This window comes from Chenopodium album, chromosome 2 (genome assembly GCF_948465745.1).
Source record: "Chenopodium album chromosome 2, dcCheAlbu1.1, whole genome shotgun sequence".
Lineage (NCBI taxonomy): Eukaryota > Viridiplantae > Streptophyta > Magnoliopsida > Caryophyllales > Amaranthaceae > Chenopodium > Chenopodium album.
Genome location: NC_137835.1, coordinates 15,237,544 through 15,309,632, shown reverse-complemented (window position 1 = coordinate 15,309,632; position 72,089 = coordinate 15,237,544). Strand labels below are relative to the sequence as shown.

The window sequence follows — 72,089 nt, the reverse complement described above, 5'->3', positions numbered from 1 at the left end:
CCCAGGATAGCAGGTAACACATCAGGAGTACAGTCCACCATTAATACTCTTAACTCATTATGATCCATAGAAGACTTAGCAATGAGATGAGCAGCCTTGTTACATGATCTAGGACAAAAGGCAAAACTACATGATTCAAAAATACTAGTCGGACTTAAAGCATCAAAGACAATAAATTGAGCTGCAAATTTCTCTCGTACAGTTCCTTGGAGCATCTTCACCAGCTGAAGGCAATTAGATTCCACCTCTAATCTTCTCAGACCAGCGTCATATGCCAAAGTGAGACCAAACAAAACAGCCTGAGCTTCAGCTTCTAAAGGGGAGCACTCAATAGAGATACTCATACTTGCAGTCATCATGATATCCCCAACATTGACTCTGACGATCATCCCAACACCGATCATACCATCAGAAGGGAGGGCAGCATCAGTATTAAGTTTGAAGTGGTTGGTAGAAGGTGGTGTCCAATTAGCAGTAGCTGTCACACCTTGTGGCTCCATGGGTGTCTATTGCTGCCTCAAATTCACCAAGAAAAGCCATAGCTTTCGAACAAGCAGCCATATGATCATTTTTTTCTTTTCAAAGACCCATGAATTCATCATACCCCATATTTGCCATACAACCATCATCACTGTTTCCCAACTATGAGCCACTTTACACTTATCAATCATGTCAACACACCAGTCATAAAAATTTGAGAATCTAAAGAGGGTCGTATCAAGTCTCACAGGTGATAAATGACAGGGTAAAGTCGTATCCCCAAATCAAAAGTAATTCCTAAATCCTCTAACTAATGTAGATAGGGAAGTAGGGTCGAATCCACAGAGAAACGAGTCTTTCTATTCCTAATTAATTAATATAATATAGATTATAAAGTAACCAAAATATAATAATCGAAGGAAACTAAACTACTAAGAGTAAAAGTGGGAAAGAATAAAAGTAGGAGGAGAAACAATGAATAAAAGGCCTAGGGCATAGGTTCACCAATAAATAATATTCCAGGGTAAAACATAATAATCAATCATCAATGCATAAATTAATCAGATCATAAAGGGCTTTCGCTACGTATTACAATCACAGAATTAATTTACCGGTATTAAATCTCATCTTTCGAATCTCGACTTAACCATTTATAAATTAACCTGCCTATTGAAACTAGACCTAAACATCAATTCTCATCTGTCGAATCTCGAATCAATATTGTCAAACTCATGCATAAAAGATCAGGCCTAATCTAGTCACAGAGCATTAAATCAATCAATAGGAAATTAATCTAGCATTGACAATTAACAACAACAAATTACCCCTTCATATTATTTATGGATCCCCGCAAACCCTGGAAATAAAACTACTCACACATAATTAAATCTAAACTAATCAAAATAATAAAGCACGACATGATAAAAAGAATAAAGTAAAAAATTGAGATTAAGAGAAGAGAAATTGTTACCAAAATAAATCTGGAATTAAGAGTAGAATTAAGAACAAAGGTTTTAGAGAAAAGAAATCTAAGAGAATAATTAAGAGAGTAAAGAAAGAGTAAAAAGAAGAAGAAGATGCACTAAAATCGTATTACGGAGGAGTATTTATACTCCGTACAAAAATCCTAAACTAAAACAAATTAAAACGACGTTAAACGTCTCCTAAGAAATACACGCGCCCGATCGGGCGCGCCTTTTTGCTCATAATACAAATCTCGCGCCCGGCCGGGCGCGTCACCGGGCGCCAGCCTTAACTTCTCCCGCCTGGCCGGGCGCGCCTCCGGGCGCCAGCCTCTTTGGCCGGGCGGCTCATTTGGGCCACTATTTGGACTTCGATTGGGCTCCAATTCTTCGGGCCAATCTGGGTTTCCTCTTCCGGTCTTGAATACTCGGTCCAAATGCCCCGGTATCACCTATACCAAGCCCTTAATCACCGGTTCGATGGCTCTAACCGGCTCTGGGCTATAAAATCTGGTCGTGCTTCTTTAATGTTCGTGATTGCTCCAAAATATCTCGGGAAAATACTCTAAAAGCATAAATACCTGCAAAAGTCAACTAAATCTACGAAAACACTAGAAAACACCAATTAGTAATAAAAGTGGCTCTAAAGAGCCAAAAACACTACTAATTATGACCAAGGGACGGGGGTAAAATACTATATAAAATAGACACATCAATAAACGCCTCATAAGATTGCTCTCCACACACACATGAAACAAGTGAAGAGTTGTCTCCTTTAGGGATGGCAATATTAAATGGATATTCGCTAACCCGATCCACCCGATTTAATTGGATGGACGAAAATCCGCCTTAAATGGATGAAGTACGGGTGACGGATGGGTGGGTGATGGATCGGGTCGGATTCGGGTGGGGCTCCGTTTCATCCGCCACCCGATCCGTCATCCGTTTATCACCCGATACATATACAAAATAAAAAAAATAATAAAAAAAATAATAAAAAAAATTGACATGTATTGTAATTATGTTTTTTAAAACCTTTTTTTTTTTAAAAAAAAAACTTATATAATATTAATCTATATATTGATTTCTAAAAAAAAATCCTCTATTCTCTGTAACCTAACCCCTAATTTTATTTGAACGCTACCTCTTAGTTTCTCAATCTCTCAAAGAAAAAAGAACGTTCTCACTCTCACTCTCCTCTTGATTTCGATCTCACTGCGTCACCGGTAGGGCACTCCGTCAGACTAACAACACCACGACCCTCCTTACCTGCGGTCTGCGATACTTTGGCGGTTACTCTCATTAGCGGCAGGACGACAGTCATCACATACTCACACACCTCCTCTAATTTATTCTTATAGTTTATTTGTAATTTCTAATCATCTAATAATTACTGTTGAAATTCCTGATTTTTTTTAATTACTGGATTTCTGATTTTTTTTGTTTAAATTACTAGATTTCTGTTTTTTATTTAATTATTTGAAATTATAATAATCATCCGTTAAGCATCCGATCCACCAGTTTCACCCGCGGATGACGGATGGATCGGATGCGGGTGATGGGTTTTGCGGGTGACGGGTGGATCAGGTGGAGCGGATGGAGTGAGCGGGTGGATGCGGGTGAAGCTCCATCCGACCCGAATCCGATCCGTTGCCATTCCAAGTCTCATTTGCATCCCCACATTGGGAGCAAATCCTGTCCACTTTTAAGCCTTGATTAGCCAGAGTATCCGTTATTGGGAGACCCTTTTCCACAGCTCTCCAAACCAGGTTTTTGACTTTCTGAGGAACATCAGCATTCCAGATTTTGCACCATATCTTATTAGCAGGAGACGAGCTTGAACAACCACTCCCTGCTTGCTTTTTTTCAAGTTCTAAATGATAAGCACTTCGCACACTGAAATCACCATTTTTAGTGTGCTTCCACAGCAAAACATCCTCCTGCCCATTGTTAGGAACCCTAATCTTCATAATAGCAGCCACTTCAATCTCAAAGAGTAAATCTCTAAGGTCATGAACTCTCCATTTGCGATCTGAGATATCAATCCAGCCATCCACAGTAGCTTTGCACAAGTCAGGGTGAGGGGGAGGAGAAAGAAGTCTGTTTCCAGGGAGTATGGGAATCCATTTATCATCCCACAAGCGGACAACTCTCCCATTACCAATAAGCCATCTTGAGCCTTCAATAATCAGGTCCCTTGCAGAGACAATAGAGCGCCAAGTGTAGCTTGCGTTTGGGGGTATTTTTGCATCCCAAAGAGTTGAGCGTTGAAAGTACTTCCCTTTCAGAACCCGAGCTGCAAGAGAGTCTGGATTAGTAGCAATTCTCCAGAATTGTTTAGCAAGAAGGGAACTATTAAAAGCTCTGAGGTCTCTAAACCCAATCCCACCTTCCTTCTTAGATTCACATAGTTTCTCCCAAGATATCAGGGCTAATTTTCGTTCACAACCTTTTTGACCACACCAGAAATTCCTACACAATGAAGTGATGTTTTCAAGGAAAAAATCTGGAAGCTTGAAGCACTGCATTGCATACGTGGGTATTGCTTGTGCTATGGATTTTAGCAACACCTCTCTACCAGCTCTAGATAAGTACCTCTGTTTCCACCCTTTCACTTTGTTCCAAACACGGTCTTGAATAGCCTGAAAAACGGTTTTCTTAGATCTCCCTAGGTAGGTGGGGAGGCCAAGGTACTTCTCGTGTCCTTCGACTCTCGTAAAGTTCAAATTCATTTGAAGAATTTCCTGGGAATTTGCACTAACATTACGATGGAAGGACACTTCCGATTTTTTCAAGGTTAATTTTTTTGACTCGAAGCAAGCTCATCATGGATACCCTTAATGGTATTCATTTGTTTACGTTGCTCAGCTTTTTTGTGGAAAAAAGCTGTGTTCTTATCTCCTTCCCTCAACCAGTCTTGCCTGCTACGTTGAGCCCAATAAGTTTCCTCGCGTTTTTCAAGCTCGTCAATTTCATCATCAATGGTCGAATTTCCTCCAAGTTTTCTTCCGTGGGCTCTTTTAACATAGCTTGCTTCATCTTCTCCCTTCTCAAGCTTATATCAAATTCAAAATCTCTCGGACGCTTGCTGCTCCACTGTTTCAGGTTGGCAGAACATCTTTTAATTTGTTCTCTTACATCAAACCCATCAAGCACATTCCAGGATTCGGTAACTATATTCCCACATTCATCATCACGAAGCCACTCCTTTTCAAACTTGAACCCCTTGTGTCTTCTCTTCTTTTTCTTATCAAAGATAAGCTGCTCTTGAATCGTGATTTTTAAGGGAATATGATCAGAGCTGCGCTTCGGGAGATGCTCCACCATGTTACGAGGGAAGAGCTTGAGCCATTCATCAGTAGCAAAAAATCTATCTAATCTCTCCATTATATTATCATCAGCCACCCTATGGTTACTCCAAGTAAATAAAGGCCCTTCAAAATTTATATTCAGGAAGTTACACTTGCCAATAGCTTTACGAAAGCCATCTATGACACTTTGCCTAGTAGAATTACCTCCTTTTTTCTCATCGTGGGCTAGCATACAATTAAAGTTACCAAAGAAAAGCCAAGGGTGCACATTTGAAGTACCAAGTCTCTCTAACAGTTGTCAAGTCTCATGTTTCTTCCCATCATTCGGGTTACCATATATTCCAGTTAGCCTCCATACAAATTGCTTATCATCATGAACCTCAAAATCCATATGATTCAAAGAAAAAGACTTCAAGGTCAAGTCGATTGAATCATTCCAAAACATAGCCAAACCACCACTACGATGTCTTCCTGTACCTTCACAATCTACACCAGCAAAATTATTAAAATTCAACTTCCTTTTTACACCTTCCCATTCATGACCTTTTCACTTTGTCTCGGAAAGAAAGACAAAGTGGGGATGTTTTGCTTGAAGGATACCCTTCAAAGCAGTGACTGCCCGGGGACTCCCTAATCCCCGACAGTTCCAGCTAAGGCCTATCATTGTTGTTCGCGGGGTTGGTTGCACCCAACACCCGCTACTTCCGCGATTGCTAAAGCATTATCAACTTTAGCTTTTTTGTGCACTTCGTCAATCTCCATCTCCTCACTAGCTGACATATCTTTCCTTTTCCCATTTTTAACTTCTTGTTTACCCACTTCACTCCCCTCCAAACCATCCTTTTAAAATTTCACACCCCTCTTCATCGATTTTTTTGTACTACCTATTCATATACTACAAAAGTCAAAGCTGCTGAATTTTTGACATACTCCCTATTCTCATCCTTCTCTACTTCATATTCATCCCTATTTTTTCAGAGTACTTCTATCAGCTTCTATCAGGGTCATAATCTTCGAACCTGCTATGTGGAAAGTGGGAACTGTAGACACCCATTTGTGTCTCCCCAAAACCAAACCCGGTGATGAGTACCTTTCACGTCGAATCATAATCGGATGAAACGAAAGTGTGGAAAGGTCTAGTGTTGCAGAAAGTTTTATTTCTCTTCTCTTCTCCCTGTTTTTGAAAACTTTATTTTAAGAAAACAACCAATCCAGTTTGTTTGGTCCATGATATGGGTCCAATAGTGGTGTAGTTGGATAGGGCTTGCAAAGACTTTTCCAACGATATATTATAAGCCCAATTCCGATGAATATTGAGGAAATTATGGCCAATTTACTAAACTGGGCCCGGTTTGAGCTTTATGTACGGCCCAATGATCTAGGGGAGGGCCTAATATGATTTATCATTCCTAATGCAATTAGGAATGGTTTTAGTCTTCTAGAATATTCTAGAAGGTTCTTTTCATTCCTAATTTGATTAGGACTTTTCAGAGTTTTAATCAAGATCAAATAGCATTTTTGATGGAATTATATTATTTTATCTTCCAAGACGGTAAATTTATCAGATTTTCGAAAACGCGTTGAAATCCAGTTTGGCGTCCAACCCCAGGCCTTGGCGCCTTGAACCAGGCTTGGCGCCAGACGCTAACCATTGGCGTCTGGCGCTAGCCACTGGTGCCTGGCGCCAGTTAGCCAGGGTTGACGCCAAGGTTGTTTTTCGATCTTCAGACTCTGTTTTGTTAAGTTATCTTTTTTGGATGATTTTCTCTATAAATATCGTATCAAAAACTCCGTTTTCATTCACGAATTCTCATCAACAATTAGTTTTAATTAGCATTCACCAATTCTCTTCATTCATTAAGCTTTCATTCATTCTTTAGCATTCTTTTCTTTTCTTTCTTTTACTTTTTCATACAAAATTTCGCATTCGCAAGATCTTGATACACCTAGCCATATTCGAAGTTGCCTTCGCCCTAGACGTGAAAGGTTTTAATTTCTGAGGGTTTGGTCCCAAATCTCTCTTTCAATTATTTAATTTAATTGTTTTGATTATTATTTTCCTTGAAGTTACTAACGTGTGTATTTTGTTATTAGAAAGAGGTACGAAGCATCAAAGTAAGTACTTTAATTGATTAATTGATTTATGATGTAGATATCATGTTTATATTGTTATTATGATATTCCTAGTATCATGTCTAGGGTAACTTTAATATTAAATATGATTGGTATGATGCTTCCTATATTCTTCCTAATATTTATTCATGTTAGTATCATGTTAGGGTTAAAGATTTGATTTTTATTGCTTAGTGACATGCTAGGGTTTGTTATTAATCTTGTTAGTATCATGCCTAGGATCTTGCTATGTTTATTATGCTCTAACATGATTATAATTATAATTTATGATTATCATGATGATTGTGAATATTATTATTATTATTATTTTAATGATGATTATTTTATTCATGATTATTAATTGATTATGTTGCTTGATACATATTATATTTATTCTTTATTGCTTGATCACCTTTATTGCATGTTTAAAGGGAATTTGTATTTGCAATCATGCTTAATAAGATAATTAATAATCTTGTTAGGGTTAATTTTGATTATAATTCAAGTGATAGCCAATGATAGTTTATTTGTGCATTAAAATTCAACCAACATAGATTAAACAGGTTTAGGGTTAATCCTATTGATTGCATGTTAGTCAAAAAGCGCACATGAATACGAGCAGAATAAAGTAGAGGCCTATTATTAGGGCAGGTTCAATCTCTTTTAGGTTGGATTTGTACCATCATCCCCGAACCCTTATTTGGTTTATGACCTTATGGAGTTGACGATCTCTTGGATCGTTAAGGGGTGTAACCTTCACCTCGTGAACAGTTTACAAGTTCCTTAAAAACTTGTTGGCGACTCTTTTGCTCTATCTTCTTCCCTTTTGGACGCCACCGTACTTTAGTGTATGATCACAGTAGGGTTCAAGCTAGTGGGATTTTAAAGGCTTGAAACTATTCCCTACAGTTTTTGGCGACTCCACTGGGGAGGATTTCTATTTTAATTCCTGAATTTGTTTCGGCAATGATTTAGAATGAGTGGATGAGACTCGAAAAGTTCTAAGTATTTCATGTGCGTAATTTTGATTAACATTATTGTCATATGCATAAAAAGGTTCTCATTGGAAAGACCATCCGTAATGAGTCAAAAACATAGGATTTTACACGTAGGAAATTTGAGAAATGTCTTTCACAACTAGGACTGAAATAACACCGCGCGAAACTGATGATTTTATTGAGCACAGAAAACTGCTGAGGCATGTGGGAAGTAACGTCAGGGGCCAGAGCTTGGCGCCAAACTTTTAGCCGTAGCGCCAAATGCCAGTATTGGCGCCAGGCGCTACAGTTAAAAGTTGGCGCCAGTCTCTGTTTGCTGGCGCCAATTTCCCCCAATACCGAGCCAGAAATATGCGTTCTAATTTCGATCGGTTTTTCGTATTGTTTGCTCGATCCTGCTTCCTGATTGAATTTTTTCTCACTTTTCTAAAACCCATATGTGTTCTACATATGGACATAACCCTCTGGGAATTCATGCTCTATCTACCCGATTGAACGCTCCTGGCAACAAAGGGTACATCTGAGAGGTTGAATTCACCAAACCATGGAAGTGAGTTTTTTCTAAAAACTCGCGGTGTCCTATCCACACGCGTTAACCCTTCACGGTTAGGCTTCTACGCGGTGCATCTGGACAATTAACCATGGACCCTATTTGACTAAACCATATCCCGAACTTTAGAGAACTAGAGCCATGGTTAGGTTGCGAACTCATTGCATCATATTGTGCCTACTTGACTAATTGTGCATTATTTGTTGTGCATATATATTCTATGTTTCTCTTAACCGTTTGCTGATTTGCGTTGAGACTAAAATTAATGACTTAAAGAACTTTGCCTAATTAATTAATTAATTAATTAATTTGAGTCAATAAAGTTTTTTTTTAATCGGAATTGACCTAGTACGACTTTAGGCATAACCCAGTTGACTAATAATACCGAAAACAGTCCCAGACCGAAGCTCCAATATTGGCGCCAAAGTCTGAGCTGTAGCGCCACATTATAGTGTGTAGCGTCAGACATTTACTTAATTGTCTGGCGCCAATCACCATAGTGTGACGCCAGTCCTGTCGCTTGGCCGACAGTTCGGATTATTGGTCGAGTCATCACCTAAGGTCTAATTAACCAGTTTGCTAATTAATTCGGTTAATTTCAGCTGTCAATAACACCTTGTCGAGTCATTAATCGAGTCTTGATCACATAGTCTAGCCACATGGTCATGACAAAAGTCTCAACATGTCACCTACACTCACTAGTCTTCGCACACACTTTGAGTATACATCACCATGACCATGTCTTAGGTTCATGTATGGGTCGGTCTTTTCCGTCATTGGAGTTGGGGGTACATTCTATTCCTAATTCCTCATATCCCTCCCATCTAAATCTTCTTTCACATTCTATTCCAATTTTTCTTCACTTCCTCCATCCTTTGCATGTCGAATAAAGTTTGAGTCAAATAATTAACAATAAGTATCCCCAAATTCCTTTCCCACAGTACTTGGTCGAGGAGAGAAGGGCGATTAATCAAGGACAACCTCTTTATTCAAGTCTCGCTTTTTGATAAACCGATTCGTCAAAAGAGGAAGGCTAAGAAGATAATGGCAACTCAAGAAGAAGTCAATGATCTTAGGAACCAATTGGTTACCATGACTGAAACATTGAAGCTCCTCACACTTAAGGTCGATAATCCCGAGAAGCAACAACAGATGGATCTCATGCAAGAGAGTCTAAGCAAGCTATCTAGTGACTATAAATTTCAGGGCATGAGTTCGCAAGGGGTCTCGCTGAACAAAGAACTTCTTCCGCATAAGTTCAACGCCACTGACATCCCTAAATTCAAGGCAACAGATAACCCTTACTTCCATCTAAGAGCTTTTGAAACTATAATGAGCATTAAGGGTATCGATAAGAAAGTCTTCCCCTCTCTGTTCCCACTATCTCTCGAAACCGTTTGTCAACAATGGTTCTTTTCTCTCGAGAAAGAAAAAACCTCTTCTTGGGAGTCGATAACAAACGCTTTCATAGATAGATATAAGTGCAACATCCAAGACGAGACAGACCACAGATAACTTGAGATATTAAAACAAAAGGAAAACGAAGGGTTCACTTCTTTCTTCAATAAATGGAGGGAAACTTCTGCTAATATGGTCAAGGCTCCTACCGAAAAAGAATCTTTGAGGATTTTTATCAAGAATCTCCAAGGGAAGTATTCAAAGCACTTAAAGTACCAACACAACTTGAATACTTTCAAAGTTGTCTATAATATAGGCATTGACATTGAAGATGACCTTCTGAAAGATAATAGTGCGAGAGGAAAGAAGAGCGACCGTCCTTCTTCTTCCTCTAATGAGGTGCATGCTACAAACACCTCTAAACCACAAATCCAAAGATCAAAAAGGGTGTTCACTCCACTTGGCATGAGTTATGAAACGGCTTTCGAGAAGCTACATCACAAAGGACTAGTCATGTCCATAGGGCCCATCAAAGATCCGTTTCCAGAAGCTAGGCCACCTAAGTGGGATCCTAATAAGCATTGCAAATATCATCAAAGAAAGGGTCACGACACCGAGGAGTGTTGGAAACTCAAAGAAGCCATTCAAGATCTGATCGATGACAATGAAACTTCCGAGATTCTAGCCATCGAAGATGACCAAGCATCCTTTGATCCATCACTTCTTATCACACCTGTAGGAGAGCCTATGATCAAGACAGCTTATATGACCTCTCTCGATGAAGTGGCCATAATTGAGGAGGATGAAAGTCTTTTCTTAGATAATACCAAGGAAGACTCGTCAAGTCTAAAAGAGGAAATTCAAAAACTGCAAGATGTCATTGCCATGATCTTGAATGTGGTAGAAGGATTAGCAAATCGGGTGATGGACATCGAACAAAATTCTCGCCAAGGGCTTAATGAAGAACTTAATGCTCCTAAGCCACAGGAAAAACGGACCATTGTAGAATACACACCAATAGGAATGACTTACAATGAAGCTTTTGACTGTCTTCACGATCAAGGTCTCATTCACTCCATTGGTCCCAGTCAAGACCCTCAATCTGAAAAACGTTCTCCAAATTGGGATCCAAATTCCTATTGTCTATACCATAAAGGTTGCGGTCACACTACTAAAAAGTGTCTCGCCCTCAAGGATCGTGTTCAAGACTTCATTGATTCAAATCTCCTTCATGTTCCTCCGCGCGACAAGAAGGCCAAGATTAGTAACAATGGTAACAATGGCTGTAAGGGGAAGAAGAACGACTATCCTTCTTCTTCCGAAAACACCTACTCCAGTAATAGTGTTGGTACTTTCGACCTTAGTGAGATCCTAGCCATGGGTAATCGAAAGCAACCGAAAAGGGAATTTACCCCTATTGAAACTAGCTACGATGATGCTTTCAATCGACTCCATGCCAAGGGAATCATTACTCCCATAGGACCTACTAAAGATCCCCCACTTAAGAAAAGATTGCCTAGTTGGAATCCAGACGAACACTGCAAGTACAACCAAGGTAGGGGTCATACTACTGAGAGCTGTTGGAAGCTAAAGGAGGCTATCCAACATTTGATTGATAATAACAAGCTTCCCACACCTCCAGTTAACAAGAAGAACGAGTGATGATAAAGGAAACAACACAAGACAAGAGGCGAGCTGCAACGACAAGATTTCATGGCCTCTTTTTCTATTTCTTTTTTCATTTTTTTTCCTTTCCCCAATAAGTCTAGCATAGGCACCTTTTCCTTTCCTTAGATTAATTTTGTAGATTCTTTATTTTCTTTTAATAAAATGAGCATTTATTTTCTTGCATATGATCATTGCATTAATATTGCATTTAAAAAAAAAAATATGTTGAATTAAGCACAAGGTATACCAATGATTTGAGGCACCCCTTGTAGCCACATCATATCTTCTTTCGCCTTTCTAATTTACAAATCCTTTCTTCATAAACCACTTTGAGCCTCGTCTAACGATAGACCTTTTTTTTTTTTTTCAACCTACATTTACCTAACCTTGGGATGGGATGGTGTGTAACTTTTGCAATCTAGAGAAAGCTTGAGAAAATTCAAAAGATTAAAAAAAGCAAAAAATAAATAAAAGTGTACAAAAGGGTAAGTGTTCCAATGTCTTTGATATGAAAATATCTTCGATAAGAACACGTCTCAGATTGCGTCTTTTATCGAGTCCTCGGTACCGTGCCTGAGAAACATGAATGCCAAGTGAGTGATAGACCGCATGATCGAGATTGCTCACACTTATAAAAATAAAATAAATGCTAAAGAAAAAAGAGCTAAAAAAGAGTAGAAACTCAAGCATAAAATTATAAAGATTCAAAAGCGAGGTTGCACACCTTGGGGGCTTATCTAGGGTCTTGAGCCTTTATCCCCTTCTTCTTCAACCTTTAGCCTAACAACGTTACAACCCTTAAAAGACCTTTTTGAGGTATACACACACTTGTGCGAGGTTCGGCTAGAGCTAAGTTCGGCCTAATTCCTAACGGATACGTAGGCAACCTCACATCGAGGTGCGGCCGTAATAAACATGCATTCATATTCACATTCACACACTTATACCATGATCATATCAAGGAATCTCCAATGCTCATCCCTTTTCACTAGAGCTAGACTTGGGGGCTCGATCCCTACATCATTAGCTTACCTAGCCTAAGAGTCACCATTATTTGGCTCTTCTAACAATATGTTTTTCCACACACTTAGCTCTTGTGGCCTAGCTTTGATGTCACTATCACACACTGCACAGATACATGACCAAATATACTTCCCTTTAGGAACCCTTTGTCATGGGATCTTAACACACCGTTGAAGCATGCCTTGTCATATCAACATCACCCATAATTGTCATTGCATCACGAAGTATGAAGTGCTTAGCCTCCGTGCCTAAGTTACCCAAATACTTTCATCATGGAGTCAACAGTTGAGATAGCCTAGGATGGATTAATCCTTGCACCTTAAGAGATAGTATCAAACAACATTTGACTAAGCTCATTCAACATGCATCTTCCAACTTTTGATTTTTCTTTGTCACGTCTTTCTTTTTCGGGAGAAAGTCGGTACCCTCCATAAAAATGACGGAAATTTTTGCATTTTTCAAGTCGCACGATCACATTACAATGCACACACGAGTCATGTACACATTGAGTCATGTCATATCACTTTGATTTGAGTCACACATGTCATTTTGAGTCGAGTCAACCTCGAGTCAGTCAAACATATCGAGTCAAGTTTATACCTTGAGTCGTGTCAAGTCAATGAGTCAAGCAACATTAAGCCTTAGGTCAACCCTAAGATAATTAAAGAAATTGGCAAAGTTCTATAGTAAAAAATAAATACAGGTGTTGCAGAATAGGGAAGACCCTATCACAGCGTTCGGCGACATAATCAGTTCTTGGCGCCAGAGATATTTCAGCAACGACAGAGCTCGAAGCCTCTCAGAAAGGTGATTTCAACTTCATACAGCAATTTCGGGTTCCTTGGTACGCCAGTTAGCCCCTATAAGCAATTTGACATGATTAAGTAGTCAGTTTGATTACAATCACAATAAGGGGTCGACCTGATGAAAGATCGTCTCGCTTAGCTTAAAGCGCCTAAGATATGGCTCATTACGGAAACACCGACATACTGGTTTTAGCGGAATAAAGTTCAGGCGAGCTTTAGAGATCGACAAACGTTGGTCTTCGGAAATTTTTCTTCAGAAAATTATCGCAACAAACATTCAAGCACCGAAGCTCTATTGTTCAGAGACGCGTGGACATTTCATTGAAGCTCTTTTGTTCAGAGACGTGTGGGCATATCATTCAAAAGCTCTATTGTTCAGAGACGCGTGAACATTTCCATCAAAGCTCTTTGCTTCAGAGACGCGTGGACATTTCCTTTCAAAGCTCTTTTGTTCAGAGACGCGTGGACATTTCTTTCAAGCTCTTTTGTTCAGAGACGCGTGGACATTTCTTTCAAGCTCTTTTGTTCAGAGACGCGTGGAAATTTCTTTCAAAGCTCTTTTGTTCAGAGACGCGTGGACATATCATCAAAGATCTCCTATTTTCAAGCTCTTTGTTCAGAGACGCGTGAACATTTCCTATTATCAAGCTCTTCGTTCAGAGACGCGTGGACACATCATTCAGAAGATCATATAAAAAAGAAGCTCTTTGTTCAGAGACGAGTAAACATCGAAACAGCAAGGTGGCGTTCCCTGGATTATGGAGAGTTGTCACAAACATCTGAGGATTGTTTCAATAGAAGCAATCTTCGATAGTGTTCCCTTGGACGTGGAATATTATCATTGCGGAGGAGGATAGTTTCGGGCGAAGCAATCTTCTAATTTGGAAGCAGTTACAAGGCGTAGCGGTTTTCAAGTGGGATGGCATTCTCTGGCTTGCATGAGGTCATCAAAACAACAGTGCAGCAGCAATCGGTTACTTTCAGAGACGTGTGCTCGACGGTGCAAGATACGCGTTTCTTAACTCTTTTATCTGTTTAACTAATGCTAGTTTTGCAGGTATCGGCGTTACAAGAGTGATTTAGGATCGCAGAACGTTCTAAATCATTCTCCGTCCCTATCGTTACTTTGGCTTTCGTTTTCGAAACTTACGTTTCTCCAAACTCAGTCAAAGTGGGGGCTTCTGTAGACACCCATTTGTGTCTCCCCAAAACCAAACCCGGTGATGAGTACCTTTCACGTCGAATCATAATCGGATGAAACGAAAGTGTGGAAAGGTCTAGTGTTGCGGAAAGTTTTATTTCTCTTCTCTTCTCCCTGTTTTTGAAAACTTTATTTTAAGAAAACAGTCAATTCAGTTTGTTTGGTCCATGATATGGGTCCAATAATGGTGTAGTTGGATAGGGCTTGCAAAGACCTTTCCAACGATATATTATAAGCCCAATTCCGATGAATATTGAGGAAATTATGGCCAATTTACTAAACTGGGCCCGGTTTGAGCTTTATGTACGGCCCAATGATCTAGGGGAGGGCCTAATATGATTTATCATTCCTAATGCAATTAGGAATGGTTTTATTCTTCTAGAATCTTCTAGAAGGTTCTTTTCATTCCTAATTCGATTAGGACTTTTCAAAGTTTTAATCAAGATCAAATAGCATTTTCGATGAATTATATTATTTTATCTTCCAGTAAGGTAAATTTATCAGATTTTCGAAAACGCGTTGAAATCCAGTTTGGCGTCCAACCCTAGGCCTTGGCGCCTAGAACCAGGCTTGGCGCCAGACGCTAGCCATTGGCGCCTGGCGCTAGCCACTGGTGCCTGGCGCCAGTTAGCCAGGGTTGGCGCCAAGGTTGTTTTTCGATCTTCAGACTCTGTTTTGTTAAATTATCTTTTTTGGATGATTTTCTCTATAAATATCGTATCAAAAACTCCGTTTTCATTCACGAATTCTCATCAACAATTAGTTTTAATTAGCATTCACCAATTCTCTTCATTCATCAAGCTTTCATTCATTCTTTAGCATTCTTTTCTTTTCTTTCTTTTACTTTTTCATACAAAATTCCGCATTCGCAAGATCTTGATACACCTAGCCATATTCGAAGTTGCCTTCGCCCTAGACGTGAAAGGTTTTAATTTCTGAGGGTTTGGTCCCAAATCTATCTTTCAATTATTTAATTTAATTGTTTTGATTATTATTTTCCTTGAAGTTACTAACGTGTGTATTTTGTTATTAGAAAGAGGTACGAAGCATCAAAGTAAGTACTTTAATTGATTAAGTGATTTATGATGTAGATATCATGTTTATATTGTTATTATGATATTCCTAGTATCATGTCTAGGGTAACTTTAATATTAAATATGATTGTTATGATGCTTCCTATATTCTTCCTAATATTTATTCATGTTAGTATCATGTTAGGGTTAAAGATTTGATTTTTATTGCTTAGTGACATGCTAGGGTTTGTTATTAATCTTGTTAGTATCATGCCTAGGATCTTGCTATGTTTATTATGCTCTAACATGATTATAATTATAATTTATGATTATCATGATGATTGTGAATATTATTATTATTATTATTTTAATGATGATTATTTTATTCATGATTATTAATTGATTATGTTGCTTGATACATATTATATTTATTCTTTATTGCTTGATCACCTTTATTGCATGTTTAAAGGGAATTTGTATTTGCAATCATGCTTAATAAGATAATTAATAATCTTGTTAGGGTTAATTTTGATTATAATTCAAGTGATAGCCAATGATAGTTTATTTGTGCATTAAAATTCAACCAACATAGATTAAACAGGTTTAGGGTTAATCCTATTGATTGCATGTTAGTCAAAAAGCGCACATGAATACGAGCAGAATAAAGTAAAGGCCTATTATTAGGGCAGGTTCAATCTCTTTTAGGTTGGATTTTTACCATCATCCCCAAACCCTTATTTGGTTCATGACCTTATGGAGTTGACGATCTCTTGGATCGTTAAGGGGTGTAACCTTCACCTCGTGAACGGTTTACAAGTTCCTTAAAAACTTGTTGGCGACTCTTTTGCTCTATCTTCTTCCCTTTTGGACGCCACCGTACTTTAGTGTATGATCACAGTGGGGTTCAAGCTAGTGGGATTTTAAAGGCTTGAAACTATTCCCTACAGGAACACAACTATTTTCCTGCCTCTCTATTATTGTTTTCTCTCCACTGATGAGTTTCCCTCCATCTTCTTTGTTTTCAATCATAACAGAGAGATCTTCCTTATTCCTCTCTTCAGTAAAAGGTTTTTTGCTCACAAACAGGGTTTTCCTCCTTGACTTAACTTCCTCCACCTCTTCTAATAGCTTCTGCCTCCCTTTCCTAGGAGTTTCTCTCAGGCGCAAACTCCACCCTAACCCAACCCCTGATCTTCTTCAGACACATTGAGACAATCTTTCTCGTAGTGGCCAATTAATCCGCACATAAGGCAGAAAAAAGGAAGTCGTTCGTACTTAATTCAAACCTGGATCACCTTTCCCTCTTTCCTCTTCACGTTCAAGAATTGACGCAGAGGTTTCGTAATATCCAGGTTCAATTTCACTCTCTAATACTTCTCCAGTCCCAAGTCATCGTTTTCAATTTCAATCAGTTCGCCTATGGAGGCGGTTAAAGTCCTAACAACAGCATCAGACCTTCGATTGAAAGGAAGGTTTTCCAATCGAATCCAAAAGGGGGAATCGGTTAGTTGTTCATCTCCCGTTATCTCCTCAATCAGCAATAGGTTGTTCTCGACACACCACGGTCTTCATGTGAGGACCTTCTCTTTATCCTTCCAATGGAAAAATTGGAAGGCAAACAAGTTTGTGCCAATTGCATATATAATTACTCTCTTCGAAACAGACCAGGCCTAAATCATAGTTTTCTTAAAAGCCTCCAGGTTGTAGGAACGATCGGACAATAATTTCCTACAAGCATCAAGGATATTCGTTCATTGGATTCGCAGTCTTCACCATCACCTATGTTAATAATTTCATGATGCGGAGATTCGCACAGTGTTTCGCACAGTGTTTAGCAAGATCTTCAGCCATAATTGGCCGCAAGAACCGCCTTTCTTTCAAGGTAGGGTTCACCTCTCTCGCAAGGTAGTCGCCGCCCCTCTCTTTCAAGAGAGAATTTTTTTTCCTTGATCCACTAACTCTACTCATCAACACCTATTGACATTGGCGTAATAATAATTAAGCAAAAAAGCAAGGCAAATTCTCTTAATTTGTAGCAGCAACACTGATCACTATTACCCTTTCTAATTAATTTACGAATTAGAAATGAAAAATGAATTCATAATTGAAAAATGAAATCAGAATTCTGTAACACTAACCAAAATCACCCGTTATATAAAATTCTCAATTCTATGGTTGTATGAACAATTGCATTTCATTAGTTTTTATTTTAAAAACAAAATTCAACCATGGTTAGTGAATAATTAGTGGTTTAAAGGTAAGGGCAGATGTAATTAATTGGAAAAATTGTCAAAAATAATACAAACTTTCAGACATCCGCTAAAAACTAGTCAATCTTTTAGTTATTTATAAACAATACAAACTTTGAGGGGCATCCGCTTTAAACAAGTTATGATCGATTGATGACTTGATTAATAAGTATATGGGGCACGTGTCATTGTTTGATTGGTTTGACAATTTAATTTGATAATTTAATATTTATTTAATTTTTTTTAAGTTTCAAAAAATATAAAATTATAGTATTTATTATTTATAATTTTTTAAAAAAAAACTCAGCTACCCATTCCCCTTGCTCTCTGCCGGCATTACGTTTCCCGCGCTCGGCTCTCCGGAGACCTCAAGCCGGTGCACCAGCCACCTCCCTGCGCCAGTCTCTCCAACGACCCGACCCCGCATCCGATCCCTACCTCCTCCCTTTCCCCTCCCCGACTCCCACCCATCACGAATAGGAATAACCCACAAAACCCTCAAAATCCAAAGTCAATTCATCTCTATGATTATGAGGGGGATGAGGAAGTCTGATATGGGTATTAGTAGATGGATTCCATATCATAATCTCAAACAATTGAGGATTATCAACATTTCTACAACTCAAAGCTACTAATCCATCACAAGACCCAAAAATCGAAAACTCTTAACTAGAAAATGAAGTTGGTAGATCAGACCTGGAGTAAGTAGCAGAGTTAGGTGTAGGATCGAGCTCGGAGTTCAGCTTTAACGGCATCGATTCCAAGTGACTTACATAGTTGAGATTAAGGAGATGATTGGTGGAGAAGTAGAATACAAAAATAGGAAAATGGCAAAAACTTTTCATAGAGATTAGGGCTGTTTCGATGATGGTGATTCGAGGGAATGGTTGTGAGGGCCGGCAAGGTGGCTGGGCTGGCGCCGCCAGATTTGGGGGAGAGAAGCTGGTGGCAAGGGAGGTGGGGTTGCTGGCTTGCTGCCAACTGGTGGTGACGGGTGGGTTTTTTTTTTCAATTATTAAATTTTTTTGTTTGTTTTTTTAAATTATTTTAATAATTAATTAACCATGGTTAAATTTTAATTAGCAAATAATTTAATTCTCAAATGAATTTATCAAAAAAAAAATGTAACCAACTATTTAGGTTGTAGGTCAAACATCTCCTTTAAAGCGAATATCATCAAAGTTTGTATTATTCTGGAAAAAAATCAAAAGTTCAACTTGTTTTTAGCAAATGGTTGAAAGTTTGTATTATTTTTGACAATTTTTCCTAATTAATTTATTTAAATAATCTATCATATAATTGTAGAGTCAATTCACCACAATCCCCCAAATCCCTAATCCTCAAATTATGTTGATCACAATTTATTATTTTTTTAAAATTTTTTTGTAAACACCAATAACTACCCTATCCATCCCACCATTTTAAAATTTTATTATAACCACTAACATTTCACTTTAGGTAATTTTTTTCATGTATAATGTATCTCGTGCTTTGCACAGGTATGCTCTACTTTATATAATATCAAGGGTATCGTGTAGAAGAATTGATTTGGAGGGGTATCATGTAGAAAACTCAACTACATAGGGTTACCGCGTAAAAAATCCGAATATAGTTCAACCATAAAACTCCGAAAATACTACCCTACAAGTTGGAACCATTAAAGGCCCTTAGTTAAAAACCCAAAGAAAAGAAATCAATCAAAAACCAGAAATAAAAAAACAAACATAAAGTTCAACATTTGAAAACAAACAACCATTACTACGAACAACTCTCCACTCAACCCACCAACTCAAAGCTATTCACGTTGGCACATTACCTGTGAAAAGTCAGTTCCTCGTATTACAAGTGTAAAAATTAGTTAATTACACGGTTATTATTAATCGAGGGTCATAACTAGAAGAATACACACAAAAAGTACGCAATTAGCAAAAGTTGAGTACATAGAACTTACAAAACAACGGGAAGCGACAATAAACAATACTTCAAGTATAAAGCTAGATACAATAAAAATATTTCATCTGTTGAATAAAGCAATAAAATAATATATACTCAAGACTCATATTCTTGACCCGACACATAGTCAATTTATTAAGCTCTCGAATTGAGTAATAGACAAGGTTGTCCACATACACCCCGTTGCTCCAAATGAGGATTATCAAAATAATACTTATAAATCCTCACACAACTAACTAGCTTATACAAATTAACTACATAAATTCATACATACTGAAAATAAAACATAAAATAACAATTGATATAATATAAGAGACTCCAATACACAATCCCAGATCACCATTATATTGTTGTACCAAACGTCCTTCTCATATTTTTACTTCTCTTCCAAAATATCAGAATTTCTCACACCTTTATTTTTCTCTTCGCCACTATTCTTCAACCGTAACAAAATTTTTCAAATTTTTCATAATTAATCTTCAACTTCTTTGAATATTTCAACAAAAATTATATACTTCCCATTTTGCATCTTTTTGGCAACAAAAATTTTCATGAAAACTTTATAATTATTTTGTTGTTGTTTTGTCGAAACTGCTAGTTGGGGGAATGTCAAAGTAGCAATCTTGATTGTGAGTTTGTGTTCTAGTGAAACCTGGGAAACTCTAAACACATCATACAAATTTATTTCAAAAAACCCTATGTTAAACCTCGAGAAAATTATGGAGAATATTCATGAAGATTTATTGCTTGAAATTGTGAATAGACATCCTGTGAGGATGGCGGCTACTGCATCGATTTTGTCAAGAAAATGGAGAAGATTGTTCTTCTGTGTTATTCTGAGTTTCATGGTAGCAGTTGACTTTTCAAGTTACATAACCTTAAATTTTGGCGCTAATGAGCTAAAATTTTTTGGACTTGATTTGGATTGTTATGGTGATGATGATGAAGGGGTTATTGTTATGTAGGATATGCTAAATGTTTAGTTTAATGTTATTTGTAACAAAAACCCTCAATTTCTTTCATTGTTTATCGATAATTTGAGAGTTCCTTTGAATTTCCCCATGCGCATCCTCAATACTACATTGATTGTAAATTTATGTTTGATTTTGAAATGTTTTGATATGGATCAAGAATTGATTACTGTTGGAAATTGTTAGGCGGAAGTAGCGGTGGGTTAGTAGTAGTAGAGGGTTATTAGTAGTAGTGGGTTAGTTGATAATTGGAGAGGAAATGCTATATGATGTATAAATAGGGAAAGACTTAGTAATGAAATAATTAATTTAGGCCTTGTTTAGTTCACCTTGTTTTTACTTATTTCAAAAAAATAAGTTCATACACTACTACATTTTTGACCTATTGCTATCCCCAAATCCATTGCATTAGACGTCAAAATCCGCGGCATTAGGCCTAATGCAACGGCTATGTACCGTGGCATCTGCTGGCGTTGCAATAGGTCTAATGCAACGGTATATGACACCTAATGCCACAACATTAATGATCCGTTGCATTAGATCATTATCTGATGCAACGGCAACATTATTGCGTGGCATTAGTTATAATACCTAATGTCACGGTTTATCCTATACCTAATGTCACGGTTCCCTATACCTATTGCCACGGTGCATAATAATAATAATAATAATAATAATAATAATAATAATAATAATAATAATAATAATAATAATAATAATAATAATAATAATAATAATAATAATAATAATAATAATAATAATGGTGGGGCAAGTTCTGCAGTTGATTATGGAGGAAGGACCTCGTTCTGGGTTATGTCTTAATGTGGAAAAAACTGAAGTTTTCTGGCCTACAGAAGACCCTCGAAGCAGGCTGGTGGGTGTCTTTCCACCTAATATTGCTCGACCTTTGCGTGGTGTTAGGTTGCTTGGAGGTCCCGCTAGTTCCGATTCTGGTTTTAGTGGTGAGCTTGTGATGCAGAGGGTGACCAAGACCATTGCCCTTATGGATAAGGTCGCTATGCTCGATGATCCTCATAGTGAGCTGTTGTTACTTAGGGCATGTACTGGAGTTTCAAAACTCTACTTTGCATTGCGTACTTGTCCTCCTAGTACTTTTGAGGTGGCTCAGCGCACTTTTGATGCAGCTCTTCGATCTTCCATGGAGCGTATTGTTACTGCTTCGGGGCCGGGGTTTGGTGATTGGCAGTGGCGACTTGCCACCTTACCATTTGCGTTTGGAGGGCTTGGTGTTTATTCTGCAGGTGATGTTCGTCACTATGCTTTTCTTGCTTCTCGGTTACAGTCTGCTGGGTTGCAGACACAACTTCTTCGGCATGCTGGCATTGTTGGTCTTGGACGAGCCTTTGAGGATGCGTTGAGTCTGTTTAATGGAACAGTGGAGTCTGACATTTTGAGTAATCCTAGTGAGGTCGCTGCCCCTAAACTCATGAAGAAATTGGCAGATATATATTTCACAAAGGTTACCGCTTCTGCAGAATCTGCTTATTCTTTAACTCCTCGACAATCAGCATTATGGAAATCATAGCAAGGTGATCACACCTCTGCTTGGCTTCGGGCGGTTCCTATTTCAGGGTTGGGTCAGACGATGAACGCCAAGACTTATCGCTATGTGTTGTCCTATCGGTTGGGTGTACCATTGTTCTCTATCTCGACGTTGTGCTCTGCTTGTTCGAGGGTTTTTGCTGGAGATATTTTCGGTGATCACGCAGTGTCTTGTGCTGGTATTGTGGGTATTAAACATCGGCATAATGTTGTTCGGGATACCCTTGTTGATGTTTGCTATCGTTCTAGGATTTCAGCGAGAAAAGAGGTTGACATTGGGTTGGCCGGAGGGAACGACGAGGCCCTCAGACCCGCGGATGTGTTACTTTATTCATGGGATCATGGTCGCGATGTCTGTGTTGATTTGACAGGGTCTTCTCCTTTGACACGGTCAGGGCTATCTGACTTCATTCCTGGGCGGGTTGTGGCTGATGCAGCTCATCGGAAGCGGGTTAAGTATGAAGCTCGATGTCAGGCGATTGGATATGGTTTCATTCCCTTCTCCTTTTCTTCGCTTGGGGAATTAGAGAAAGAGGTTGTTGCGTTACTGAAGCGGATTCAAAGGTTCTCGACGACGCAAGACATTGGGGCTCGTGCTGCAGCTCATATCTTCACTAGGGTAGGATTTGCAATAGCTAGAGGAGTGGGGGCCCAGATTGTATCTCGGCTTCCCACTAATTTATTGTAGGTTGTATGACTTTTGTTTTTGAGATAATAATAATAATAATAATAATAATAATAATAATAATAATAATAATAATAATAATAATAATAATAATAATAATAATAATAATAATAATAATAATAATAATTGTTTCGGGGGTTTTTGTCCCTTGGGAGAGTTACAACACTGAGACTGGATTCAGCAAAGAACGCTTGTACCTGCAAAGCAAACGGACCGCCGAATGGTCGGTGGTCCGCCTCCGAAGATTAAGTTAGTAAGCGTTCGGTAATAAAACGTGCGGAAATAAAGTTTATCTGCTCGGATTCCAAGCTCATGTAAAGTGATGTCTGTTCTTGAAAATGACAACTCTGTAGTAAGTGACGTATTGTCTCGTATTGCGTGTATTCTCTGTCTTGTCATAAATGTAAGAATGTCCCTATTTATAGGGTCCTTTTGGAAAGTGTGCCCTCCCTAGGATCTGGTGACCTAGGAATTAGGTCACGCCGCAAAACGGCGCCTCAGGATTTGGGCCCTTGAAGGCCGCCATTCCAGAGGCAATGCCTGAGTGACGCGTGTCACTGAGCCCAAAAGGCCTTAAGGCATCTTTTGGGTGACACGTGTCGCCGTCTGAATGGTCCATGCTGGATCATCAGTTTGTTTAGGACAGAGGAATGTCCGCCCTCCACGTGTCATCATCTCATAGGTCCAAATGGCACCTTTACTGAGGACACGTGGCGTTTTCTGATTTGGCCACCTGGCCGGGTAAAAATACTCAAATCATTTGCCCCTCACAGGGGTCACGTGCATTGCACATGGCGCCTGTGACAGATGTCATCATATGACTGGGGGGAATTTCAAATTACATTTTGGGGGGAAAAATTAGGGTTTCCCCTTTCTATAAATAGGAAGGTTTAACTTCATTTTTGTTTTCACAACTTTGCGAATCTTGGAGAATCTCTGGACTTTTGACTCTCAAAGACTCTTAAAAACCCTGACTTTTGTCAAGCATCCGACACTCGGCCTTTCTTACCGACTGCTTCAGCCAACCAGGCGTCTCAAATACCTTCTTCTAAGGTAACCGCATGCTCTTTTCTTTTTTCTTGTCTTTTTCGTTTATTCAAATGGTTTCCCAAACGTACACGGCACGGCCTAGGTTAGCGATCACCGGTCACCGGGGACGGCTGAATCTAGAACTAGGAGTGTCGAATGCTCGTTCGAGAACTTTCCTTTAAGTACATCTCCAAATCCGACAGTGTCTGTGCATTTGCAGGACACGATGGCTCGAACAAAGCAAACAACAAGGAGATATAGACCGGATGATTCCTTTTACCATTCGGACAGTGAGACTCCAAATTCAGACGGCTCCATTAGGGTGCCAGCTAGTGAGGTTTCTGAGCACCCCCCAAACCCCTCTTCTGACCTTCCCCAAACTCCAACTTACTATTCTCCCTCTTCTTCAAGCGGCACCCCCAGTGATTCTATACTGCGGGAAGCCGACAGTCAGTACCAGGCCGAGCCTTCAGAACAGGCGCCTGAGGAGAGTCTAGGGGAGGACCCTGCTGGCCCTAGCCGGCAGTCCCTTAGCTCTGGGGAAAGTTCTGATGACGATTCGGCCTTGTCATCTTCTGATAACGCCTCTGTTAAGTCGGAGGAGGTCCGAGCAAAAATAGATACTGCAAGGGAGTCCTTGTCAGTAGAAAAAGGGGAAGGCTGGGCGGAGCCGAGTGCTTCCAGGCGCTTGGAGCGCGCCCCCTATTTTCACCATGTCCCGCAGAGCAAGCGGGCCTCCATGACATCCGGTCTTGCCAATTACAGGCGCAAGATCGTAATGGGGCATGGCTTCTCCTTGTCTGTCCCCAACAAGGAGGATACTATAACCTGGCCCTCCCTGGCCAGTTATAAGGACAAAGCCTTCGGCTGCTACGAGGCGGTCCTTCAGGCTGGCTTACGCTTCCCTCTCCATCCGGCCGTGGAGAGGATACTGGATGGATACCAACTGGGTATCTGGCAACTTGTCCCGAATTCATGGATAAATATCATTGGGTATGTTGCCGCATGTGAAATGCTGGAGGTGGATCCCAGCTTTGAGGCATTCGCCCACATGCACTATCTCAGCCGAGCGCCTGCCAAGGGCGGCGAAGGCTGATACACCTTGATCACCTGCAAGGGGTACATGATGGCAGTCGGCAAAGAGAACAAATGGAAGGACTGGAGAACTAAGTTCTACATTGTCCATTCCCCTGAAAGCCGACTGAACCAAAAATACAATCGGTGGAACAAGGATCCGCCCCTTCTGGCTGGCAAGAGTGCCTTGCCCCCTCTCCCTAGGCGGGCCCAGGAGGAAATTTTTGACCGGGGTCTGTTTACAATGTCCGTTCGGACAAACGAGCATGGGGAGAAAATAGTCGTCCCCCAGAGCTACATTCCCCCTTACAAGTGGCTAGAAGATGGGATGTTCTTGGCCGCTTGTGGTCTAAGTTCTGAGATGTCGAGAGGTAGTCGGCCGTCTGTCTTTAAGTAAACTTAAAATTATTTTCAGTGTATGCTTATAAAGCCTAACTCCCTCTTTTTGGTGCAGACAAAGCAATGGAAAAGCTCTCGGCAACGAAGAAGCCGGCTGTTGTCTCTGCAGCTAAGTACCGCACCAACGTCCTCAACAGGGCGAGTGACGAGCAGAAAGCAGCCGGGACTCCCAAGGTAGCTGTTTATGATACTTGGTATATTTTTTCAATAGAGGTTAAATTTTGCCCGCCTTCTTTTCTGACGCCTTTGTTTTTGTTCATGCAGAGCGTTTCCACCAGGCCTTCTCCCTCTAAGCAATCCCAACCCAAAATTCAAAAAATAGGGGCTGGTGATGTGAGTGCATCCGGCAAGAACCGGAAGCACATTGCTCACAGGCCTAAGAAAGGGGACGACTCTACTCTCGAAGCTGACAGGGAGGTCAGCAAACCGGATGCCACTCGGGCATCAAAGGGTGGCTTTAAGCAAGCCAGCACTGCTGTCGGCTCAGCAGGAGAGAAGAGACGTCAGGGGAAGGAGGAGGAGGAAGAGGCCCAGCCGGACGATATGGGCCGCATCTTTATTAAACTTCAATGCTTAATGTCGCTTCTTGGAACTTGACTAACTTATAATTTTGCAGCCCCCCCCCCCCCCACAAAGGCCGACCGTCGTCCAGATGGCCAAAGAGATGCTACGGTCGCTTGATCCTGAGGACAAGGCATCCGTAAGAGGAGTCGGCACCCTTAACTTGGATGCCATCTTGGGGAACCTCTGCAAGGTAAAAGAGTTAGCTAAATTTCCCTTAACATTTAACACATATCCGACTGGTTTTGACCATTCGGTCTTTTCTTATTTCCAGGCCATGTTGCGCGTCCAAGGGCTCAGACGGCCAATCCAGGAAAAATCAAAAGAGGTAACAGCCGCTAAAGCTCGAGCCGAGTCCGCCTTAGACCGAGCTCAATTTGAAATTGCTCATAATGAGCTTATGACCCTTGATATGATGTATTCCCAGGCGGACGCCAACCCGCAGGTGAAGAAGGACCTGGATTCGGCCCGTTCCAAAGTCAATGATCTTAAGGACGAAGTTAAAGGCCTTAAGGAAAAACTTGAGCCTCTTCAAGAGGCCAAGAGGGCCAAGGAGCGGGTTAGCCGTCTGGCGAACCAGGAGCAGCAGCTGAAGGCCAAGTTCCAGTCCCGGGCCGAGGAGGAGAAACAGGCCCTTGTCAAACAAATGATGGAAGACTATGAATCCATCATGCGGGCGACATGGGAGGCGGTACAGCCGGGTGCTGATTTTGGCATCAGGAAATCCAAGTTTGATCAGGCAAACGAGGATTACAATGCTGAACTCCTTTGCCGGGATGAAGAGGAGGATGCGGATGGTGAAGAGGCCAACTCCTCTTCAGGCTCCTCCGGGGATGAAGACGGGGAAGAGGATGGTGATGACAATGAAGAGCAGCCGGCAACTGATGATGCGGCTGCCAAAAGTGACAGTCCCTCTGCCCCTTAAAGCTTTTTAGTAGTTATTTCTGCGGCCAAATGGCCATTCATTTCATCTTCCGGCCTGCGTGCCGAGTATCCATGTATCTTTACCGGCCGAGGGGTCGGGTGATTTGACAATTCCTCTGGCTTTGCCAGCTAACAATCTTACCCAATCGTCTGATGGCGATTGGGCCTTTTTAATTTAAAATCATTTGGCCATTTGGCTGAAGTTATTCATATTGTTGTTCTTTAAAAATTTTTCATTGCATGTTTTTTGGCTAAGTATTATAACCTGTATAGCATGCGAATGTTCTTGCCCCTTGACGGATGTCGAGTGGTTTCGGTTGAGTGGATTGATTGACTTAGACATTATTGATACTTAGAAGAGTATACATGGTTTCTAAGTCAATCAATCACTATGGTGATTGCCCCAAACCACGCGATAGACGGCCATCAGGAGCGAATGAATAATTATTTTCATTCGGCCATTGGCTCAAGCGAAATACAATATTTTTGACTTAGCAAATTTTGCTAAAAAGAAATCTCTCGCCTATTTTGTTCCAAGAACTAAAAGCAGGCGCATTCGACCTTAGGCCTCGACGAGATAAGGTGCTAAGTTTTAACTTAGTCTTAATTTTACTTTAGAATAATCCGCCTGTCTTGCCTCAAGAGCAAAGAACAGGCGCATTCGACCCACAAGTCTCTTTTTAATCTGCTAAGTATTTTAGCTTGTTTTCTTGATAAGTAATAGTCCGTCTGTCCTGCGTTTGGGCAAAAACAGGCGTAACTGGCCAAGGGCCTCATTAGTTGTATTGTAAATCAGTAAAAAATTTCCGCCTGTCTGGCATTAGAGCAAAAACAGGCGCATCCGGCCTAATGCCTCAATAGCCTCTACTTATGAAACAGTGACCCTTTTCCGACTGTGCTAGAACAGTTAGAAAATTTTTGGCCTTTTAGATTTCACTTTTGATTAAATCAAACGACTGCGAATGCTGCCTTAGCATTCGGTATGGCCGCTTAGTGTATTTGTAGAACAATGTGCCACCCAAATGGGAGATGCTTCTCCTCGACGAATCCGCCCGAATGGACGTCGTCGGTTATCTGAATCATGTTGGAGCAGACAGTCATACTCATGTTGGAGCAGACTGTGACCATTTGGCCTCTATGTGTTTTTCCTAATATCCGGCCATTGGCCTCAAAATGATCTTATCTGGCCTTAGGCCTTCTAAAGAGTTAAGCAAATATTAGTTAAGTGTTGGCGTAAATTTGAAGAATTTCGTAGAAACGACTGCTTTAAAGCAGTCGGCTTCTTCAGAGGGATTGGGACGTCTTCTGTTGGGACAGACGCCATCCAAATGCATTGGCCGTCTGTATTTTGTACAGGCGCCACTAATAATAAGAAAATACAAGCTAGAAATGAAGGCATATTCTCATTAAACAAATTTTTAAATGACAAAATTTGAGGTATTTACATTCGTACTTAGAAGTAGTACTTTTTCAAGTTATCTACATTCCAAGTCCTAGGCAGCTTCCTGCCATCTAGTTCTTCCAGGCGGTAGGTGCCGTCCCTTACTTCCTCATATATTCGGTAAGGGCCTTCCCAATTTGGGGTTAACTTTCCCTGCTCATTCGCCCTACCGACTGCCTCCATTTTCCGTAGCACAAAGTCCCCCACTTTGAGAGGACGCTTGTGTACTCTCTTGTTGTAAGATCGTGTCATTCTCAGACGGTAAATCTCATGGCGCAAGGCAGCATTGCCCCTGCGCTCTGGAAGCGAGTCCAATGCCAGCCGCATAGCCTCCCATTTAGCTTCCTCGTCATATAACATGACTCGAAGAGTCGGCTCATAGTGTTCAATGGGCAGGACAACTTCTGCACCATACACCATGAGGAATGGGGTTTCTCCAGCTGCCCCTTTAGCAGTCGTTCTGATGGACCAGAAGACGTGTGGTAATTCATCCGCCCAAAGACCACCAGCCCGTTCAATTTTCTTTTTAATCCCGTCTGAGATTAACTTGTTGAAGGCTTCAACCTGGCCGTTTGCTTGGGGCCGGCCGACTGATGCAAAGAGGCTTGAGACCCCTTGCTCTCCTAGCCAAGTCTTGAGTTGAGGCGTCTCAAATTGAGGACCATTGTCAAAAACCATAGACATGGGCACCCCAAAGCGAGTGATAATGTTCCTCCAGATGAAGGAAATAACGTCTTTTGTCTTGATGTTTTTGACCGCCTCCGCCTCTACCCACTTGGTAAAGTAATCGACAGCTACCAATATGTAGCACTTGCCGCCTGGGGCCGTGGTGTAAGGCCCAAGTATGTCCATGCCCCATTTGGCAAAGGGAATTGGGCTGTGGATGGCCGTCAGGTTTGTGGCCAGACGATGGATGAGCTTGCCAAACTTTTGACACTTGTCACATTTTTTAACCATTTCCATAGCGTCCGACTCCGGAGTTGGCCAGAAATAGAGCCGCCTGGCCTTGGCAGCTAAAGACCTGCCGCCTATATGGGAGGCGCAGAAACCCGCATGCAAATCTTCGAGGACCTCTCTACCCTTTTCCGGGGTAACACACTTCAATAGGGGTTTCAAGAAACCAGCTTTGAAGAGTTCTCCTTGTCTCAGCTCGAAGTTTGCCGCTTTCTTTTTTAGAGCAGCCGCCTCCTGGGGTGAATCAGGTAGCGTGCCGTCAGCAAGATAAGCCCGGATGCTGTCCATCCAGGTAGAGCTTCGGTCGAGAATTCCAATGGGGTCTTCATTAGATATACTTCTCTTTTTCATGACCTCCCAGAAGACCGACCAAGGCGTTTCACAAGAGGCGGATGATGCTAGTTTTGACAGAGCATCCGCCTGATTATTTGAAGACCTGGGCACTTAAGTTAGATGGAATTCTTCAAGTGTCCCAACTTCACTCTTGACCGCCTGCAAATATTTTATCATGGCCGGATGAGTGGCCTCGTGCGTTCCATTAACCTGGAGTACGACCAGTTGAGAATCAGAGCAGGCGGCTATCTTCTTTGCCCCTGCCGCCTTGCATTACCGAATGCCGGCCAGCAGGGCCTCATACTCGGCCTCATTGTTAGAGACCTGGAACTTGAACCGTAGTGCGTGTTCGTACTTATCTCCCTCAGGAGATTGACAGATAATCCCTGCACCACAGCCGTTCACAGTGGAGCTCCCATCCACATACACTTTCCAAACCTGGTTTGTATTGTCCGGTACAACCGGCCTTGTCATTTCGACAATAAAGTCGGCGAATGCTTGCCCCTTTATTGCCTTCCTTGGTTCGTAAGTGATTTCTAGTCCTTGCATTTCAATAGCCCATTTAAGCATTCGTCCAGAAGACTTCAGGGTTGTGAGTGGCCGTTTGATCGGCTGGTCAGTATAGACTTCCACCGCATGCGCCAAGAAGTAGGGTTTTAGCTTCTTGATGGCCATGTAAAGGGCAAGGCCGAATTTCTCAACCATGGGGTACCGAAGCTCCGCGTTTCTCAGAACATGGCTAATGAAATACACCGGGAGCTGGATGCCGTCTCTTTCAGCTAAGAGAACGGCACTGAGGGCATGATCAGAGACCGCTAAGTACATGAAGAGCTTCTCTTTGGGCAAAGGGCTGACAAGCCTTGGCAAAGAGTGCAAATGAGTTTTCAGCTTTTGAAAGGCCGCCTCTACATCACCCCCCCCCCCCCATTCAAAGTTGGTTTTCTTTTTGATTGCCTGGAAGAAGTAGAGACACTTGTCGCCTGACCGACTGAGGAATCTCCCCAAGGCCGCCAGACAACCTGTTAGTTTTTGCACCTCCTTCACAGTACGGGGCGACTGCATGTCGATTACCGCCTGTATTTTCTCAAGGTTGGCCTCTATTCCCCTTTGGTCAATCAAAAATCCGAGAAACTTCCCAGACTCAACACCAAAGACACACTTTTTTGGGTTTAGCATGACCTTGTGCCGCCTGAGTGTGGAGAATGTTTCTCGGAGATCAGCAAGATGATCCGCCTGTTGTTTGGATTTGACTATCATGTCATCAATGTACGCCTCTACATTCCGTCTGATTTGATTAATGAAAACCGTATTAATCATTCGTTGGAAAGTAGCAGACGCATTCTTCAAACCAAACGGCATCACCGTATAACAGAACAACCCCTGATTAGTGACGAATGCCGTCTTTTCTTGATCTTTTTTCCACAGGGGAATCTGATGGTAACCTAAATAGGCGTCCATAAAACTCATCAAGGCATGTCCGGCTGTTGAGTCGACCAGACTGTCGATCTTAGGCAATGGATAACTATCCTTTGGACATGCCCTGTTGAGGTCGGTGTAGTCAACACACATCCGCCAAGTTCCATTCGGCTTTTTTACTAACACAACGTTAGCTACCCACTCAGGGAAATTGCACGGCCGAATGAACTTGGCATCAAGCAGCTTTTTTACTTCGGCGGCTGCCACCTGACTTCTTTCCTCGCCGTGGTTTCTTTTCTTTTGCCGGATGGGCTTCTTTTTAGGATCCACGGCGAGTTAGTGGACAGCGAGATCCGGGCTGATGTCTGGCATCTCCTCCACTTCAAAGGCAAAGATGTCTTTGAATTCTCTGAGTAGCTGGTGAAGGCTTTCCCCAGCTTTGCAAATGAAACTGTCCCCACCTTAACCGTCGTTCTAGACGGCTGTCGTCCAGAGGGATATCGATGTGTTCACCAGCAGGCTGGGGACGGAGATCATCCGACCGTTCCCCGGTCAGTGATTGTTATTGTTTTTCTTTTTTGACCACCACCAGCTGATCAGTCTTTCTTTTCTTTCCGGCTGGTGGGGCCAATTGTTCTTCCTCGACATCGTCGAGGTCCATTGTTTGCTTGCCCCGACCGGATGCTACGGCCGCGGGCTTGACGTCCGAGAGGTAACACTCTCAAGCCGTCTTTTGGTCCCCATTAAGGGAACCGACTATTCCATCATCCTTCTCATACTTAAGTAGCATGAGTGTAGGGATGATGACGGCCTTACACTCATTAAGAGTGGGACGGCCAAAGATGAGGTTGTAAGCTGTGAGCTCTTCAACCACTAGGAAACGGATGGTCATGTGCCGACCGTCTCCCCTGCTTCCCAGGCGAACAGGTAGGTCAATGCGTCCGACTGGGTGCACAAGTCCTCCCCCAAACCCAACAAGGGTGTGGGAGACCTCCATCATGCTATCCGGTTTGTACTTGAGATTGGATAAGCATTTTAGGCTGATGAGGTCAGAGGAGCTTCCTGTGTCAATCAGAATTCGGCCAACCAGCTGGTTGGCGACCTTGCATTCAATGACAACAGGGTTATCATGCGGCCGACGGACTTTGCCTCTGTCCTGCTCGGTGATGACAACTTTAGGGAAGGCGGATGTGCCTGCCGCATCCCCTTCCTCAACAGAGTTGACCATCTTCCTTAGATGGTCCTTGGTGCCCCAAATGGTCGGGCCACCACCGGCAAAGCCGCCTGCTATGGTGTATACCGGTTCTTCATCAGTTTCGGCACTCACAGCAGGCTGGGGAGTCTTTTTCTTGGACTGCCCTTGATTTGCCTTTGAAGTCACTTTGGACTTCACATAGGACTTCAGCTGTCCTTGTCAGCCAAACGGTCGAGCTCCCGCTTGAGACAAAAGCAGTCGTTCGTGTCATGGCCAACATCCTCATGGAAATGGCAATGCTTGTTCTTGTTCCGATTTTCAGCGGAACCTTTCATAGGAGTCGGCTTCTCAAGAGTCAGCCGATCCTTAATTTTCAAGAGGATGGAGCAGCAGTCCTTGTGGAATTTGTACCTTGGGACGTACGGTTTCCACTCTTTTTTCTTCTTCTAATCCGGTTGATCAGAGTTATCAATGGCCCAGACTTGCTTTTTCTTTTTGCTCTCTTCTTGCTTTGGAGCCGGCTGAGCAGGCCGACTCTCTTTCTGCCGGTCGGACTTCTTATGGTCCGACTGCTTATTGGAGGAGCAGAGTTCGGTCGCCTGTATATAGGCTTCCGCCTCTCGCAAGGCTCCTTGCAGAGTAAAGATTTGTTTGCGGACGAGTTCGTACTTAAAAGTAAACCCGTCCTTCAGACCCTTAAAGAAGTCTGTGAAAGCGACCTCATCAGATAGCCCATGAATCTGGATTCGGACCAGATTGAACCGCCTGACATAGGAACGCAAGCCTTCTCTATCTCCCTGTTGTACATAGCCCAAGTCAAGACTTGTCTTTTTGGAAGGGATGTTCATAGAGAAGTTTGAAGCAAACAAGAACGCAAGCGTCTTGAAGCTATTTATGCAACCAGCCGGCAGATTCCCAAACAACTGCTGGGCTATGCCCTTCAGGGTGGCTGGAAAGCAACGACACCATGCGGCATCATCCAACCCCTGTAGATACATGAGGTGGGTATATGCTAACAGGTGATCTTCCGGGTTGGAGGTCCCGTCATAGGCTCCAACCATAACGTTTTTAAATTTAGCCGGTTGTACGGCCTCGGTTATTTCCCTGGAGAAAGCAGAGGGTTGATCTCCAAGGTGTTGCAGCCTAAGCTGCCAGTCAATCGGTTGATAGCCCTATGTCGCCTGTCCTCCAAAGAGGGCAGGTTGCATGTAAGGTAAAACCGGCGCCTGGTACAATGGTTGTGCCATGTACTGGGCCGACTGGATCATATGAGGACCAGACTGAACCCGTGGGCTGCTTGCTGGAGTCTCATGTACAGACTGGGAACACCTCATAGAGGTATTCCGAAAGCTATCATGATAAGTCGACGTTGAAGCCGACTCTGATAGCTGGGTCCTCTTCTGCTCAATGTATTGCCGAGCGTTAGAGAATATTTTCTTGCTACCATCTGGTTGTATATGCCGGATGGCTTTTCTTGTGCCCGTTTCTGGGAAACGGAGCCGAGTAAGGTCAAATTGGGGCCGAGCCTTCTCCGTAGGGGCAGGATGAGGAGTCGGATGACGGTCCCTGACCGACTTCTGTTTGCCAGCTTGGGCTGGCTTCTTGGCCGACTGCTCCTTTCTAGGAGTAGGCGACTTCTTTGAGGCGAGTTGTTTGATTTCGCCCCTGAGGTTGCTCAAGAGTGTCATTAGTTCATCTCGAGTGACGGGAGTTGATCCTGCCACCTGGGAAGGATCAACCGGCCGCCCTGAGGGCTTCTTTGGCTGACCATAAGTTTTGCTTGGCCCTGCCTGGTCATGGTGACGCTCCCGCCTCTCCTTACTGCGGATGCGTTTAGAGATGAGGGATCCATTTGGATCCACATAGGTTTCGACGTCAGCGTCGTCACCTGAGTCATGGTCCGTTTGGACCACTATGTCTTCTGGAGGCCGATTGGCCTCTGGGTTCGGTACAGGTACTTGTGAAGCCATTTCAGAGGTACTCTCCCCACAGACGGCGCCAAATGTTTCGGGGGTTTTTGTCCCTTGGGAGAGTTACAACACTGAGACTGGATTCAGCAAAGAACGCCTGTACCTGCAAAGCAAACGGACCGCCGGATGGTCGGTGGTCCGCCTCCGAAGATTAAGTTAGTAAGCGTTCGGTAATAAAACGTGCGGAAATAAAGTTTATCTGCTCGGATTCCAAGCTCAGGTAAAGTGCTGTCTGTTCTTGAAAATGACAACTCTGTAGTAAGTGACGTATTGTCTCGTATTGCGTGTATTCTCTGTCTTGTCATAAATGTAAGAATGTCCCTATTTATAGGGTCCTTTTGGAAAGTGTGCCCTCCCTAGGATCTGGTGACCTAGGAATTAGGTCACGCCGCAAAACGGCGCTTCGGGATTTGGGCCCTTGAAGGCCGCCATTCCAGAGGCAATGCCTGAGTGACGCGTGTCACTGAGCCCAAAAGGCCTTTGGGCATCTTTTGGGTGACACGTGTCGCCGTCTGAATGGTCCATGCTGGATCATCAGTCTGTTTAGGACAGAGGAATGTCCGCCCTCCACGTGTCATCATCTCATAGGTCCAAATGGCACCTTTACTGAGGACACGTGGCGTTTTCTGATTTGGCCACCTGGCCGGGTAAAAATACCCAAATCAATGATGATGATGATGATGATGATGATGATGATGATGATGATGATGATGATGATGATGATGATGATAATAATAATAATAATAATAATAATAATAATAATAATAATAATAATAATATAACAATAACAATAACAATAATAATAATAATATAACAATAACAATAATAGTAATAAAATCATAATTTTATTAATATAAATTAAAAGTTTGTACATTGCTCATAAGGAATATTACAAAGTTGAACTTTTACTAGTTAAATTAAGAAAAAAAACAATTAAAAGTTAAAACTAAATCACTTTGTCCCCTAAACAATTTTTTCAGTAATTTTTTGAACCGCATTATCATTTCTTTCTCCTGCTTCTCCCATTTCTCAAGTAAAACAATCCGAGAACAATTTGGGAAACATCTTCAGCTTTAGTATCCACCTTTGTCATTGTTGACACATATTCAATGTATCTAGATCCCCTGAAAACAAAACATACAAACAAATAAAAATTGGATTATATAAAAATTGAGCAATAGGAAATGGAACAATAGGTAGACTGCTAGGAATTGGCCTAACTTAAAGGGAAGCGTATAACAGGTAGTGCACAATTTACTGATGCTTATAATGTTGTGAGGAGAAAGATACTCAGGTCAAATAGGGAAATGGGAAAGCTGGAGGCATACATAGTGGTCTAACTTGAATATTAGCTATTCATGGTTTAGCCATGATGAAAAGTAAGCTTTATCATTGACTCTCATTATTCATCACAACCCCTATGTTAGCTTGGAAAAAATAACATACAGAGTACGTCACTGAGTATATTATGTCCATAAAACAATAACTAAGTATATTATGTCCATAAAACAATAACTCAGTACAACACAAGTGACTTAATAAATAGAGTAGCCAGATAAAGAGGAAACGGTTTTTATAGCTTCAAACAGATACAACTATACAATCCACCAAAACTCTCTCCACCTAGCAAAATGCCATCGATACTAGATTAGGAGCAGTTTTGAGTGGATTAGAAGATTAAGTTACAAATGTTGACGAAAGTTATTTTTACTTACGATTAACTAAGGGAATGCGGCTAATTAAGCATTCACTCTAATTTTGACGGAACTGACATTGTCAACAAATTAGCCGTATTTTCTGCATTTTGTTGATAATTAGCCAAATTTCAGGTACTCTAATTACAAGTACAACATCTATATTCACTCTGCACGAACACTTAATTGGACATTTATTCAGAAATAATAAAAATTGTTATATCTATAAATATAGTGATTAAACTAACTAATAGAAACAAAACATAAGAAAACAAGATAAAGAGCCTCAAAACAACACTAACAAAAAGAATATAGGTGGAAAGAAGGGGAAAGAACCGTGCAGGCAAAGAATTTGACATACAGAAAGTAAGCAATAATTTCCAAAAGAATTTCATTGCTATTTAGCCAATTACAACTACTCAAACCAAGCACAAAATAATGGAATAATCCTTGTTATTAGCTAATTGTATCTACTCAAATGGCTTCAACTCCATTATCAAATGACAAGCACTAAATAAGTCAAAGGGTAAAATTAAAAAACTAAGATTTAACAGTTCCTATAATTGGGGAAAAATCCCAAGTTGATTATCTTTTTCTAAACACTAATTAACCTCTAATAACAAAAAAAATTTGTGCAATAAAAACCCAATGAATATTTTCTCCATAGAATAGGATGAACCCATTCTATTCTTCTTTTTTACTTTTATTTTAAGCAATTTCCCAATATCCCTAAATTGTCAAATCTCTGAGTAAATACAATCAATATTAGCAAAAAAAATCTCAAAATCTTCATCATCATCATCAACCACAGATTAACAATTTCCAATTACGCCAACTCTAATTATTCGTGCCAAACTGACAAATACCCAGAAAGTTGAACTGAAAACTAGAACTCCAACCTCCACAAAACAGTAAATTAACAACAACAAAGAGCCTATTAATAACAAATAACGAGTAGAGATAAAATACAAATTTGAAAAGACATACACATATTTTTTAGATTGGACGATTTCTCGACTTACAAATTGTAGGCTGGCGAGACGACAATGTAAATGGCGGCAACATAGAATTAACTGCAGCGATAAAAGATTTTTTACCAACAACATATAATTCAGGGCGAATGAACATTGAAGGCGGTTGTTCTCCATCGCCTTATTGTCGCCGTGTTGTAGCTATTATAAATTAATTGAAAAAAATTGAACAACTTAGGGTTAATTTGTGAAGCTATTAAGTGGAGGTTGGAGAATGATTGGAACTAATTATGAAAAAGAAGAAGATTAATTAAATATGTGAAGCAACTGGGAATGATAAAAAGCTCTAGCAATTTCTCAATATTTCTCTCTGTGTAATGAGCAGGGATGGGTTTTGTTAGTTTTTTTTCTTAGATTAGATTGGGGCGAGCTTTCAAAATTTTAGGAAAATAATGAGCGGCGAACCCTAAAATTTTAAGCGCTTGCTATTATAACTTTTCTACCGTTGTAGTAGCTGTTATTGCCGTTGCATTAGCCTATCCAATGCGACGGCAAGTTACATCCGTTGCACTATCCGTTGCATTAGCCTTATATTAGTATAAGCCGTTGTAATAGACTTATATAATGCGACGGAAATGAAATTGTCGTTGCATTAGATCTTTTATAACCGTTGCATTTGATCGAAAATGTAGTAGGGATATTAGAAAAAATAAGTTCAGATCAGAATATCGTTCTATGTGTGGTTTTTTATCGCTCAATATCTTTAATTTCGTACTAAAAAATTGTGAAAATTACATATTAATAAACATCACATTATTACGAATCTAACAAGATCCCACTTGATACATTTTTTTCTTATAGATTATCGTACACTTAAGGTTAAAGTTTGGTCATATTAGATCAGATCAGCAAAAATAAGGTGAATCAAACAAGGCCTTATATTGATTGATAATGTTATGGGTTACATACTTCATCATCATACATAACCTTCTCTATTTATATATAGGACTAGATGTGAAGGTTATATAATGTATTAGAACTCTCCAGATTTAACTAGTGTAACATTAATCTAGATTATTTTAGGATAAACTCTCTAGATTTTTCTTAAGTCTACCTAGTTACATTAGACATAATCCTAGAATTTTCTAGATATTACATACTACTATATTTTTCTAGGATATTTGCAATAGATAGTTTTTCTAGATCTTTTTAAGATTAATATTTTGACACTCCCCCTTAATCTGAAAAATCTTGAACTCCAAGTTGTTTTCTGAACTCGATAAATTTATCTGCTGGAAGTGCCTTTGTGAACATGTCTGTGAGCTGTTCCCCAGTCTTGTAGAATTGTAGCTTGATTTCCTGTTTTTGACTAGCTCCCAGATGAAGTGATGTCGTATCTCATTGTGTTTTGCGCGACTACGAAAGATCGGATTCTTGGCCATGGCTATGTTGTTCGATCAGTTGGGTTCTATTCCCCAATGCATCATCACTTTGGCGGAAATGAACACAAACTTAGAAGGAAAAAAACTAATTAAGCCAACATAAATACAAAATGATTCTATGTCCTAGAGGTGATCATTGGGCGGGCTGGGCCGAAGCTATAAAATTATGCCCACTTGTCGGGCCGGACCGGGTAAGACCAAGCTTCGGGCGGAAATTTTTGTGCCCAAACCCGCCCAAAATGGTCAGGCCATTTTTGGGCCGGGCCTAAAAAATCAACTAAATATGCCTTAAAATGCATTCCCAAACCCGCACAAAAAAATAAATTTTCGGGCCGGAAAAATCTGCCCAAAACCGGGTCGGGCCGGGCCGATGGGCCGGGCTAACTTTGATCGACTCTACTATGTCCATGTAAAAAACTGCTTCTTTGTCTACCCTACTTGCCCTAATCTGCCGAGACACGACTATTATAAAAAGTTTATATTCGAAAATTATATCATATAATTAATATATAAAGCTAAACTTTTAGCCAGGTCACGAGACAGCGACACTTGGCATTCTAATTTTTCGTCAAGTGTCGCGCCACATTGGACACATTCAAATAGACTTCATAAGATAAAAAAGTTAGTTAAGAATTCCATTTTCAATCAAATTAGGATAGAATTTTAGAATAAGATTGTTAGTTTAGAGTTTTATTTTCGATTAATTACCAAATAATAAACTTATAATTAGGCCACAAGACAACATTTAGCGTTTTAACTTTTTATCAAGTGTCGTACCACGTTGGATAGATAAAGATAGACTTAGTAGCATAGATAATTAATTTAGAATTCAATTTTCAATCAAATTTGGTTTATTATCTAGAGTTTTATTTCAATAAAATACCAATATTTCATATCTTTCAAAAAAAAAATACCAATATTTCATATATACGGATTGAATTATAATTTATCTTAAAAGTCCATAAACAACCCGGGCATCACACGGGGCACAAAATTAGTAACTAATACGAGTATATAAAACTAAACTTTTAGTCAGGCCACGAGACAGCGACACTTGGCATTCCAAATTTTCACCAAGTGTCGCGCCACATAGGCAACAATTAATTATTAATATGACTATGCAGGATTTATTTAAATATTTTTTTGAACAAGATAAAAAAGTTGGATAGATTTAATAAGATAAAAAAGTTATTTTAGAGTTTTTACTTTCAATAAAATTAGGGCTTTCTTCTATTCAAAAAAAAAAAAAAAATTAGGGCTTTCTTTCTTGCTTAAAAAAAAAAAGGGTTTGTTTTCATTTACTTTTACTGAACTGAACTGATTAGAGCTGAATTCAACTGAATCATAAAATCACAAACTCTTTTATGTGGCTAGCCATAGTGAGGGTTACTTAATTAGTGTTACATACGTTAGTTAGTATTATAGGGGTTACTATGTCTGTGTTTTAGGGTTGAATCGGTCCATGTTATGATTTAAAGGTAATTTCGTTAGTGTTACAAGGGTTACTCGATCAGTGTTGCAAGGGTTACTCGGTCAATGTTACATGGATTAAATAGTGTTACATGAATTATTTAGTGTTATATGAAAATAGGTGCAACTCCAAACCGATTTCTTCTAATTACTCTAATCATACTACTAGCTAGCGTCACTTTCAAAACTACCAACTCAAACTCTTTCTTTAAACCACCCACATCTTTATGAGCAGTATTTCATGAGTAGAATATTCAAATAACATATATATTTAAGATAAAAAGTTTTCTTTAAATTCAATAAACAAGTCGGACATTGCACGTGGCACAAAACTAGTTATACAATAAGATGATTCTAACAAGTAGTTGTATGGTTATTTGTAATCTTATGTATCAAAGTGCACATAATATTGTGTGAATATTGTAAACGCCGAAATGAAACGCATACAAAAATTAAGTAGAAACAATTTATATAAAAAAATAAAAAATAATAATAATAAAAAAGGAAGGAGGAGGGAATTCAAATACGTAGTACTTTTTTTTGAAAAAAAAAAATTTTTAAAAAAAAAAAGAAAAAAGAGGTAATTTAAATACTTCCTTGATCCTCAAGAAAGCGAGATCAACTTGCAAAAAGGATATAAAAATGACAAGCAAAACCTTAAACATTAGGAAAAACCAGCGGCCAAGGAAACGCCAAGTCACCTTTTTTATTACTTATCATTAAGACAACAGACGTCATCAAATATGTAATAATCTTTTACGGAGTAACATGACAACTTTATATTATTAACTTAATTTTTTTGAAGATTTCTTAGTATTGAAATTTCTCCTGTTCACGTCCAAAACTACACAAGACAAACAAAAAATTTCTTTGCAAAACCTCTGTTAAAAACTTAAAACCCCTCAAATTCTGTAAAATTACAGCTTAGTAATAAACCCATGTCATTTGGAAACGAAGATCAAGTTGAAAGGAAGAAAAGAAGGCTGAATGCAAGTATTGAAGTTTCGAAAACACTAGCAAAATGGAGGAGTGAAAAGGTGTTGAATGATTCAAGAAAGGCGGAGTTTGGAACAAAGTTGAATCAGAAGCCAAAGGGTTCAAGGAGGGGTTGTATGAAAGGAAAAGGCGGTCCAGAGAACTCGAGTTGCAGTTACAGAGGTGTTAGGCAGAGGGTTTGGGGTAAATGGGTGGCCGAAATCCGCAAACCATGCTCTAGTGAGCTAGAAATTAGTGGCAATAAAGTAAAACGTTTATGGTTAGGAACCTTCTCAACTGCCATTGAAGCTGCTCGAGCTTATGATGAGGCTGCTCGGGTTCTTTATGGGGCTTCAGCCATTCTCAATTTTCCTGACAGTGGATCAGTATCAACAGGTTCATCTGTTTTCGGATCATCAGAAAAAAATGTTGATTCTGCAATAAGACATTACGTAAATTCACTACCTAAATGTGGTAATGAAAGTGAGCCAAATTTCATGGAGAGTCATAGAAAAAATATGGTAAAGAATGCCATACAGGAAGGGATTCATGATCTAGAAGGCAAAGTGAGAAGTAACAGGAAGCCTTGCAATATTGCTGATGTTGAGAATGCAGTGCAGGAAGAACAAAATGAAGCAACAAGTGCTAGAGATTGGAAGGAAGGGTTAGTTAAATCAATGGAAATTGTGACTAGAGATCAATCGAGTCATGATTGTGATCAGAGACCTTCAGAGGAACTCTCTTCACCAGACATGCTCTGTGGAAACTGGCAACAACAGGAAGCAGGTTCACTGGATTTGGATGATGCTACTGGTTTAATCAACTTCAATGAAGATTCAATTGATTTTGGTGATTTGACTAATTTAATCAACTTTGAAGAAGCTTTTTTCAATTTTGATGATTTTGCTGATCTATCAGATTTGATAGGGACACAGACACCCAAGAATTGTTGAAAGTCTCATTACTTACCTCTAAGCTAATCAGTAAGCATTACTGTTGGTTACAGTAATTAATTTAATTGGTTTCTTAAAAATAGGTGCCATTTTAGCGTAGTTGTTGTAGAATTTTCCTCACGTTTTGGCTATTATAGTCCAAATGAATTTTGGTAAGTCATTGAGGAAGGATGATGCAGTAAGGGATAGGAGGCAGATTACTAAGAATGTATAGGTATTTATATTGCACTATAATTTTATCATTGCATTTTACAACAATTGTTTTTTTTGCTTCAGCTGTATGGTCACTGAGAATATGTTAAAAGTCATACATTCAGTAAACTGCAGATTACATCAAGGAAAACAGGAAAAAAAAATGAGCAAAGCAAATAAGGGTATTTATCAAGATGATACTTTTCAGTCAGTATTTACAAGTAATAGAAGAATAGCAATTATGTGCAGTTCCAGGTAGCAGTCAAAAGTTACAGATGTATGCACCTTAATAATTGTGAGTTGGAAATGTGTTACGCTGTTTAATCAATGGAAGCTCGCATATTGCCAACTCCAGCAACATTAAATTGTGAAATCGCTGCAGCAAATCACATTGCCATGGCTTCATCTCTCAATCCCTCCAGAAGCCATGCTGCTGACGAAATCCAGAAGTATCTTCCAACAGGGCTTGAAAGTACCAATATGTGTTTGATTCTGACTTTATGCTGGCATGGGATCAAGGATCTGTCCAATAGCATTTTAGACTCTTAGTAGTCATCTGAGTCAAATTAACTAAGGTTAGCCACGAGGCAATCTATTGGACAAGTCTGAAGCACACCTGCAATTCTTCTAATCTGTTTCAGACCAAACACTGATCCATGGTCCGCTCCTTGTCCCCAACCTAGATTCATTATAATTAAATTTATTATAAAAAAAAAAGGTAGGACAGTGAAAATATAAGCAAATTGGAAAACAGTGAAAACCCTCTAGCTTTCAATAAGCAAGCATAAAAATCACACTCAAATTATACCAAAATTATTCAAGACAGGTCATGAATGATAGCATATGTTACACGTTTATTGTACAAGTAAACAGAAATTTCACCTCCAACATCCAGCAACTACACGCAAGCTCATGAACAGAAACAGCCCTGTCCAAACCCCAAGGAGACCATAACCAGGAGCAACAAGTAGCATAATAATTGATGAGATCACTGCAGCTACAACCTGCACCCAAAAAGATATGGAATAAAGCTACTAACTGCATAAATTAAAGCTATCTGGTAAAAAATACTCATTCTCAAAACCTATTTAATTCTTTGGCAATAACTGTTACCGTAGAGTAGGCAGCATACTCAAAGTCTGAAACACCATAGTAGAGCCCATCAAGAACAAATGCAATTGCATTGACCGGCTGTGATCCAGCAACAAACTGCATCATAGTGTAAATATTATGCGGTATGCATATTTGATGTTACATCAGAAAACGCTCATAGTAATATATTATATTATCCGTATTTGGCAGATATCATAACAACTAGGAAGAATAAGCTTCATATCATACAGCCACTAAGATCACATCATCAAAGGTATCTTAGAGAACTGAAGCTCTTCCAATTAGCATGGCATGCAGAAAACAACAGAATATAAACTGCAAGCAAATAGAGCAGCAGAAATATGCAATACAGGGGCATTCATGTACATTGGCATAATTCCAAATAATGGTATAAACCATATACGAAGTATATTATAAAATCCAACTTATAGGCACATCTTCGGTGTTTAAACGGTTAATTATTTTGACATTGAAATTGCAATTAACCATAGTACTTAAAACCAAGTAGAGGATATAGCCAATATAGGTGCACATCCAGACACTAAAAGAATTCTAAATCATCTAAATTTTCTTGAAGTATTAAGAAGTTATTGATCCAACTATCCATAATTGGACATTTCATACTAAAATGGATGACCAAAGTAACCTTGGTAAAATATTACAGTGAATTCACATAGTTTGTCCACAAGGCAGCAGAATGTAAAGAGGTATCAACAACTTCTATGTATCTCAATGCTGCAAATGACATACACATGGTATAGCCTCTGAAAGTAAACACGTAAAGCTACGGACTGCAAAATCAACCAACTTAGAGTCTTAGACAATCTATATAGGGATTTAAACTACTTGATTTCAGTATTCAAATATTAATCGGGTGCCACTCTTCCTACAGATAGATTATGTCGATACGCACAGATTATTATAAAACGCAGTAGAGGAAACAGAAAGCATAAGCATCTATATTTAGAAGTTTCTTTCTTCATAAATAAGTTTCGTGGGGGCGTTCCCTACTCAGCGACGCGCTGCACTTCCTAGACCCGGGTGTAGTGATAAGTATGCAAGGGTTGCTAGGTCGTCGCCCAGAAGCGACGCGCCACATTGCCCGAGTGTGGTGTCAAATGAGCAAGGGCGTGCCATTGGGGCGTTCCCTACTGAGCGACGCGCTGCACTTCCCAGACCCGGGTGCAGTGATAAGTATGTAAGGGTTGCTAGGTCGTCGCCCAGAAGCGACGCGCCATATTGCCCAATTGTGGTGTCAAATAATCAAGGGCTTGGAGTTGGGATCAGGAGGGAGCGTGGGAGAAAAGAATTTAGTTTGCGGATTGGTTCTTGGAATGTGGGGTCTCTTACGGGAAAATCAGCAGAATTGGTAGAAGTAATGAAAAGACGACGCGTGAGCATCATGTGCCTCCAAGAGACAAGATGGACAGGAGAAGGAGCTCGAGGCTTGGTTTTGGGGTATAAGGTATGGTATGTTGGGCAAGAAACGAGCCACAGAACAAGGAATGGTGGAGCTAGGAACGGAGTTGGTGTGGTTCTCGATGAGAGGTTGGCAAAAGAGGTGATCGAGGTCTATCGGAAGAACGATAGGTTGATAAGGCTGAAGTTGCTATGTGGCAAGGAGATTGTGAATGTTATCAGTGCTTATGCTCCCCAAGTGGGTTTAGATGCAGAAGAGAAACGACAATTTTGGGAGGACCTAGACGAGGTGGTGCAGGGTGTCCACCACTCAGAGAAGTTATATATTGGAGGGGATCTAAATGGGCACGTTGGGGCGAGCCGAGATGGCTATGAGAGTGTCCATGGAGGCTTTGGGTATGGGCAGAGGGACGCCGGTGGTGAAGCTATTATGGATTTTGCCCAATCATATGATTTAATTTTGGCTAATACTTGGTTTAAGAAGAGGGATTCACACTTGATAACTTTTCGGAATGGAGCAAATGCAACTCAAATAGACTTCCTGCTCACAAGGAGCATAGATAGACAAAGTTGCATAAACTGTAAGGTTATCCCAGGGGAGAGTGTGGTCACTCAACACCGGCTATTGGTAATGACTATTCGTCTGAAAGAGAAGGCGAAGAAAAAAGTTAGACAAGAAGAACCAAGGATAAGATGGTGGACCCTAAGGGATGCAAAAGCTAAGGTTTTTACAGAAAAGGTAATTGAAGAAGCGGATTGGGATGGAGAGGTGGATCCGGACATGACTTGGTTACGAATGAAGAACTGTTTCCTAAGAGTGGCCAAAGAGGTCTTAGGGGAAGTAAGGGGAAGAACTTCGGTACAGAGAGATACTTCGTGGTGGAATGAAGAGGTGAAAGCAGTAATTAAGCAAAAAAGGGAATGCTATCAAGCCTTAGGAAAATGTAGGAGTGATGAAACCTTTGCAGCGTATAAGGAGGCTAAGAGCAAGGCAAAGGCAGCTGTTCGCCAAGCAAAAGAAAAGGCATATCAGGAGGTTTATGAAAAGCTTGATTCCAAGGAGGGAGAAAGGATCATTTATAAGATGGCAAAGAGAAGACAAGAGGCAAGGAAGGATATTGGCATGGTGAAGTGTGTCAAAGATAAGAACCAAATGGTCCTAGTGCAAGAGGAGGGCATCAAGGACAGGTGGAAGGGGTACTTCGATGAATTATTTAATGGAAGTAATGGAGTTGTGATAGGAGATACCTCTATGAGTGATGAAGAAATCAACATGGAGTATGTGCGAAGGATTAGGAGAGTAGAGGTGGAGATTGCACTGAGGAAGATGAAACCTAAGAAGGCGGTTGGCCCTGATGGGGTACCGATAGAGGTGTGGAGGTGTTTGGGTAAGATTGGTATTGATTGGTTAACAAACCTTTCAACAAGATATGGACGGCTACAAGGATCCCACAAGATTGGAGGAAGAGCACCTTGGTCCCGGTTTATAAAAACAAAGGAGACGCTCAAGATTGTTCTAACTATCGAGGAATTAAGCTTATGAGCCATACTATGAAGTTGTGGGAAAGGGTGATTGAACAAAGGTTGAGGGCATGCACAAGCATTTCAGATAACCAATTTGGTTTTATGCCTGGGAGATCTACTATGGAGGCAATCCATTTGATAAGACAAATGATGGAGTTTTATAGGGTAAAGAAGAAAGATCTTCATATGGTCTTTATTGATTTAGAGAAGGCATATGACAAGGTGCCAAGAGAGATACTTTGGTGGGCAATGTTGAAGACAGGTATCCCACGAAGGTATGTAGACCTAGTTAAGGATATGTATCGGGATGTGTCAACAAATGTGAGGACATGCGGAGGGTTGACAAAAGATTTCCCTATTACAATCGGATTGCATCAAGGGTCTGCATTAAGCCCTTTTCTTTTTGCAACGGTTCTAGATGAATTAACTAGACCAATTCAAGATGAGGTTCCATGGTGTATGCTGTTCGCAGATGATATCGTTTTGGTGGATGAGACTAAGGATGGGGTTAATGTCAAGTTGGAGCAATGGAGGCAAAGGTTGGAATCTAGAGGGTTTAAGCTAAGTCGGAGTAAGACTGAATATTTGGTATGTCGTTTTGGCACTCAGAGGGGGACACGCAATGAAGTGGTGAGTTTGGATGGAAAGGATTTGACCATGAGTGAATGTTTTAAGTACCTAGGGTCGATCATCCAGAAGAATGGTGACATTGATCAAGACGTGACCCACAGGATTAAGTCAGGGTGGCTTAAATGGAGAGCGGCCACGGGAGTGTTATGCGACCGCAGCATTCCCTTAAAGTTGAAGGGAAAATTCTACAGGACTGCCATACGACCAGTGTTGCTCTATGGTACAGAATGTTGGGCTTCTAAGAAAGAGCATATTAAAAAGATGGAGGTTACGGAAATGCGCATGTTAAGGTGGATGTGTGGAAACACTTTAAGAGATAGAATCAGAAATGAGGTTATTCGCAAGAAAGTAGGTGTGGCGGGCATTGTAGATAAACTAAGGGAAAATCGTCTGCGTTGGTTTGGACATGTAAGACGGAGACCCGAGGGTGCACCGGTGCGAAGAGTGGAAGAGTGGGACCATGGAGGGATTAAACGAGGAAGAGGGAGACCAAAGATGACTTGGTTGGAAGGAGTGAGGAAGGATATGAAGTGCATGGATTTACGTGAGGATGAAGTTTTGGATCGTAAGGGATGGAGGAGAAAGATTTATGTTGATGACTACACGGAATAATCAAATTTGGTTCATGTTAGCCGACCCCACTTTTGGGATTAAGGCTTTGATTGATTGATTTCTTCATAAATAATATTGCCTTTTGGCTTCTCCGAAATTCTATATAGATTGATTCATATATGTTTGAATTGATCAACAAACTCTGTACAGGTGTAGTAAAAGGACATACAAAGCAACTCAAGCTGCCATAAATATTTAAAGATCATACTTCACCAGGCACAAAGGAATAGGCTGTGGATCCAAGAGCAATAAGTAGATAACTAGTTCCAAAAGCCATGTTCTTACCAAGACACCAGACCAGGCAACTTTCATGACTTCTGCATCTGAGGTAAATAAGTTTAGAAGCACTCCATAACCAAGGAATAACATGACAGCCAAACCCATTCCAACTATAAAGCCTATCTGCAGATGATTTCAGTACAATTACTTTGTAAGTTTAAGGAATGAACAGGCAAGAGCTTATTAAAAGAAAAGTGGAGGGGAGGGGGAGGGGGAGGGGGGAGAGTGGTCAGTATAGTCAAGATAGTTCTAACCTGCAACACTCTATGTACAACCTGGCGAGCCTGCACATAATTACCTTGGGAGTAATCGCCAGCTAGAAGAGCCTGTAAGAAAAAAGGGCCAAAGATGAAATGTATGCTTCATTTAACAGAATAATATATAGAACTAAGATTTTAGTTCGATCCACATGGCCAAGTCCCCTACAATTAACACATATATTAAATATGAAAAACAGCATCCTTTCTGGAATCTGGGATATAATTATAATTTCTTCAAAATTTGAGGGATGTTAGCCAAGAAGAAAGGCTACTCTAATTCCTGCACCATATACATCCCAATCGTGTGAAGTGATTGATACTTACTGATTAGCTGAAAAAATTAGTAACTAGTGAAAATGAGATCTTTAGCAGGCACAGCTTCGACTTTTTTCTTAAGTTGTACACTTCAGCTCTTTTTCAAGTTAGATATGTAGTATCCTTTGTGGACTTGTATAGTTGTATCGTTTTATATGCTGTAATGCATCAAACGATCACAGCCAACCTTATTTCTTATCAGATTCTCATAAATAGATCTTCATAGTTCACAGTTTCATACCATTCAAAAGTAATTGAAAATACCTATTAAAATAAAATTGGTTTTCAACTGTCTGTAAAAAGAGATAGTTTCCATAAGTGGGACCAACATAATACCATAAAAGAACTAGTTGTGACAACACCTAGTTACTTGAATGAACAAGCAGTGCCTCCAAAATTTGTCTTCATCTAAATGTGTAAACACAGACGACTCTATGCTGATACCAGTCTGAATAGCCATTTAATACTGCTTTTGACACATAGACAACACCTGTTCCTCACAGCGCAAGAAAGATTTTTTTTTAAAAAAAAAGACAATAACCAGCTAACCTATATCTACATCACACACACACACACACACACACACACACACATGCGAGCACGCAAACACAAATAAAAATAAATAAATAAATAAAAATATAAAAGGCTTATCCATGTGAAAATCACATAAGACAGCTTCAACAACTTCTACCTTAATTAGAACAAAATGAGCAAATGCCCATATGAGAGCAACTTAAGAAAGGTCTATGAAGAGGATGTTGAGAAGAATATGATCTTCATAAATTCTTCAATCACCGTACATGGAAAAGTAAGAGCCAAATCTGAGATCTTACATACCAAAAAGTCATCATTTCTTAAGGCGAACATCGGAATTGATGCATAAAATCCAAAGATCAAACATCAAAAAACGTTAGATTGGCAGCAAGTGTAACACATTATATATACAAAATCCATAGTAGGCTTTGTATCAGACATAGCACACAAAAAACAGCAGGGGATAGTCCTTCACTTCAAATTTTTTTCCTTGGTTTGGGGGTTTACCTGTCCAGCAAGTGCCAAAGCATCAGTCAATAATGATATCGTCAGCCAAACTTCTAAGCAAATTTGATAGCCAGCTGTTGGTATGGGACCTTCCCTCGCAGCCAAAGATGTGGCTAATGTCATGGGCACAAGGACTGATAAGGTCCTTCCAATCAAGAGCCCTCCTGAAGATGCAACAGAAGAACAGTGAACTAAAGAGAGTTACAAACTTAAAGCTTGTGAGGCTACTATGTAATTTCAAGTACATATGCATAGTTTTACACTTTTCACTATCATAATACAAGCTAGATGGAAGGAAAACTATTGTGTGAATTAGAACGGCTTTAGTGTTAAACAGCTCTGGGTCTCTGACAATTCCTAAATGGCTATGGCATCCCACTGCATCTACAAAACCAAGATAAGTAATTAGGGATTGTTTGGCATCATTTTTGGTTTTTAGTTTCCTGTTTTTTGAAAACTAAAAACCAAAAACAGGAAACAAGAAAAAGGTGTTTCCACTTTTTTGTTGTCAGTTTTCAAAACTATTATGATTTTAATAAGTTTAAATAATTTTTTATTCATTATGTGACATATATCATATATTTTTATAAAACAAAAAACCAAAAAACAGAAAACCACAGCAATGCCAAACAAACCCTTACTAGTCCAGCTCATTGATAAGGCAACAATCCAGGCCACTTGTCACTAACTAATGGGAATGTCACTCTATCAGGCTATCAGTTAGTCTTTCAAATTTCAAAAGTAGATTAGAATAATGTACAAATGACCAGACTATTCAGTATAAAGATCCTATTAAGCGTGATTTTAGATCAGCTTATGAAGGGCAGCTACATAATTTCAGCCCCATCATAGTGTTAAAATCATTTCCATCTCTTGAACTTTGATGTAAGACCCACATATGTAAGAAATTGATTAAACCAATACTTTACCAGCAGAAGCCTACCTGATTTAAGATATTGGATAAATCTTCCACCATCAATACTTGGAGAAGTCAGAGATACGTCTATATTCAACTTCCAGAGTAGGATGAAGGCTATCACATATCTGAGAGGAAGAGCACAAGCTTCAGTAATCAGTACAATAAAATTCTGCAAAAAACCTGATGAAGGCGTGTGGTATTCATTCATAAATCCAGAGTTGAAGTATTGTGTTACACATTTAACCTACTCAGAGATCACGGTGGCGGTTGCAGCACCACCAATACCAAAGCTAAAGAAAAATATCAAGATTGGATCTAGAATTGCATTGAGTAAGTTTCCAACTCCTGCCAATAAAAACCATTTGTTAAAAATGAACAAAGAAAAAAAAAACATTGAAAAGTAAGACACAACTTCATTTAGAAAAGATTCAACATTTCAAACATAAGCACATTGTATGCATGAGAACTCCTTATAATGAGCTCCTATTGCTAGTTGTCAATGGGCTACTTGCCTTCTAGATGACTTGATGACGAGAATGACACTCCTGTAAAAAACTAATCTGAGGAGGGGCACTATGGGTAGTCTAATATCTTTAGGTTAAGTATTTAGTTTTATTATAAATAGAGAAAGGGGGGAAAGGAGAAATTAGGTAGAATTTGGGAGTTAATCCATAAGAGAGTTGTGACCTCATTTCACTACAGAGCTTGATAGGCTAAACCTGTCGATTGTGTAAACTGTCATTTTGTTAACCAAAGCCTCAATCTTTCTTCTCTAATTTACTGTTCTATTGCTTTTTCTCTGTTAATTGGTTGTGCTTGGCCGGAAGCTATCGTGTAAACCGTTATTTTGTTAACCAAAGCCTCAATCTTTCTTCTCTATTATACTGTTCTATAGCTTTTTCTCTGTTAATTGGTTGAGCTTGGCCGGAATCTATCACACATCTGCTTAACCTACTCTGCATCATCACAACAACTTCAAGCAGCCCCTTCCTCGCCACAACACCAGCTCCAGACCATTAGCTATAGCTCTAACATATACTTAAAATAAAAAATTGATGGTGAAAACATAAGAGATGAATTATGTAAAATGACCAAATCATTTTTTTTCCCTTTTTTATCAGAATATAACTGTATCATCACTCATAAAGAAGAAACAGAAAGAGGACAAGGTTTCTTCTAGGGAAACACATACAAAAGTCTTTGAACTATTCACAACTAAGCCCAATTCCTTTGTATCTAAACAACTTCAAAAATATAAAATATATACTTACAAGTTAGACGGTTTAAAATGATCAAAACAATGTTTCATCATTCAATCATCTACCATTTGTTGACCAAAAAATAGTGGAAGACAGATAAAGAGAGCACAAAGAATAAATATCATACTTCGTATTATTCACTGTTTGCAAGCCTTTAGCAAGATTGTATATTGTTCATATGAGTCAACTCAGACAGAGAAGTAAGAATAAAAATATTACGAAGTACATTATTCACTGTTTGCATGCCTTTAGCAAAATTATATATTGTTCTTATGAATCAACACTTTCTAAGGATTTAAGCACACTGCATGAAAAAGTAGGGATCATAACTGAGAATTTGAAAGAAAGAGCATGAATGATAATGACATGGTATCTTCAAAGAAGTGTTACGAAAGTACTTACCTATGGCATACAATGGTGTCTTCGTATCTTTAAGTCCTCGGAAAGTACCCTGTGCAGCAAGTGCAATGACAATAGGAGGAGCACCAAAAGCCCTCATCGTTAGGAATTCCTCTGCTGGCTGACGCATGGGTGAATCCTATGACACAACACATGTACTTGTTATTTACATATGATTTCAAATGTTGAAAGTAAAGAGAAGAGAATGAGGTGTATTAGACAAAAACATTATAAATATAGTATATAAAGATCTGAAAGACATGAGCACATTGCAGTATGTATGCGACTGCTTGTAATTAAATTTAACAATTATGCCAACGGAGAACTTCCTTGTTAATCATGCAACTTCTTATCTATTTACACATTAATCATCTTAACACTACAAGAAGAGTGAATCAAATATTTAAAGCATGATGCAGCAATAATGCAAACCCTGTAATTGATGCTCCTGAAAATGAACACAAGTCCGAAATCTAACAGTCATCCATTTAAAAAAATAAACTAGCATCAAAAAACAGGTTCCTCAATCAAATTGAAGCAATAAAAGAATAAAATATATAGCCAAGTCACACATACAACAGATATACCCATAATATTCATTAGAGTTCCCGATCCAGCTGAAAGTGCCACAGCTTCGGCAACACCAAGGCCAGCAGCAAGAACTAAAGATGAAGACACTGAAGGAAGGACTTTTTTCCTTTCTTCATAATCTGCAGTACACCAATGTGAGATAAAGACAGTGTGATTTAGCAGCCATAACAGCTCTATATAAACTGTAGGGTGTGAAACTTGAAGAATCATTACTTCAGTGAATACCTTGGCCAGCTTGATTAGATGTTTCATTCTGCATACTGACTAATGCCTGCTCTTCAGCAACAAAGGACGTTGTAACATTCAGCAACGGGACATTAAACAATTTTGATACCAAGTTAAACACTGATACTGACACCCCAACTGCTGCTAATTCAGTTGACCCTGTAAGTATGACAAAGGAAATAGATGAATTTTCAATAAAACACTGACTTACACATACTACTCTAGGACTTCTAATCATGAACTTCAACTATACAAGAAAATTCCATAATACATTGCTCTCCCCAATTGCAAGAAACAACAATATTATCTCTTCACATACTTGTCCACAAGGATAATCCTAAAGCCTCGTACATTGGTGAATCTGGCTTCTAAACATGTGTAGGATGGTCGATTGCACAATGCTCCTTAGTGAAAGAAGACCCCAAATTTTGATATTTACTTATATGAAACAAAGAGAATAATCATTGATTAATGATCAAATCTTCAATTTTATCATAAAATTAATAATCAATAAAATATATTGTTGATTAAAATCATATTTATATCTTTATAAAAGTGATTTTAGGGCCAATTTTACAAATTGCTTTGACCAAATTTCACTGTTAGCATTTGTAGCCCCAGCTAGCCAGCTGTGGCCTTGTGCACTAGGTTGGTGAACTATGAATTTATGATAATGTTGGTAATCTCAGTATCTCACACACGAGAGGGTAACATGAGACAAAATTATTGAGAGAAATTATAAGCACAAGTGCGCTACTAGACATCACTTTTAATATCATTTCTTGTAAATTTCCTCATCAACATGGATTCAAACAAAGAAACACACAACCAAATTACTCGAATTGCTAACTCCAATTGATTTAAATTAGTTAATTTCCGATGCCTCATAGTAGCTCGGAAGTTAATAGCATATTGAAAAAAAGAATATGCCTTCATTTTCCTTACAATTTGTTAAACGCGGGTCTGGGCCATACCCGCAAACCAAGAGAGAGAGTTCACTTCACAAGTCTAAAGGAGGTTCCATCCCAAAACCATATGGCAATAGGAGGAGTAGCCCCTTAGCCTTATAAAGTGTTTAATTCTCTCTTCTTCAACCAATGTGGGACACTTGATACCATGTTAAACGCGGGTCTGGGCCACACCCGCAAACCAAGAGAGAGAGTCCACTTCACAAGTCCAAGGAGGTTCCATCCCAAAACCATATGGCAATAGGAGGAGTAGCCCCTTAGCCTTATAAAGTGTTTAATTCTCTCTTCTTCAACCAATGTGGGACACTTACATGTGGTGACACTTGAGACGTTTATTCTTCAACACAATTACAATTATCCAAGTGCCTTGAAGCAAGGCTCTACCTAGACGGCTAGACCGGCCGACCCGCTGGGATCACATACGCAATTACTTGTTCAAGACATTACAAAGAAAATGATTTCCTCAATACCCTTCTATTAAGTTGCAAAAAAAATGCCATTATACATACAAAATCATGAGCTAGATTCAAAAAAAAAAAAAAAGGTAAAATAGAAAAGGAAATGAAAATACCCAAATGACCAACAAAAGCAGTATCAACAAGAGAAGTGATGGGGTCAGCAGCTAAAGCCAAAAGAGTAGGCAATGCAATCGACAATATCTCCCGACCAAGATCATCCAATTTAACTGCATCTCTGCAATTTAACACACACAGGAAAAAAAAAAAAAAAAATCAACCAAAAACACTAATAATTCATGTAATATCATCACAATTTTCCAAAAATTGAACAGTACCTGAAGCGAAGAAGTGGAGGTGATTGTAAATTAGAGTTAGAAGAAGATGAATTTGAAGGAGGAGGAGTTGAAGATTTGGGGTCTTTGGATTTGGGAAGAGCTCGAAAACGAAAAGGGGATTTAGGGTTTCGATTGGAAAAATTAGAATTGAAGAAAGGAATTGCGCGGGAGAATGGAGAGATTTGCAGGTGATTACTGAAATGGCGGGAGTACGAATGAATGTCGAAGAGATGATAAGAAAGAGAAGAAGCAACAGTAGCAGTAGTAGCCATTTTTTATTTCTGGAAAATTTGAAGAATTGAAGAAGATTTTTTTAATTTTCAAGTAGTGGGAAGTTGGAAGTTGGAAGTTAGCAACTAATTTAACGGTGGATTTGGATTGTAAACTTGAATCCTTAATTTGTACTCCCTTTCGGGTTTTAATTTCTTGGTCGGAAATAATATAATTTCTTTGAAAATTATTTATCATCTTAGACGCTTTTTCTTTAATCCAATTTAGTATTTACTGTAATTCAATTTTCTCGCTTTGTTCTCTCCGTATGTGAGTCTTTTTTCTTATTTTCTGGATTTTTTTATTCTCATATATGGATGAGATTTTTATTTTTACAGTTTTAAGGAAAATTTTTCATGAACTACACGCTTAATAGGGTTATTTGGAAACAACTATCCACTAAAAAATTTTATCAAAAAAACTACCCCTAAATTTAAAAAGTTAGAGTAGCACTACCCATTTGCATTTTCCGGCGAGAATGTCCGTGCGTGGGCCGACTTTTTCAATTTTTCCCCGAAAAGACACGATGCAATGACAAACTGGACCTTAATTCGTAACCCTAGGATAACCAATTTGAATTAAAAGCAGCAAATTCAACCAATTTCAAATTATCCCCAATTTCAAATTATCCCCAATTTCTAAGAACCCCAATTTTTCTAATCATTACACCCTAACATCAAAATTCATAATTAATGGATTAAAAGAGAAGAATTACCTATGAATTACATACCCTACTTGTTTTGACTTCTTCAATTAGGGATTTTCAAAAGAAAAATTGAAAAAGTGGGCCCCACACGGCGGACTTTCTCGCCGGAAAATGCAAATGGGTAGTGCTACTCTAACTTTTTAAATTTAGAGGGTAGTTTTTTTGATAAAAATTTTTAGTGGGTAGTTGTTTCCAAATACCCCTATTAAGCGTGTAGTTCCTCACAATTTTTCCCAGTTTTAATTATTGAGAACGATGTGATCTGGATTCACATGGGTTTAGGTCTTATCATCTATTTTATATCAAAACATTAGTGCGAAAATGTGACAGTCTTTAATTGGAAAGATGCAAAAAATATCGAAAATCACTATTCGCATCAAACTTGAAGCGATGGAGTATGACATGTATCGAAAATGCAAAAAATTACGATATTAATTGTAAACATTGTCATATTTCCGATACATTTTTTTAATTATAGATCTATATTACTATTGTAGATTTCGTATGGATAATTATTAGCGAAATTATTTTTTTTCCGTAAAAAAATTGATTCATGTTACGGAGTATTCCTTTTTATTGAAAAAAAAAAAATCAATGTTATTCTTTAAACACAAAGTAAAATATACTCACGTGAGTACTTGTTAGAATTGTCTCAATCAACTCCATATTTAATTAGTTTGTGAAAAACAAATATTTTATAAAATTTTATTTATTGTTTTTATAACCTTAACTTTGGTTAATTTTCTTTAAATAATTCTAATTTTAAGGGTATTTACTTTTATAAGGCCTAGATGACCGATGACCTGAAGAATGGATTAAAGTTTTTTTTTTTTTTAAAATGTCACGTGTCACATGATTATTGGTTCATGTGTTTTTCCCTCTCCTTCCTTCCCCTAACCTTTTTCTTTTTCCTCCCCCTAAATTTTTGGTAGCCCACCTAGCCACCTCCTATCCCTAATCAGTCCCTCACCAAAGACAAAACCTCCCTAGCCACCACTCACCCTCACCGAAACCATCTTATCCAACACCCACCCTCGCCACCATCCACCCTCACTGAAACACCCATTTCTTCCCCCCTACCACCCGAAAGCAACCCACCACCACCTAAAGCCATCCCCACAACCAACCCCTCAAAAACACCAAACAAGGGATCCAACGCATTCAACGAAAAACAGCAGCATTTCATTCTTTTCAACGACATCCGTCGTGTCGGCAAGTAGAGTGCCACAATCCCCCCACCTTCACCGATACCACCTTTGCATCACCTTCGCCCTCAAACTTCGATGGTTGTTGCGATGCAGGGGTTATGAATTATTTTTTAATTTTAGTAATAATATAAACTGAATATTTGAAAATCTTTGCCATTTTACAATAGTGACACGATTCTTCACTCCTACTTTGCATAATATGCTCAAATACAAAAAGGCCCAATATCTTTAGTTTTTTTGTCCTCTTAAACTATCTTGGTGGCCAAAATCTAGAAATTAATCTTTATTGTACATTTGGAAAATTGGAACAATCTCAATGATATTCCAATCATATCATAGTATTTTAGGTTTAGCAAAACGAAACACTAATCCCAAAAGGTTATAAATAGCTCCAAAAGTGTATCATTTAGGACATGGAGACTCATATTAGATCAAACATGCTCAAAAGGTCTCACTTCTCTCTAGTTTTTTTTCAAGACTATTTTTTACTCGAAATAAATAATGTATATTTTATTTAAAGTGTATTTTTACTGTTAAAGTATTAGATTTACTATGTACAAGAACGAAAGGAGTGAGATGATTACAAACAACTCATGGTCTTTTTTAATTATATGATTATTAATTATATGAAAATTTTAGGTGGGTTTAAATATAAGATTATTAATTATATGATTATTTTACAAAAAATCTATATTTTTATAAGTATTTTGAAATAGTAAATTAGTTCTAAGTTATTTAGTCATTATTCCTTATTGAAAAAAAAAAAAAACAAATAAACAAACAAAAACATACGAAATACTAGCTATTGTCAATAATCTTTTTAACCGTACAAATTAAAAGTCTAGTCCAAATTACCTTAAAGCCCAACTTTACATCTTATTTCTTACAAATTTTTCTATGGACCCTGATCCACCTATTCTATATGGACCAACACTAAACGAACGCTTCTCTTAACTAAACACAGCTTCACTTTCTTCTCCAAATCCCGCCATCTTAGCTTCTTCTTCATTTTTTTTCCCTTCTTTATAAGATCTCTATTTCCCCTTTTTAATCTGATTATTTTATTTCTTTTTCGATCATAATTCTTTTTTTTTTTTCATATTCTTCTCTCTCCTCTGTTCTTTGATTTTTTTTCCCTTAATTTTTTCCATTGGTTTGTTGCATTTAATGTGATGGCAATCGTTGAAATTCCCAAAGAGATCAATCAAGGTTAGTTATTCTGAATTCATTGTGATCAATATTGATTTAGTTTTTGTTTTTGAGATGAATTTATGGATTTAATCCTTGTTTTAATTTTATTTGAATTTCTTGAAGCTAATCTTATCGATTTCAACCGATTATGATCAATTTCAAGCCATTTTGATCGATTAATTGAAATATTTGATTGTTCTCATTAATTTGATCGTTCTTATTAATTTGTATGAATTTTTATTAATTGATTGTTTCAAAATTAGTTATATGCACCACGTCTATACTTTTGAACATTTGGTAAAAAAATCTGAACGATTGCAAATTTTGAACATTTAGTAAAAAAAATCCGAATTATACATCGAAAAATTTGAACATTTAGTAAAAATATCTGAACAATCGCAATATACCACGCCTATAATTTTGAACATTTAGTAAAAAAATATCTGAACGATTGCAAATTTTAAACATTTAGTAAAAAAAAATCCGAATTGAACATCAAAATTTTTGAACATTTAGTAAAAGTATCTGAACAAATCACAATGTACCACACCTATACTTTTGAACATTTAGTAAAAAAAAAAATCCGAAATGAACATTGAAAATTTTGAACATTTAGTAAAATATCTAAAAACTTTGCAATGTACCACGCCTATAGCTTTGAACATTTGGTAAAAAAATCTGAACGATTGCAAATTTTGAACATTTTGTAAAAAAAATCGAATTTAACATTGAAAATTTTGAACATTTATTAAAAATATATGAACAATCGCAATATATCACGCCTTTACTTTTGAACATTTAGTAAAAATTCTGAACAATTTCAAATTTTGAACTTTTGGTAAAAAAATCTGAACATTGCAAATTTGGAACATTTAGTAAAAATATCTGAACAATCGCAATGTACTACTGCACGCCTTGAAATCGATCAGATTAGCTTCAACAATTCATCTTCATCTCTACTTGTAGAATAATTTGTTGGGTCTCTAAAAAATGTGAAAAATGTTTTTAAATTATATACAAATTGCAAAAATTTAACTAATGAAGAAATTTAATTAACTGTTAATTACAAATTCAAAGAAACTTAAAGAAATTTTAGGTTCAGAAATTTTATTTACCTTTCTGCATGTGTTTCTTGTTTTTCTTCCATGGCGATTCTCGAATTTGCATTGCAAAGGAGAGAGAAGTTTTTCAACAATTGTAAGAGTAAATGTTTATAATTGAATCTTCTGTCAATTTTGTTGGAGTGGAAAGAAGGAAAATCGAGAGTTTGGGCCACGTAAAATGAGTTTCGTATTGTATTTGAGCTGGTGGTCCACCTATTTTAGATGAACCAAGGTTTACAATAGACCAATTGCTTATTTCTAACCCTTGGTATGTATTGGGCGCCTAAACAAGTCATCCTTATTTAATTTGAATTAGGGAATCCAAAACCCCACTTCTTATTATTTATCCACCTTTTTACTCCCAAATCTCACGTTCAAGTTGGCTGGCAAACGGATCAGGTCGGGTTCGTGTTCTGGTCAATTGATTTCGGGTCAGCTACCCCCCAACCGGAAACTTTGATCAATTTAAGTTTTTGGGTTGAGAACCCCAACATGAACCTGATATTTTCGGGTTCGGGTCAACCCGAAAATAACCTTATTTGACCTGATTTATTTATTTGGGTTTAAATCAAGTTAATTTGACCTGATATTATCCGGGTTCGGGTCAACCCGCATGTAACCTGTTTTGACTTGACTTTAATTTTTAATTACATTATTTATCAAATCTAATTAAAGGTTAAATACCAAAATATAGTATAATAATATTACAACCAGAATTCAAAAGCAACCAATGTTTTTTATTTTTTATACTAACTTTATACATAACATAGTTCTCAAACAAATTGCAATGCTGGAGAATTGAAGCAAGTTGAAGCAGGGGACAATGTATGTGGCGCGTATAAGGATCCAAATCTGCTAAAAAAAAAGAAATTTATCAATAATAAAGGACTCAACCCCTACAATACAAAAATATAACAAACACAAATAACAATCAAAACAAAAAAATACAATACCGTATATTATGGTTTGAATAGAAATTAAAACAACATCAAAATAGGCTTTTAATAGCATAGAAAAACCAAAAAGTATAAAAAAAATACAAGCCAAAAACATGCTCATAAAATTAAACTGAATAACTTAAAAAAAAAACATCTAACCCATCAATATAAATCTAAATTATATGAACAAGACAACAACAACAACAACAATAGACATGCAATACCATATATATAAAAGAAATTAAATCAAAAATTATATGAACATGTATAATTTATGTCAACAAAACAACAATAGAATTTAACAACATCGTTTTTCAGCATATAATAACAACAAAAATTTAAATGCACACCGTATTATAACAAACAAACAAAAAAAGTATAAAAGAAAATTTTGAAATAACAGATTACCTTGAAGGGTGAAGGGGTGAATGTTTAAACATTTAAACCATGAAGGAGAGGAAGATCTAAGGATGGAAAAACCAAGATAGATTGATTTGGGGGGTTTGATACGCTGAAAACTGAAGAAAGGGAGGTTTTTTTTTTTTTTTTTTTTTTTTTTTGGGAGGAAAAGAGAGAGTGAGAGACTAAAACGGGACATTTAGGATTTTAGATACTAGTTACATTTAGGCTTGGGCAGAATTTTAATCAAGTTTGTTCATTTTTTTTTCATTTTTTAAGTTTTTTTTTAATTTTCGGGTTGAAATTAACAACCTTAACCTAACCCATTTAACTATCTAGTCGGGTTCGTGTCGACCCATTTAAGTTTTCGGGTAAAAAATCTCAACTCAAACCCGCTTCTTCGTGTCGGGTTTTCGGGTCGGGTCAGCTTTTGCCAGCCCTACGTTCAAGTGTTGCTGCTAATGGCATCCTTCTTATTCCTCCTGTTTCACGATCAACCAGAAAAAAAAAACTATCGCTTGCTGCCGACGCAAGACCACCGTCGGCGACCCTATTGCAGCACCACCGTCATCGCATCAATTCGCCCTCTTCTTCTTCTCTCTTTCCTTGCTTTTTTCTTTTTCTTTTGTTAAATTATATCAAGTTTCAATTTTTAATAAGTTTTGTTGCTATTATTATGATTTGATTGTGTATATGAATTGTAAAAGACTACGATTTATAAATTTTACTATGTTTAATTTAGTGACTAAAATTTCAGATCTAAGTATGAAAGTTGGGTTTAAAATCTTTATTTTTCATGGTTTAGGGTTTGAGACGTGTTGATTAAGTTATTTAATTATATTATGTCTAAATTATGTTAAACAATAATTATTTTGATTATAAATAAAATTTCAGATTTATTAAAGTTTCAATTTTAGGTTTAAATTGTATTAATTTCATATTTTTATGTTCTTAATCTTATAAAACAATGAGATCATGAGTATTTTATGATTATAAAGCCTTGAACTTTAACGTATAATCTCAAGAATTAATTTTCAGATTATTGTTTCATGTTTTTGTCTCTAATTACATTGAATTGGTGTATTTTTGGGTTTAAAGCTTACTAACTTAATCTATAATGTAGATAGTTTCCAATATTTCTATAATTTTTAGATTTTATGCATAAAGTAAATTTTTCAGATTTTTATAAAGCTTTAAACTTGCTGTAATTTCATGTACAAGGGTGTATTTTAAGGTTTTTATGAAAAAAACTTAAAGAACTATATATAAGCTTTTGATTTTAATTAAAGGAAAGGTTTTAAAGTGTTGTTTGATTGGATTTTGAAGGTTTTAAAGTAAGTTAGTATTGCTGTAAATTTGGTTGTGTGGGTATTAATTGAAATCTTATTGTTTGGTTTAGGAGAGGACCTTATAGAAGGTGATTTTTGTAGTAAGTAAAAGAGAAATCTAGAACAAATAGTATAAAAAGTAACAAACAAGATCAAAAATTGATCTCACAAAAGAGAAAGAGTACGGTGTGTCGTGAAGCAAATTCACTGACTTGAAAACGAAATTCCGACGCAACCAGAGTGCTCAATTGTATTTGTAAAAATTGTCACGTGTCATATGATTATTGGTTCATGTGTTTTTCCCCCTCCTTCCTTCCCCTAAACTTTTTCTTTTTCCTCCCCCTAGATTTTTGGTAGCCCACCTAGCCACCTCCTACCCCTAATCAGTCCCTCACCAAAGACAAAACCTCCCTAGCCACCACTCACCCTCACCGAAACTACCTTATGCACCACCCACCCTCGCCACCATCCACCCTCACTGAAACACCCATTACTCCCCCCTACCACCTGAAAGCAACCCACCACCACCTAAAGTCATCCCCACGACCAACCCCTCAAAAACAGCAAACAAGGGATCCAACACATTCAACAAAAAACGGTAGCGTTTCATTCTTTTCAACGACATCCTTCGTGTCGGCGAGTAAAGTGCCACAACGCCATTGTAATATTAAACAACATAGATATTTCCGTTTTAGAGCCTAAAAGGCACAAAATTTACTTCTAGGCAAGTTTGAATAATAAACATAAAGTCTAATAATTTGAATGACCACTTGAGATTAGATTGATTTAAGGATCCTGAACCAGTCGTCCAAAATTATCTTCCTTTAATGTGAATGCATGTACGTACTTGTAGGTCTTGATTAGCAAAATATAATGGTAATTGAAAATATATACGTGAAAAGAGAAGAATATACATAAACTTACCCTGATCGCTGCCAAGAACAAGAAAAAACAAGGATTAGATTTGTAGAGATCGCCTTGCTGTTTGAAAATAGTGTAGTGCACCCGGGTGCACCATGCGTATGGTGCACCCGGAAAGAACATTAGACATATTTTAAAGAACATGGGGAATAAAAAGAACATACTAGTGTTTGAAAAGAACATACCTTTGTTTGACAAAAGAACATGTTTGTGATTGACAAGAACATGACATTACAAAGAACATAAAGTTTTTACAAAAAGAACATGTTATTTTTCATGGTTACTCGAGTGGTTGAACGTGTTTGAAAAAGAACATTATATTTGACAAAAAAGAACATTTTGTGTTTGACAAAGATACAGGTGAGCATTGGGCGGGCCGGGGCAAATTTTGGGCCAAAGTTTTTGTGCCCAAACCCGACCAAAATGGTCCGGCCATGCGGGTTTTTCGGGTCGAGTAAAAAAAATCAACTAAAATGCATAAAAACGCATTCCCAAACCCTCCCAAATAAATTAAATTTACGGGCCGAGTCCGACCCGATTTGGGGGGTGAAAAAATTCCACCCAAAACCCATCTAATTAAAATCTGGTCGGGTTGGTCTAACTTTGATCACCTATAGCCAAAGAACATAAAGTCTTTACAAAAAGAACATGATACACTAAAGAACATGTTCTTTTTCCTGGTTACTCGGGTGATTGATTTTTTTTTTTTTTAATTTTTTAATGTACATTTTTTTTATGCAAAAGAGGGAAATCCTAAAACACAAAACAAAAGAATATTACACCACCAAACGTGGCAAGGCCACTCCCACTATATCCTCCCAAATTAGGTCCTTTATTTCGATAGGAGGATCATCGAAATAAACTACCTTTTCTTGGAGAATAACACCCATATTAGCAAGCTTATCCGCAACTCTATTCCCCTCCCTAAAACAATGAAAAATAGAAAAATAAGTACCAAAAGAATTACAAAGACTACGACAATTATTAATGATGTGCACACACTCTCCGTGCTTCTGATTTTCGTTGATGATGGCCTCTACACATGCTTGATTGTCCATTTGTACTATGAGTCGTGGAATGCATACTTTCTTAGCCATTTTAAGTCCTTGTTCAAGTGCAAGTAGTTTAGCTCTATATGCATTGCATATTCCAAAGCTTGCTGCAAACACTTTCACACACCTTCCTTCAGCATTTTGAATTGTTCCTCCCCCTCTAGCAATACCAGGTGTTCCCTTTACAGCTCCATTTGTGTTCAAAGTATACCAATTTGCTGGTGGGGCAATCCAACAAACTTCTTTCCTTTGCTTAGGATGTTGAGTGACTCTAGGAGACAGAACTTTCGGCTAAGAGAGTATTTCCCAGATTTCTTCAGCCTGCCCTCGAATAAACAATGCTTTATCAACATGAATCTCTTCACTTCTAGAAAAAACCTTCATATTTCTCCATCTCCACAACCACCAAAGAGTGGTTACAAAACATGTTGGCCATTTATCTGAGTAACAGGGGTCCTTTGCTTCCAAAATTTTCACCATCCAATCACTGAGATTTCCAGCAAAAAAGAAGAGGAAAGAGTTGTAGCACCCACCTGTGTCCATACCTCTCCAGCTGCTGGGCAGTCTCGAAGAAGATGTAAGAGAAATTCCTCCACCCCAAGATTACAACTATGACATGAAGGATCATCTGTAAGTTGCCTCATAATCCTATTGGTATTGCACAAAATTCTATCATGCAACACAAGCCACATAAAGGTTCGAACTCGTTGTTGTATTGGAGCTTTCCAAACCAGATCCCACTTAGGGTCTCTTGGTATAATGTCATCTTCACGCATCAGATGTATAACATTCTTGACTGAAAACTTTCTATTACTATCCCCATTCCAGTATCGAACATATGAAGTTTCAGGATCTTCAATAATCGAATGGGCTGTAATTTGCTTCAAATGTTGCGCATGGAGTAGATGAGCAAATAGCTCCCACCTCCAACCTTGGCTATGGTCCCACATCTCGCCTACAATTGGACCTTCAATAGAGCTTGGGATAGCTGCTACTACAAATTCACGAAGAGGTTTATCAATGGCCCAACAATGCTCCCAAAACAAAGTACTCTAACCATTCCCAGTAGCTAACTTCCAACCCTTCTTTATCCAATTTGCATTATCAGTAATTCCAAGCCACACATTAGACATATTAGTGGTAGGCATGAACATATCAATGTCACATCGCCCCTTACAATACTTGGCACGAAGGACACGAGACCAAAGCGCATCGAGTTCGATAAGAACGCGCCATCCAAGCTTGGTGAGGAAAGCTGAATTTGCCTGTCTTGCTGATCGAATACCCAAGCCCCCTTTATCTCGTGGAAGTTTCAGAGTATCCCATGATAGTAAGTGAATTTTTCACTTCTAGGCATGAACATATTGTATAATGTAAAGAACATATTGTTCAAACTCAAAGAACATAATAATCAAACTTAAAGAACATATTATGCTTGCGTTCTTTATAAATATCTATAATATTCTTGTTTTTGCTCATGTTCTTTTAAATATATCTAATGTTCTTTCCGGGTGCACCATGCGCATTGGTGCACCAACCACACATTATTGCTGTTTATTTAAAGAAAACAAAGAAGAAAAGTTTGTAAAAGCAAAATAGAAGTTGGAATGAATACATTAAAACATGTGTTTTGATGTTGAATAACTCATTATTCCATATTAAATGATTAAAGGTGATAAGAAGTAATTATAAACTTGAAATAAACAAAGAGAAAGGGACTAGAAACTGCTATAAAGTTTGTGGCCTCATAGATTATACCACCGCGCGTGGTCGAACAATTCCTAAACAAATGCCTTTAAATGCCTAGATTTATTGAATTTAAATGTGTTTGATTGATTTTGAGAGTGTTTTGAAAGAGTTTTGAGAGAGAATTGAAAGAAGAATGCTCAAACTCACAAGTACGCAAATTGCAAATGAGCCAAAGTTGGTCAAAAAGTCGAATTTAGGGGTCTACTAGGTTAGGTCCCGTGCCATACATGCACGGTAATATTCAATAACTATTTTAAATTATTGCTTTTAAAAATTAATTTATTATGGAAGAGTCTAATATTAGCCGAATAAATATTTTAAAACAGGCATATATTTATATTTATATACGGTATATTTCACCAATACATTTATATCATTTTCTTCTTGTTAACCAAATGAATATGTTAACAATATGTATTCAACCCATACATAGATCTCCTTTTTACCCACTATTATTCATTCTTTCATACAGTATATTTTTTCAATAATCAGCTGGTAAAAATATTTTTTCATATCTTTCCTAGCAAGCTTTTCACACATAGTTGTAAAAATGGTAGAGTTGTACATAATAATATGTATGTAACAATTTATGTTTAAAATTTGATTTGATTTTTTTTTTTACTTAAGTTTATGGTATCAATATATATTGAGATATGATTTTTTTTTTTTTTTTTTAAAAAAAAAAAGAAACTAAAAGACACACTAGAAAATGACACTTGTCATTTTTGGTGTGTCTTGTAGTATATAGTTATTGATTGATTGATTTATAGGACAGAGTCACGTGGAGAGCACGGGAGTGAGCGGACTACCACCCAAGTGGGCGGTTACACGCCCAAATGGGCGAATATCCGCCCAAATATCCCTTTCCTTTTTTGGCTCTGATTCTTGATTCCATATAACATATTTCCTTGATTTTATTTCATCCGATTTTATACGTCTTCCTTATAGCATTGATACGTGACTTCACTTGCAAGGGTTCACGTACGTGTCTAGGTTTGTGCTCCAGAACGTTCCGTACGTTCACCTTTCACCGTGATCGATTTTGTTTATTTTGTTTTTTTTTGTCAGTTTTTATTAATTTATGAATTTTTTTTTATTAAAACTCCGACTAACTTTATTGTTAAAAATGTTTTTATTTTTATGAAAATGCTTTTAATTATTTTGGAAAATATTTTATTTATTTTGAAAAAGCTAAATAAAGATGAAAAAGGCTAAAAAATTCTAGAAAATTCTAAAAATATATCTAAAAATAAAAGAAAAATATTGAACGGTAAAAACATGTTTTTGGGGCACTCTAGGCTTAGAACCATTGTCTCGGCTTTTAAATCGACTCTGAAAATCTGACTTTTGATATCATAGGCATTGCTTGAGGCAATTTGTTTTGTTTAATCTTTGTTCTTTAATTTTTATTTGCATCATTTTTCTTTCGAAGAAATTGCAAATTGAATTATTTTTCCTTATTTTCCTTTTAGAGTAATTTTTTTTCTCTACTTAGATTTGATTACATTGGTCTCCTTTTTTTCTAGCTCTTAATCTCTCTCCTTTTCTCAGAACTAACCTAACATACTTTCAATTGTTTTTTTTTTTTTTTTTTTTTTTGCAAATGAGCCGTAAGGGCAATAGATATTTACAATGAAGGAGGGGGAATATGAGGATTTGAACCCCTAACGACAAGAATTAAAGGTGGAGTAGTTAGAGCCACTGCTCCAAACCCCTTCCTCATAATGTATATGGTAAAAGTCATGTGAAAAAAAAACATTTAACATTTATAAATCTAGCTTCAATAATTTTAACTAGTGATAATATGCTGGCTCCTTTTTGAATGATGAAAAACAAGGTAAAGTTATTTTACAGGTGCAATGCAGGCTGTAGAAACCAGCCGAGATAGTAACTGTTTCCTATGAACATTGTTATACTCCCTCCGTCCCCAAATGATAGTTACTTATGGCCTATTTTTAGTCCCAAATTGATAGTCCCATTTGCTTTTTTCAAGAAACAATAATATCAATTTTTTTATAAAAAATTCCCTCCAATTGCAACAATATTTGTGCAAATTTAACTTTTCCATTTAAATTTTATTTTTCAATGTACTTTTATTACTTTCTCTCTCTACTAATTTACATACCCATGTAAATTTATCTTTTCAATGTAATTTTACTACTTTTATTTAAGTTTCTTAATTCTCGTGATTTTTGCCCATAAGGGACTATCATCTGAGGACGAAGGGAGTATTAATTAAGTTTTTTCTTGATAACAAACATATACCTATGCACAGAATGGTTTTCCGTACTGATGGGTTTCATAAATGGCACCCATTTGATGAGTATTTAGGTTGTTTTCACCTTCTTTTCATAGCTTTCCTTCTTAATAAGTGCTTAGTTTTATGCATTTTCTCTTTATTTTACCTTTCTCTCTTATTTTGTGGTTTTGTGCATTTTGATGGTTTTTCTAGTGTTTTCTCCTTTATTTGCTCTTTTTTTTGTGGTTGTAGGTATTGTATGAGGTTCGAGTCTTGATGTTGATGGTTTTTTAAGTTGGAAGACACATTTGGAGTAAGCTTATTGCATTGGGGAAGCTCAAGGTGCAAGGAAGTGGATTCTCCAAGTTCTAGCTCTTGCGCTCTCAAGTCGTGCTCTCATAAAGATGTGGTGTCGAACCCACCGTCAAGCTCTTTTGGATCTGCCAAGTTTAGTGTCCATCATCATCATTCTATGCGCACATTCAAAGACCCTTAGCGAACGCACGAAGCATCGAGGAAAACCGAATAAACCCAGAGGAACGTGGGCGCGCAGCCCAGCCAGTGCGGGCGTGCCTTTCCGGGTCCCTGCTTCGCTCGTCTTCGTTGCGCGCCTCTTATATATACCTTTGTAACCTGATTTTTAGGGGGAGTTTTAGAATGAATCTTTAGACATATTTTTTTTATCACAATTTTAGCTTAGTTGAGAGTTTTCTCTTTCTAGTTTTAGGGTTAGTTTAGGAGTAGATTTAGAGAGAGAAAGTAAGGAATTTTAATGGTGCTTGATAGGTTGATGATGCAAGGGTGACAATTGTGTTGAAGATCTTCTCTATTATCAATGAGCATTTCTAACTCTATCTCATATTATTGCTTTGTTCAATATACATGATTGTTTGGTTTGATTTTGATGTTTGATTCATGATTAGTGTAGTTGTTCTTGATATTTTGTTGCTTCTTGATTTCTTTAGTTGTTTGTTACTTAGATGATGATGCTTGATTAGTTGTTTGGCTAGGGATAAGGTGAAACTTGTATGATTGATTGATTGTGCTTAATTTGGGGATTGTGTTGATTAATTGTAGAGATTAAATTGATTAATGGATATTGTGTATGTGTCTAGTTTGATTAGGCCTTGAGAATTATGCTAGATTGCATTGTAGTTTCTAATGATGTAATTATCGATTGGTTTGGATTGTGATTCTTCAGTTTGTTATTCGTAAAGACCACTAGTCTAACGATTAGGAGATAACTCTTTAATTCTAATTGATTGCTCTTATAATTAGTCTTTGCAACCATTGATTAGCATGCTTTTCCCAAGTTGTTGCAAATGATCATGATTACTTGTTGATCCCCATTCCCTAGTGCTTTATTTGTTTGGTTCTTCATTTTGGTAGTTAGTTAGTGTTAACTTCTTTACCCTAGACTTCGACCTAGCTTAGGCACATAATTGAAAGCACTTGAACATAATCGTTCCTAGTGGTTCGACCCTTAACTTACCTCTATACTTGTATTTGGGTTTGTTAAGTGATTATAAATTTTGTTTGGCTTAGGGAGGATTAGTCAAACGACCTAGTTTTTTCCCTCGCCACGTACAGATTTTGATATGCTGGTTGGGAACATGTCGAACTGTTCCCCATAAGGAAAGATCTAAGACGGGTTTAAGGGGTTCATTGAAACACATATATTTTTGGAAAAATGGATTGATTTTTGTTATAAAAAATAAATAAATTTGTCACAAAGGATATTTTATGTCCACTATTTTGTGAGAAAGGACCTTTTAAAAAAAGGGGGCAAGGAGAGACCAAAAATTAGTTTTTATTTGTGAGGAGGGACCATTGCCCGAAAAAGCGGATTTGACCCATTAACTCCAGTGTTGACCACCCTAGGCCTACCCCTTTCATGGAAGCCATCCCTTCCTCTTACCGCGAAAACCCCTGTTCTTTTAAGGTAGCCTTGCCTCCCCTACATCCCCACCCCCTCCCCTGCCAATGTCGGTGCCGACCCTGGCGCCCAAGCCTCCCCATGCTAGCGACCCTCCTATCCCCACTGTCTATCCTTCTCTTTCCTCCTCTCATTTCTATGCTTTTGCGTGAAGATCGATCTTTGTTTTCGTAAATTTTTCCACAATTTTACATCTAATTTGCTTTCAAAACTTTTAACACTCAATCAAACCCAATTTCTTCACAAACTCATCCTATTCCATACCCTTAATTCATTAACTCATTCAGAAATTTGATTTCATCCCTCTCGTTGCTCGGTTATCTAATCCCTAAATTCTAGGTTTTTGGTGGAGGAAATTGCATGAATTTTCACTGTAATCGGTGTGGAGGAAAGGGAGTGGGGGTGGGGAAAGAGGAGGAGCGGGTTGTCGTGAAAGGGGTGGTGGGTGTCGAGCAGTGGAGACTGGCCGGAGAGGGAGAGGGGTGGAAAGGGTTGGTAAGTTTGTCTTGAAAGGGAAGAGGGAAGAGGGAAGAGGGAGGCAGTGGGGGTGGGGGTGGAGGAAAGAGGTGGCTTCCGTGAAAGAGGTGGGGCAAAGGTGTTTTCGAGCATAGGTCCCTCCTCACACAAAAAAAAAAAAATCCCATTTTTGGTCCCTCTTTGCCACCTTTTCTTTTAAAAGGTCCTTTCTCACAAAATAGTGAACTTAAAAGGTCCTTTATAACAAATTTCCTTATAAAAAACAAAAATTAAATAAGTTTAAAAGCATAATGCGGTATTGAAACTTGATGTACGCGTTGGCTTAGTTGGTTAAACTCCCAAATCATGGGGCCCGAACAATCCTAGCCTATTAGGTGTAGACACCCATTTGTGTCTCCCCAAAACCAAACCCGGTGATGAGTACCTTTCACGTCGATTCATAATCGAATGAAGCGAAAGTGTGGAAAGTCTAGTGTTGCGGAAAGTTTTAATTCTTTTCTATTCTCTCTATTTTTGAAAACTTATTTTAAGAAAACAGCCAATCCAGTTTGGTTGGTCCATGATATGTGTCCAATAGTAGTGTAGTTGGATGGGGCTTGCAAAGACCTTTCCAACGATATATTATAAGCCCAATTCCGATGAATATTGAAGAAGTTATGGCCAATTTATTAAACTGGGCCCGGTTTGAGCTTTATGTACGGCCCAATGATCTAGGGGAGGGCCTAATATGATTTATCATTCCTAATGCAATTAGGAATGGTTTTAGTCTTCTAGATTCTTCTAGAAGGTTCTTTTCATTCCTAATTCAATTAGCATTGATAAATTGACTTTTGTTGACTTTTCAGAGTTTTAATCAAAATCAAATAGCATTTTTGAGGGAATTATATGATTTTATCCTCCAGTACGGTAAACTTATCGAATTTTCAAAAACGCGTTAAAATCAGGCTTGGCGCCTAACCCCAGGCCTGGCGCCTGGCGCTAGTGTTGGTGCCTGGCGCCAGCTAGCCAAGGTTGGCGCCAGCTCTGTTTTCTGAGCGTCAGACTTTGTTTTGTTTAATTTATCTTTTTGGCTGATTTTCTCTATAAATATCGTATTAAAAAACTCCGTTTTGATCATCTACAATCATCTACATTCATTCATTCACCAATTCTCACAAATTCATCACCAATTCTCATCATTCACGAGTTCTCGTCTACAATCAGTTTTAATTAGCATTCTCTTAATCATTCAATTCTTTCTTTCTTTCTCTTTTCCAAATCTTGCTTTTACATACAAAATTCTGCATTCGCAAGATCTAGAAACACCTAGCCATATTCGAAGTTGCCTTCGCTCTAGACGTGAAAGGTTTAATTTCTGAGGCTTTGGTCCCAAATCTCTATTTCAATTATTTAATTTAATTGTTGTTTATTATTTTCCTTGAAGTTACTAACGTGTGTATTTTGTTATTAGAAAGAGGTACGAGGCATCAAAGTAAGTGCTTTTATGATTTTTATTGATATTATGATGTAGATATCATGTTTACATTGTTATTATGATATTCCTAGTATCATGTCTAGGGTAATTTTAATATTAAATATGATTATTATGATTGTTGTGATGTTTCCTATATTCTTCCTAATATTTATGATTGTTATTATCATGTTAGGGCTAAAGATTTGATTTTTATTGCTTAGTGACATGCTAGGGTTTGTTATTAATCTTGTTAGTATCATGCCTAGGATCTTGCTATTATTATGCTTTAACATGAACATGATTATGATTATAATTATTATAATTGATGATTATGAATATTATTATTATTATTTTGATGATGATTATTTTATTTATGATGATTGTGATTATTATAATGATTATTTATTATGTTGCTTGATGCTTATTTATTGTTATTGCTTGATCACACCTTTATTGCATGTTTAAAGGGAATTGGTACTTGTAATCGCGCTTAATAAGATATTTAATAATCTTGTTAGGGTTAATTGTGATTATAATTTCAAGTGATCGCCAATAATAGTTTGTTTGTGCATTAATATTCAACCAACATAGATAAACAGGTTTAGGGTTAATCCTATTGATTGCATGTTAATTAGAAAGCGCACATGAATACGATCAGAATAAAGTAGAGGCCTATTATTAGGGCAGGTTCAATCTCTTTTAGGTTGGATTTGTACCGTCATCCCCGAACCCTTATTTGGTTTTAGACCTTATGGAGTTGACGATCTCTTGGATCGTTAAGGGGTGTAACCTTCACCTCGTGAACGGTTTACAAGTTCCTAAAAAAACTTATTGGC

At 38.3% G+C, this 72,089-nt stretch overlaps 3 protein-coding genes across 4 annotated transcripts in view; 1 reads left to right on the top strand and 2 right to left on the bottom strand.

Annotated features, from left to right (window-relative positions):
* The window catches only part of LOC145569231 (uncharacterized), a 519-nt gene extending 19 nt beyond the window's left edge, over nt 1-500 (bottom strand). Inside the window, exon 1 of the mRNA XM_081628601.1 lies at nt 1-500. This exon is cut by the window's left edge and continues 19 nt beyond it. Coding sequence (XP_081484727.1) covers nt 1-500 — 500 coding nt within the window.
* A 40,109-nt stretch (nt 501-40,609) lies between these two features.
* On the top strand, nt 40,610-41,988 carry LOC145596787 (uncharacterized). Its single transcript, XM_081652986.1, has one exon. The coding sequence runs from the start codon at nt 40,755-40,757 to the stop codon at nt 41,742-41,744; it is 990 nt and encodes a 329-aa protein (XP_081509112.1). The 5' UTR covers nt 40,610-40,754; the 3' UTR covers nt 41,745-41,988.
* A 75-nt stretch (nt 41,989-42,063) lies between these two features.
* Nucleotides 42,064-54,580, bottom strand: LOC145596777 (protein DETOXIFICATION 44, chloroplastic-like). Of its 2 annotated transcripts, XM_081652981.1 has the most exons (14): nt 54,284-54,580; nt 54,062-54,183; nt 52,523-52,681; nt 52,283-52,416; nt 51,710-51,845; nt 50,297-50,393; nt 50,073-50,173; nt 49,130-49,293; nt 47,768-47,839; nt 47,520-47,636; nt 43,050-43,145; nt 42,819-42,940; nt 42,553-42,615; nt 42,064-42,458 (listed from the first exon to the last, which is right to left on the bottom strand). In XM_081652981.1, exons 1-13 carry the CDS (start codon nt 54,553-54,555, stop codon nt 42,564-42,566), a joined length of 1,644 nt encoding a protein of 547 aa, XP_081509107.1. In that variant the 5' UTR covers nt 54,556-54,580; the 3' UTR covers nt 42,064-42,458; nt 42,553-42,563. The 2 variants fall into 2 exon arrangements, with proteins under 2 accessions (XP_081509107.1, XP_081509104.1); XM_081652978.1 differs by having other exon boundaries at nt 42,064-42,615.
* Between the last annotated feature and the right edge of the window lie 17,509 nt (nt 54,581-72,089).

Bases quoted from the DNA above. Each gene is read 5' to 3' on its own strand.
- LOC145596777 (XM_081652978.1), bottom strand. From the start codon at position 54,555: ATGGCTACTACTGCTACTGTTGCTTCTTCTCTTTCTTATCATCTCTTC. The intron at 47,840-49,129 runs GTAAACCCCCAA...TTTTTCTTACAG, and splicing joins CTTTGGCACTTGCTGGACAG to GCTCTTCTAGCTGGCGATTA. The intron at 43,146-47,519 runs GTAAGAACATGG...ACTATGATGCAG, and splicing joins TTGCCTGGTCTGGTGTCTTG to TTTGTTGCTGGATCACAGCC.
- LOC145596787 (XM_081652986.1), top strand. From the start codon at position 40,755: ATGTCATTTGGAAACGAAGATCAAGTTGAAAGGAAGAAAAGAAGGCTG.